This window comes from Oncorhynchus mykiss, chromosome 22 (genome assembly GCF_013265735.2).
Source record: "Oncorhynchus mykiss isolate Arlee chromosome 22, USDA_OmykA_1.1, whole genome shotgun sequence".
Taxonomy (NCBI): domain Eukaryota; kingdom Metazoa; phylum Chordata; class Actinopteri; order Salmoniformes; family Salmonidae; genus Oncorhynchus; species Oncorhynchus mykiss.
In genome coordinates, this window is record NC_048586.1 from 17649762 (window position 1) to 17710709 (window position 60948).

The window sequence follows — 60948 nt, forward strand, 5'->3', positions numbered from 1 at the left end:
TCCCCTGTCCATATAATTGCATTCATTACGATCTGAGGGGCAAAACTGATCCTAGATTGGATCAGCACTCCTACTCTGAGACGCTTTATGAATACAGGCCCAGATGTTTGATTCATATATTGAGAATGGTTGGTACAGCATCATGATTGTCACATCTATTTTCTCAATATTTACATTCTCGTTTGAGACTGATCTTCCAGTTATAAGTACACCCACAAATGATTCAAATGTGATAGTGAAATATCTAAGAGACATCATTTTGTAATTAAGATTATGACCTACTGTACATCGAAATACAAGCCACTGCAATTCATAGCTGATGTGTAGGCTACAGACAGAGCACAGGGTCAGAGCACAGTATCTTCTTAAAGCTCCCCATTGCTCAAAACAGCCAAAACAATATTGTGGGCTTCCCCTCATCAACATATAATGTATCTATATTGTCCAAGGTCCATTCACTTATTGACTCCATTCTTCTCCAGTGAATAGCCATTGCCCAAACAACATAGTGATGAACAACGCAGGTCTTCTTTAGGTCAGCATCACTTTCCGCAGTAGTAGAAAGCTACAATAACAGTAGGGTTAGTCCTTCTATTCGAAAAAAAAATGTTTGGCTGCGTCCTAAATCGAACCCTATTTACTTGACTATAGTGGACTTCTTTTGACCAATGCCCTATATTTATTGAATTAGCTCCCTGTGGATAAAAGGTTAGAGAGGTTTAGGCTCCAGCAGTTAACCAAAGTGGACGCTGTGTGAATGCTGCTTCTTCTTTTTCATTTAATAGCATAAAATAATTATGTAGGTGAGGTGAATTAAGGTTTCTATACACGTAGGGCTAAGTCTATTTTGTAAGTGCTTTAGCCCAGAAGTGAAAGAAGCTACCCACTGCGCAACAACTGGTTGAATCAACATTGTTTCCATGTTATTTCAAACAAAACATGTAATGTGATGATGTTGAATCAACGTGGAATCAACGTGAAAAAAGTCATCAACATAAGGAAATGTCATCTTTTAACATAAATCCAGTGATATGGTAAATATGTTGGTTTTTTTCACGTTCAATTCATGTTAGTTGACAACTCAATCACGTGTAAACCACTAGACGTCAAACTGACATCTGTGCCCAGTGGATACCCCATCCTTCCATACCAGTATAGAACTAGACTAAACCATCAGTCATCTATTATTTATGAGATACTTGTGTTGCGTGAACATCTTTTTGAGAGACAGAGGGCCTCAGGAGTCTGACTAGTCATGGCAAGGTGATCTCTATATGACAACAGCGCATGGACTGTCTGAAACCAACCGGGTTTAAACCAGATTCTTCTCCTGGCCTCAAGACTGTGTTAGCCCGCTGAGCTAAAGCCTAGGTACATTACTCACTTTTAACAAGAAGATCTGGTATTTTCTTGCACTGCGTTATGTCTTAAGATGTAAATGTATGCAATACTTGAGTGACGGAGAGAGAGAGAGAGAGAGAGAGAGAGAGAGAGACATAGAAGAGACAGAGACAGAGCAAAATGTGCAACAACAGTATTAGTGAAAAGTCAAGAGCCCAGGAAAAATGTACTAAGCTGTGTGCAGCAGTTGAGCAGAAGACTATTACAAGCATTTCGCTACAGCCGCAATCATGTCTGCTAAACACGTGTATGTGACAAATACAATTTGATTTGATTTGATGTAGAGCACATTACACCTTACAACCAGGGGATCTAATCAAGCACAATACAGAACAGGGACTCTTTAAATATTCATTATACAGTAACAGCACAAGGGCCTGGGGGCTTCTTTGAGCAAAAGCAGCTCAAAAATGCCTCAACAGCATTTCACAGCAATGTCAGGCCATTTCATCCAGAGACAGAGATAAGTGGGGAGAAATAGCCACAGATGTCCTGTTAAATGACTCTGTTCTACACGGAAATAGAATATTAAGAGTTCTATATGTAATGATATGGATATACCATCCTGCTTTCACATTCACCGGCTGAGATCAAGAGCACAATCAGGTAAACTCATAAAATATGGAAGTCAACATGATCATATTTCATGACAGGCAAAGTCAGTGTTGGCTCATATGAAATGAATAGCCATGTGCAGAGCCTGGGATGCCCTACAGTGGTACTGTAAAGTGAATCTCTGTAGCAAGGAAAATGCCTAAGCTAATATTGAAATGAATATTTCGGTTCTTAAAACATTTACAATAACTGTTGAATTCAAATTGAGGCCTATAATTCCGGGTCCATGCATTACTCTGAGAACATAATTCAATTCAGATGCCGTTTGCAGTTGCTAGGTAGCAAGTACAGGGGGGAAATCCTCATCATGAAGTATTTAGAATGTATCATTAATTATTCATTCTCAAGCAAAACATTGAGCATTCCTCATCAATATTATATTCTGTAGAAAAGTATTTGAACTTGTTTGCCTTCATTTCATCACATACATACATGCGTGTCCATGTTTCAAAACAAATATTATTATTATTGTTGCTGTGTGTATAACTTGCTTACAGTATGTGATTCTTCCTTGGTTATTTCTGTGTATGCATGTGAAAATTACTATATATACACATGTGCATGGAACATTAAAGACTATGACACATGCAACTAGGGACTGGCTTATGAAACCATGGTGCTTCCATAGCAGCAGAACAGAGAGCAGCCGAAGATGCAGTGGAGTGAGTCCCACCCCCATATGAAAAGGCGTATTTTTAGCTAGGATGGATTATCTGAGAGCACTTGTTTTATTTTAGTCCTAGTGGCTCTGCTTCAAGCACCACAATTATTAGGATACTCTCAGTATGCACAAACTCCATTTCCCTCCCTTCAGTATCTTTCCAACAGATGGGTGGCTAAAGATTGATGTAATAAAATGGCGCTGGAGAAGAAGGCAGACGTTTTACGTGCCCCCAAACGATTGTGTTTTTTTTCTGTTTATTTGTGTTGTTTTTAACTTATTTTGTAACTTATTTTGTACATAATGTTGCCGCTACCGTCTCTTATGACCGAAAATAACTTCTGGACATCAGGACTGCGATTACTCAACACGGACTGGCAGAATCCTTTTTCTTCTTTAACGAGTCTGACGAGCCCGACGCAAACGATACACTGCTTTCTCGGGAACAGGCCCAGATCCACAGGATTTGCGTGAAGAGGAGGCAGAGAAAAAGGGGCCGGAGGGCGGACTGCTTTCTGAGAATTCGAATAACCCCTACTTCCTTCCATTCTGCTAGCAAACGTACAAACTTTGAACAATAAAATAGATGACCCACGCGGAAGATTAAACTACCAACGGGGCATTCAAAACTGTAATATCTTATGCTTCACGGAGTCGTGGCTGAATGACGACACTATCAACATACAGCTGGATGGTTATACGCTGCACCGGCAGGATAGAACAGCGGATTCTGGTAAGACAAAGGGCGGCGGCATATGTATTTTTGAAAATAACAGCTGGTGCACGATATCTAAGGAAGTCTTGAGCCATTGCTCGCTTGAGGTAGAGTATCTCATGATAAGCTGTAGGCCACACTATCTACCTAGAGAGTTTTCATCTGTATTTTTGGAGCTGTTTACATACCACCACAGTCAGAGGCTGGCACTAAGACAGCATTGAATGAGCTGTATTCCTCCATAAGCAAACAAAAAAAACGCTCACCCAGAGGCGGCGCTTCCACTAGCCGGGAACTTTAATGCAGGGAAACTTAAATACGTTTTACGAAATTTCTATCAGCATGTTAAACGTGCACCCAGAGTAAAAAAAAACATTGGACCACCTTTACTCCACACACAAAGACGCATACAAAGCTCTCCCTCGCCCTCCAATTGGCAAATCTGACCATAATTTTATCCTCCTGATTCCTGCTTACAAGCAAACACTAAAGCAGGAAACACCAGTGACTTGATCAATTAAAAAGTGATCAGATGAAGCAGATGCTAAGCTACAGGACTGTTTTGCTAACACAGTCTAGAATATGTTCTGGGATTCCTCCGATGGCATTGAGGAGTACACCACATCAGTCACTGGCTTCATCAATAAGTGCATGGATGACATCGTCCCCGCAGTGACCGTACGTACAAACCCCAACCAGAAGCAATGGATTACAGGCAACATCCACACTGAGCTAAAGGCTAGAGCTGCCACTTTCAAGGAGCGGGACTCTAACCCAGAAGCTTATAAGAAATTCCGCTATGCCCTCCGACAAACCATCAAACAGGCAAAGCGTCAATACAGAACGAAGATCAAATCATACTACACCGGCTCTGTTGCTCGTCGGATGTGGCAGGGTTTGCAAACCATTAAAGACTACAAAGGGAAGCACAGCCGAGAGCTGCCCAGTGACATGAGCCTACCAGACGAGCTAAACTACTTCTATGCTCGCTTCGAGGCAAATAACACTGAAACATGCATGTGAGCACCAGCTGTTCCAGATGACTGTGTGATCACGCTCTCCACAGCCGATATGAGTAAGACCTTTAAACAGTTCAACATTCACAAGGCCGCAGGGCCAGACGGATTACCAGAACGTGTCGCAGGCATGCACAGACCAACTGGCAAGTGTCTTCACTGACATTTTCAACCTCTCCCTGTCCGAGTTTGTAATACCAACATGTTTAAGCAGACCACCATAGTGCCTGTGCCCAAGAACACTAAGGTAACCTGCCTAAATGACTACCGACCCGTAGCACTCCCATTTGCAGCCATGAAGTGCTTTGAAAGGCTTTGTCATGGCTCACATCAACACCATTATCCCAGAAACCCTAGACCCACTCCAATTTGCATACCGCCCCAACAGATCCACAGATGATGCAATCTCTATTGCACTCCACACTGCCCTTTCCCACTTGGACAAAAGGAACACTTATGTGAGAATGCTATTCATTGACTACAGCTCAGCGTTCAACACCATAGTGCCCTCAAAGCTCATCGATAAGCTAATGACCCTGGGACGAAACAACTCCCTCTGCAACTGGATCGTGGACTTCCTGACGGGCCGCCCCCCCAGTTGGTAGGGTAGGTAACAACACATCTGCCACGCTGATCCTCAACACAGGGGCCTCTCAGGGGTGCGTGCTCAGTCCCCTCCTCTACTTCCTGTTCACTCATGACTGCACAGCCAGGAACGACTCCAACACCATCATTAAGTTCGCCGATGACAAAGCAGTGGTATGCCTGATCACCAACAACAACAATACAGCCTATAGGGAGGAGGTCAGAGACCTGGCCGTGTGGTGCTAGGACAACAACCTCTCCCTCAACGTGATCAAAAACAAAGGAGATGATTGTGGACTACAGGAAAAAGAGCACAGAGCATTCTCATCGACGGAGCTGCAGTGGAGCAGGTTGAGAGCTTCAAGTTCCTTGGTTTCCACATCACCAACAAACTAACGTGGTCCAAGCACACCATGACAGTCATGAAGAGGGCACAACAAAACCTATTCCCTCTCAGGAGACTGAAAAGTTTTGGCATGGGTCCTCAGATCATCAAAAGGTTCTACAGCTGCTCCATTGAGAGCACTGCCTGGTATGGCAACTGCTCGGCCTCCGACCACCAAGTACATCACTGGGGCCAAGCTCCTGCCATCCAGGACCTCTATACCAGGCGGTGTCAGAGGAAGGCCCTAAAACTTCTCACCCTAGTCATAGACTATTCTCTCTGCTACCGCATGGCAAGCAGTACTGGAGCGCCAAGTCTAGGTCCAAGAGGCTTCTAAACAGCTTCTACCTCCAAGCCATAAGATTCCTGAACACCTAATCAAATGGCTACCCAGACTATTTGCCTTGCCCCCTCCCACTCTTTTACACCGCTGCTACTCTCTGTTGTTATCATCTATGCATAGTCACTTTAATAACTCTACCTCCATGCACACATTACCTCAACTAACCGGTGCCCCCGCACATTGACTCGGGTAGTACCGGGTAGTCTCGCTATTGTTATTTTACTGCTGCCCTTTAATTACTTGTTACTTTTATTTCTTATTCTTATCCGTATTTTTTTTAAACTGCATTGTTCGTTAGGGGATCGTCAGTAAACATTTCACTGTAAGGTCTGTTGTATTCGGCGCATCTGACTAATAACATTTGATTTGATTGATTTGATTGATTATTGCTCAAGCAGCCTGCAGAAGAAGATTCCTCATGGCGATGTATTTGTAAAGCATGTCCTCATTTTGCTTATTCTGAAATAATCTCATCAGGGGCTTCGGTAATGGAAGGTAGCATGATATTCCTTGGAAATGCAGCCCCAATTCATAGAATAATTTTACAAAATTCCATTTCATTCAATTGATTAAACATTTCCTTGATGTAATAGTTAAAGCATCATCACAATACGACAGCCAAACGATCAATCATCTTTAAATGTCTACAGTACCTACTTCAGTGGTAAATACCGTATGGCATGCAAGGGTTTCTGATGTCATTTATTTCCTTATTTTCCATCATCAGCTGTCAGCCCCTATATTTTTTTTAATTTGTCAGCCAGACAGCAACTCACAAAGCATAGACTACCAATTGCTGTCCATGTTGCTGAAATTGCGACATGTCTACGTTGCTGCAATCCTATCGAATCTATGATAGGCTCTCTGTGGTGTCAGGGCATGTAGAGCTTTGCTTTAACTATGGATACATGTTTATCGATAGGCCTATTTGGTCGTAATTTCTGGTCGTCTTGTTAAGCCTAACATTTCACGAAGCTATACAGGGTGTCGCAAATGCTGCCATTTTTTGACTGCTGGCTGGTGGCAATAATGTAATTACTTGTCCAGTAATTAAAGTTGGAAATTCAAACATTGCAGGTTGTGAAATGAATGTTAGATGCAACATCATACTAATCAGCTACCAATAGATTTTTTTTGCGAATATGCAACTGTCCTGTATAAGCTACCTGAACATAACCGTCCTCTGCTCTCTTTCAGCTTGGATAGAAAGTTGTAGTGCATAAAACCAGCCTATTAATTTAAAATCATACAGCCAGTCCACCCTCAAAACACTAGCTTAATAAGGAATGTTTTATTATGCAGTGTAGTATCTATAGCTAGGATTCATTTTTTTTTAAGTATAAAAATGACATCAATTAGCCTAACAATTAAGAAAAAAGTAGTCGGCTTGAGGATAAATTCAGAAAATATTTATTGTTGAACTTAGCGGGTTTTGTAATAGCCTACACAAACGTGCAAATATTCAAGGTACATTTAATCAAACTTGAGAGACTCCCCTGGTGTCCTTTTTTGTGTGCAAACGTTTTCACCACCACCTGTAGGTCCAGGGTGCAGGATCGACTGTTTTCTACACTGAGTAGACTATTACCAACCCAGACAGTCTCCTCACTGGACACAGACGTTCAACGTCTATCCCAAATTGGTTCTGCGAAATGTCATTGAAATGATGTGGAAACAACATTGATTCGAATCAACAAGTGTGTGGCCAATGAGTTTCCAGAGATATTGTGCGTTATATGTTGTGTTATATTTATTATTATTGGACCATGCTGGTCATTTATGAACATTTGAACATCTTGGCCATGTTCTGTTATAATCTCCACCCGGCACAGCCAGAAGAGGACAGGCCACCCCACATAGCCTGGTTCCTCTCTAGGTTTCTTCCTAGGTTTTGGCCTTTCTAGGGAGTTTTTCCTAGCCACCGTGCTTCTACACCTGCATTGCTTGCTGTTTGGGGTTTTAGGCTGGGTTTCTGTACAGCACTTTGAGATATCAGCTGATGTACGAAGGGCTATATAAATAAATTTGATTTGATTTGATTTGATATGTCCATTGCGCTGCACACAACTCAAATGCCGATTCACCAGTATGAACGAAATGGCAAAACGCTTTTTTTTGTTCAAGCATAAGACCCGTTGTCCGTTGAAGATGATAATCTGTTCGCATCTGCCAATTTGTTGGCTGTCCAGTATCCAGGCGACCTGCCCCCAGAGCTTTCCATACAGTTCATTTATTTCCGTAATGTGTTGAGGCCGGCAATTAATGAGAATGAGAGGCTCAATTAAATATGTTGATGTATTTGAAGCACCACTCCCTTCTGCCCAGTTTCCCTGATGTTTCTATGGCAATCAAGCTGTTTTACCATCCTGTAACTGTCGCTTCTGTGAAGAGATCGTTTTTTAAAACTAAAACTCATCAATCTACCTAAGCAGCATTAGGCTCTCGGCCTGATATGCGCTTTTAAATTCCTAAATTCCACTCATTTCACTGACGCTGTCGCAGCCTTGACCACGGCATGTGTTCACCGATATCCCCGTACCGGCGCTACATGGTCTCTACACGCCATCTGCATTGGCCATGCAGCATTTACGGTGATATGGCCTCTGCAGAAGTCAGGTCATTCGTTCTTCTTGCGCCTAGAGCAGCGCAGAGCTGTTGTGAAGGAAGTTGTCAAGGAAGAGAGTTTGTGTTTATACAGGACCCTCACCTACCGTCAACCAGGCATGTCAACATATATGGAGCCCTCTGCATTATTCCAAAGTGTGAGATAGACATGCTCAATTTGGCCTCTGCGTGCCCCAGTTGTAGGTTGTTGGTGAATGGTAGGTCACCCAGTGGTGCCCACGACAGCATATCTGTAGTGATGAGATTCTTCCCTGGCACATGGACGATGTTGTAATGCATGCTAGCTAAGTGGGGAGGAAGCCCAGCAGCATCATAAGCCTACTGTGTCTTGGTTGCTAGGCAACGCTGGGCCCTCAAGAATAAGACGGGACACCATAGCTTTGGGGAACATGTTTAGTAAGATACAACTGGCTATAGTTACAGAGCATTATGAATCCTGTAGTACACCATGCTACAGAGGAGGGCAATAGTTCTTACAGCAAACATGTAATGGGGGCGAGAAAATAAGGGCAGCATCAATGGAGCAGAGAGACACAGGCTGTGTCCGAAATGACACCCTATTATATGCCATTTGGGATGCAGACAAAGTATTCCAGAGAGAGTGGGCTTGGTGTGATTCTCTTCTCTGTTCTTTTTCACCACATTCGCTGCTGGCGACTCGAGCCGAGATGGATTCTGACTCAGGTGCAGAGCTGTTTTGCAGACGCCCACACCCGAGTTTTCTTACAAATACAATACACCAGAGACGAGGCATCTGTTAGGTTGCATGTGCAAGCGTGCACATATGCGTGTGTGTGTGTGTGTGTGTGTGTGTGTGTGTGTGTGTGTGTGGAGGGAGTTCGGGGCACATGTTTGAGAGGTGGAGATTTTTTTGAAGATATGGAGAAAGAGTACAACTTGGGTGTGTGAGTGAGAGGTGAGGGCGGTGGGGATTAGTCTCTCTTATATTGATCCTCTGACCTGTGTGTCTAATTGTCTGCGTCTTTCACAAGGGTACATGAGATTTGTCTTACAATTGAGCCTATTTCCCCAGTCTCTGGCACAGCACCAAATGGCTCTCACACAGAGGTATCATTGTCATACTTGAGTAAAAGTAAAGATACCTTAATATAAAATGACAGAATGACAGAAATGTCATAGTTGAGTAAAAGTAAAGATACCTTAGTATAAAATGACTCAAGTAAAAGTGAAAGTAACCCTGTAAAATACTACTTGAGTAAAAGTCTAAAAGTATCATATTTAAATGTACTTTAGTACAGTGGTGGGAGAAGTACTGAATTGTCATACTTGAGAGAAAGTACAAAGTAAAAGTAAATGCTATACATCAAAATCCTTATATTTAGCAAACCAGACGGCACTATTTCCTTTTTTTTTTTGTTTTTTTGTTTTAAAGTTAGGGCCAACTACAACACAGACATAATTTACAAAGGAAGCATTAATGTTTAGTGAGTCCACCAGATCAGAGGCAGAAGGGATGACAAGGGACATTCTCTTGATAAGTGTGTGAATTTGACCTTTTTCCTGTACTGCTAAGCATTCAAATTGTAACTAGTACTTTTTGGTGTCAGAGAAAATGTATGGAGTAAAAAGTGCATCATTTTGTAGTGAAGTAAAAGTTAATGTAGTCAAAAATATAAATAGTAACATAAAGTACAGATACCTCAAACTACTTAAATAGTACTTTCAAGTATTTTTGCTAAAGTACTTTACACCACTGATCTTACAGTAGGTCTTAAAGGTCCAGTTTTACAATGCCTTCTGAAAATGTTTGCAAATCTATATAATATAAAAAACAGAAATACCTTATTTACATAAGTATTCAGACCCTTTGCCATGAGACACGAAATTGAGCTCAGGTGCATCCTGTTTCCATTGAATATCCTTGAGATGTTTTTGCAACTTGATTGGAGTCGACCTGTGGTAAACTCAATTGATTGGACATGATTTGGAAAGGCACACACCTGTCTATATAAGGTCCCACTGTTGACAGTGCATGTCAGAGCGAAAAACAATCCATGAGGTCAAAGGAATTGTCCGTAGAGCTCCGCGACAGGTTTGTGTCAAGGCACAGATCTGGGGAAGGGTACCAAAACATTTCTGCAGCATTGAAGGTCCCCAAGAACACAGTGGCCACCATCATTCTAAAATGAGAGAAGTTTGGAACCACCAAGACTCTTCCTAGAGCTTGGTCGGTGGCCAAACTGAGCAATCGGGGGAGAAGGGCTTTGGTCAGGGAGAGGACCAAGGACCCGATGTTCACTCTGACAGAGCTCTAGAGTTCCTCTGTGGAGATGGGAGAACCTTCCAGAAGGACAATCATCTCGGTAGCACTCCACCAATCAAGCCTTTATGATAGAGTGGCCAGGCGGAAGCCACTCCTCAGTAAAAGGCACATGACAGCCCGCTTGGAGTTTGCCAAAAGGCACCTAAAGGACTCTCAGACCATGAGAAACAATATTCTCTGATCTGATTAAACCAAGATTGAACTCTTTGGCCTGAATACCAAGCATGGGGGGTGGCAACATCATGCTGTGGGGATGTTTTTCAGCAGCAAGGACTGGGAGACTAGTCAGGACCGAGGGAAAGATGAATGGCGCAAAGTACAGAGAGATCCTTGATTAAAACCTGCTCCAGAGCGCTCAGGAACTCAGACTGGAGTGAAGGTTCACCTTTCAACAGGACAACGACCCAAAGCACACAGCCAAGACAACGCAGGAGTGGCTTCGGGACAAGTGTCTGAATGTCCTTGAGTGGCCCAGCCAGAGCCCGGACTTGAACCAGATCAAACATCTTTGGAGAGACCTGAACATAGCTGTGAAGCAACGCTCCCCATCCAACCTGACAGAGCTTGAGAGGATCTTCAGAGAGGAATGGCACACCCAAATACAGGTGTGCCAAGCTTGTAGCTTCAACAAAGTACTGAGTAAAGGGTCTGAATACTAATGTAAATGTGATATTTCCGTTTTTTATTTTTTATTTTAAAAGAAATGTATTCTAAGAACCTGTTTTGCTTTGTCATTATGGGGCATTGTGTGTATATTGATGATGGGGGGGGGGGGGGGGGGGGGGGGAAACGATTTAATCCATTATAGAATAAGGTTGTAAGGTAACAAAAAGTGGAATAAGTTAAGGGGTCTGAATAGTTTCCAAATGCACTGTATATATATTTCCACACTATGAGTTTAGAATAATACTGTGAAATTGTTTAAATTATAATAATGCCTTTTTAGTGTAAGAACGGATAGAAAAGACCGACTGAAATTTCAGCCTGTTTTAGAGGGAGGGAGTTTTGGGTGACGTCACCAATACAAAATAGCCCACTGGGCGCAAGCTGGTTGAATTGAGGGCGAAATTTCAACCACAAGATTATGTCATCATGGTAACCAAATTTCAACATAGACAAACCTTGTCCAAAAAATGCTTAAATTTGTACCTTTTAAACAACGTCAGATACAATAGATTGGGTAGCACCTCCTACGGGAGAAATGATCTAGAGCTATCCTTCAGTCATCCATCCAGTGTTTTAACCAAGCCCTGCTTATCAAATATATATTTTTCTGACTGTTACCAATGTGCTATCGCGAGAATGATTGTTGAGTGATCTCAACATGAAAACGAAATAGATTCAATGTTACTTTCAAAGTAATTCCAAAGCTTAGGTTTAACAGAGAAAATAAAATGTGACCATACTTTATAAGTCATATATCATCAATGAGACTATTTAGGCCTATATAGCATTTGCAAAGTCATCATTGGCTATATTTGAATTGAATCCAGAATTCAACTAAAAATGGACAACACAATAAGCCTAGTGTTTCAAGCTATGGTTGATTTAAAAAATTATGATATTTAGTGATGTTGAATTGTGTACACTAGACAGGTTATCAGTTGTAAAATTCTAAAATGAAAAATGGGGATGATGGAAACCCTTGATGTTTTATTCTAAAGCTTTCAACGCAGAAAGAAACCGTAGGCACTTCATAAAGTGTAATAGTATCAACGTGTCAACGTAACCAAATATCAAAGTTTGAAGGAGATGCACAGCATATTCTGCTTGGATAGTCCCATCTGTGCCACTGATTAAGTCTGGATTCAACAAATTATTAACAAATGAATATTTGATATGTTGGATTCACTGCTCCACATCAACTAAAGATCTAAATTAAAGATTTGGATTAAATCAAATCAAACTTTTTAAAAGTGCATTTAAAGTTTGATTTGATTTGATTTAGTCCTATTATTTCACTTAGATATTTGGTTGAGATGGAGAAAAGAATCCAGCACATCAATTATTCATTTGCAGACAAACTGGTATTAAAGTCAGACTGACAAACTGGTATTAAAGTCAGACTGACAAACTGGTATTAAAGTCAGACTGACAAACTGGTATTAAAGACAGACTGACAAACTGGTATTAAAGTCAGACTGACAAACTGGTATTAAAGTCAGACTGACAAACTGGTATTAAAGTCAGACTGACAAACTGGTATTAAAGTCAGACTGACAAACTGGTATTAAAGACAGACTCAGTCAGTGGCACAGATGGAAATATCCATGCAGGAGATGAATCTCATTCAAATGCTGTATTTGGTTGCGTTGACAACCAAACACAATTCAATATCACTTTTGAAATACAATAAATAGCCTATTAACTTAACTACAAGTTAACAAATTATATGTTTGATTCACATCTCCAATTCAACCAAAAATAAAAAAATTAAGGAATGGGATTAAGCCATGGTTTACATGGAACTATCCAACCAGTATATACGTAGATCTCCTTTAATAAATGTTGATATTTGTATGCATTGTCAACCAAGCACAATTCAGAATTACTTTGTAATATTGTAAAAAGCCTAAAGTTAAGACTAACGTAACACTCAACCTTAAAATGAGTAACACATCCATGGTTCACATTTTGAGATTACTGTAACCATACATTTGTTCTTATGTAATCGTATCAAGTGTGCATGTTTAAGGTAGCATGCATAGGTCATTTATCACATCTCAAGATATGACCCCGATGCAGACACAGGAGGCAGATGGTTTGGTGCTCAGGATATGACCCCGATGCAGACACAGGAGGCAGATGGTTTGGTGCTCAGGATATGACCCTGATGCAGACACAGGAGGCAGATGGTTTGGTGCTCAGGATATGACCCTGATGCAGACACAGGAGGCAGATGGTTTGGTGCTCAGGATATGACCCCGATGCAGACACAGGAGGCAGATGGTTTGGTGCTCAGGATATGACCCCGATGCAGACACAGGAGGCAGATGGTTTGGTACTCAGAATATTAGTTATGGCAAAGGGGTGGGCAAAAGGGCAGTGAATATAGGTTGTAATCTCATTGGTCAACGTCTCAACCAAATATTACCCAATCATCCACGATGATATGACGCGGTGTGCCCAGTGGAAGAGTTCTAAACCTGTCTGCCAACAACAGCTAATTTTCGGCTTTCCCCTCCTTACTCAAACCACTCCCAGACAGTCCTAGCAAAAATCTTGATTGAGATATTGCTCTTCGCTATGAAGCCATTTTATTTATTTTTTTTTTAAATCACAGATTTGATTTGATATTGAATTAGAAATGGCTGCATTGGAGCTTTAAGGTTTTGTTCATCAATAAACTTAAAATAGCAATTCAGCCTCGATGGCTTTGTTTGTGTTATGGGAATTTGGAGAAGTGTGAATCTGTGAAACAAGTCTTGACAGAATCAGACAAGAAGACAGGAAAGTCTCTCTCTCTCTCTTTCTCTCTCACAAAGGTATAAAAAAAAATGTGTCAGCTATGTACAGTGTTTTAGCAATGTGCAAATAGTTGTAGTACGAATAGTAGGGGAAGATAAATAAACAGATAAATATTGGTGGTATTTCAAATGTGGTCATTTGGCAGGAGAATAGGAAGTGGTGCTCAGTTTCCACCTCATTTTGTGGGCAGTGTGAGCATAGCCTGTCTTCTCTCAGGAACCAGGTCTGACTAAGGCCTCCTCTCTCAATAGAAAGGCTATGCTCACTGATTTTGGGTCTGTCACAGTGGTTAGGTATTCTGCCGCTATGAACTCTATGTTTAGGGCCAGATAGCATTTCAATTTGCTATGTTTTTTAGTTGATTCTTTCCAGTGTGTCAAATAGTTATCTTTTTGCTTTTTCATAATTTGTTTGGGTCTAATTGTAGTGTTGTCCTGGGGCTCTGTGGGGTCTGTTTGTGTTTGTGAACAGAGCCCCAGAACCAACTGGCTGAGGGTACTCTTCTCTAGGTTAATCTCTCTGTAGGTGAGGCCTTTGTAGTGGAATGTGTGGGCATCGCTTCCTTTTAGGGGGTTGAAGAATTGAACAGTTATTTTCTGGATTTGGGTATCTAGCGGGTATTGTCCTAATTCTGCTCTGCATCAATTTTTGGGGAATTTTTATTGTATAGAAAGTATATTTTTGTGGAATTCTGCAGGCAGAATCTCTATTGGTTGTTTGTCCCGTTTTGTAAATTCTTGGTTGAGGGGACCCCAGACCTCACAACCATAGAGGGCAATGGGTTCTATAACTGATTGAAGTATTTTTAGCGAGATTCTAGTTGGGATGTCGAGTTTTATGTTCATTTTGATGCCGTACAAGGCTCTTCTTGCCTTGTCTCTTAGATTGTTCGCACCCTTATGGACTTACCTGTGATGTTGATGTTTAGGCCGAGGTAGGTATAGTTTGACAGAATCTGTGCAGAAGATCTAGGTGCTGCTGTAGGCCCTCTTTGGTTAGGGACAGAAGCACCAGATCTTCTGCAAACAGTAGACAGTAGGGTGTACAGTGATTTTATAATGTCATATATTTTTCCCCCAACACCGCTTTCCATCAATTTGTATAGCAGACCCTGATGCCAACCTGAGTCAAAAGCTTTTTTTAATCAACAAACCCTGAGAAGACTTTGCTTTTGTTTTGTTTTGTTTGTGTGTGTGTCAATAAAGGTGTGCGGGGTGTATACGTGGTCTGTCATATGGTATTTTGGTAAGAAGCCAATTTGACATAGTCGTGTGTTCCCCCCCCCCCCTCTGTCTTTCTTCTCACACCCTCCAATCATTGTAATGTTTCCCTCACAGTTATACCCTGCATTGCTAACTAAATTTTTATCACTTTGATCACTGACATTGCAAATTTACAGGATTATAGGGATTGTGACAAAAACATTATTCATCCTACACAACCGTTTATTCCTCAGCTTCAGACCTGTCGGTCTTGGCTTTTGTTGAATGAAGTCATATGGATTTAGAAGGGTAAGTCTGAGTTCAGTCCAGAGGCAGCATCAACCAAACACTGGATACATCCCAAGAAAACATCTGTTTCAATTATGTAATTAAGACTTGATTGTCATGACTGTCATGTTCCAGCAGCAGAATAAAATGGATGAAATTTGAATAAAATTTACAGCAAATTTTAGTTGTCACATGCGCCGAATACAACAAGTGTAGACTTTACCGTGAAATGCTTATTTACTCACATACTAGCATTGAGTTATGCAGCAGATCATCATTGTTTTAGGTCTAAAGGTAGAATAGCATGAACCTGTATGCTATTCAGTGATGCCTTGATCGCACCCAAATGCTAGCTTTTTTGACCCAACTACGACCTTTGTCTCCACATTCAGATTGGATAAGTTAAGAGTCTAAATGCAGAGGTACTGCATAAATGTCAAAATGAATGGAAAAGTCCTCTAAACCCATTCTCGAGGCAAATGGATTTCAGTAATATGTCCCTGGATAGAAGCAGGTCATGACCGTACATAGTGTGTGATTTCCCACAATATTATGTGTCCAGGACCTAAGTTCCAACTTCCCCTATTAGTCATACCATGTTGGGAAAGGTCGGTTTTGAGTTCTATGGCACCTCAGACTTACTTATTACAGATGTAACATAAATACAAGCATGTTTTCCTATAATAGTGGAACCCCATTAAATGACTGATCAGTGATTCTGAGAGTATCATTCCAATAACATGACTGGCATTTTCATTCTGACCTCAAAGCATTCCATGACATGGGTCATGTATAAAAATGCTGGGCAGGCCATTATTTTGCCCATTATTTTGGCTACCATGGCTATGCCCCCATAGGATGACAATGCCTCCGTCCACAAGGCACGAGTGGCCACTGAATGGTTTATTAGCATGAAAATGATATATTTTAAACCATATGCCATGGCTGTCTTAGTCATCAGATCTTAACCAAATTGAACACTTGTGCAAAATTCTGGAGAGGCCCCTCAGACGGCGTTATCCACCACCACAAAAATTGAATTTATTGTGGAAGAATGGTGTCACATCCCCCCAATAGAGTTCCAGACACTTGCAGAATCTATGCCAAGGTGAGTTGAAGCTGTTCTGGCTCGTGGTGGCCCATCGCCCGATTAAGACACTTTACAGTATGTTGGTGTTTCCTTTATTTTGGCAGTTACCTGTATGTACAGTGGGGTTAGAAATTATTGACACCATTGATGAAGATGAATGCTGAGCCATATTGTATACTCAAAAACATGGGGAAATTATTGTGCTGCCATCCTGTTAGGTAACAGATCATTTTATTACAATGGATTTTCATTGTGTTCCGTGGTGTTATTCGCCCCCTAGTGGAGCTTGCTGGTACTTAGAAAGACGGTACGCAAACAGGAAGTAGAGAATTCGTTCTGCACGCATAGAAGCAGCTAAAAACAACGCTACGGTGCAGGTCTTTCAGTGTAGTTATTTCTTGTCAAGCTTCAGCCTCAGGAAAATATTTGTTTGTAAGTTCGATTCCAGCATTTAGCTAGTGAGGATAATCTTATTACTGAGTTGCTTACATATCAATTTTGGTTGCATTTACTCACAGATATTGCCTTGCCTTTCATGTATGCCGTTAGCTGTATTACTTTGCTGGTGCGTCACGCAAACAAATGGTAAAATATACAATACTGTAGTTTTGTTACTGTTTCTACCGTGATATGCTTTGTTAATTTTACAGAGATGGTTGTACATTATTAGAGTAATAAAAGGAGTAAGCCAATTACCATATGAGTAACAATTAGCTATATGGTTTGGCGTCATGCCAGATGCATGGTACCTTGGCACGTGCTTTGTATTTTCCTGCAACTTCAACTTGAAAGGTACAATGTACAGCTACAATATGTCGAATTGAATACTGAAGTATATTATTTTCTATATTTTGCAGTGTCACAACATACAAGTTCAATATATTCATTCAAGAAAAGTCACACTTTGGGAGTTTTATTGAAGACTTGGTTGTTAGCTATCTGTCTAGTTTTGCATGGGAACGCAATTCAAGGGCAGAATAATTATATTATTTTATACTAATACAATTGCTCAGTGAAAGAGATTTTGTTAAACAAGTTAGAATTGTTTTGACTCCACTGTTTTCAATACCTTCAATAGCTCAAAGGTAATTCATTACCTTCATTACTTTCATTACCTTCAATAGCTCACCTTGAAAGGATAACAGCACCTACTCTGTTTCTAAAATGTTTTTATGAGATTTGGAGAACACATTGAGAGGGATCCGAGACTATTCCTCCATACAGAATCCTTCCAGAATCTTGATATCTGTCGTCTGCGCTTATGGACTGCCCTCTTCAATTCAAACCACAGGTTTTCAATGGGTTTCAAGTCCGGAGACTTTGATGGCATTGCACAATGTTGATATTTGTGGCCAATAACCTGTTTCTTTGTGGATTTTGATGTGTGCTTGGGGTTATTGTCTTGTTGGAAAATCTACTTGGGAACAAGTTTCAGCCTCCTGACAGAGGCAACCATGTTTTTGACTAAAATATCCTGGTACTGGGTAACGTTTCATGATGCGGATGACCTTAACAATGGCCCCAGGACCAGTGGAAGCAAAATAGTCCCATTTTTTACAATAATATTATTTTCCGAACCGGTGCTTTAGTCAGATGACATGAAAATAGCTCTTTGGTCATGCACACCAGTGATGGGTTTGGCATCGAAATGAGCAGAAAATGACCCCATACCTACTGTAAAATCTGGTGGTGGATGTTTGATGTTATGGTGCTATTTTGCTTCCACTGGTCCTCATTTTGCCATGGGGCAGAGAGAAATGTTTTACAGCTAATGTCTTGCAATTCTACCCATTTTGCCATGGGGTGGAGAGATGTTTGTTTGTTTTAAAGTGAATTTCCTGCAGGTAACAAACAGTTACTTGACCTACAGCACCATGTTAATGTTTCCAAGATTTTCGGACTACTAAACAACTAGAGAGTTACCGCAAAAGAAAATGCCTCCACTATTTCAGCTCCATTTCAACTTAAACATGTCAACATCATCAAATCACCTATGCTTAGTCTAATGGTGTCCGCATGCTTCACAGCCGAAACAGTTCGGAAGAGTTTGTGCATATATTATGACAACATTTTGTGACGTTTTGGACTTCGGTGGGGTTTTTTCAGCTGTTCGGGCACACAAGATTTTTTCTAGAGGCAAACCTAAGCTCGGAGCCGCAGTCCATGCCCCTCGTTGCTGATTGCTCAACAGTAGGGATTCTTCAATAAAGTCTTTGATGTCATTCAACAAGGGACGACTTGTATTCATGCACATTTTTTCATTGAGAAATACTGTACCAAACATCTTAGAAGTAAAAAAAAAATGTCAAAATTGATGAAAGATTTCTTGAGTTATCTTAGATCAGTGGTTCAAAACCTTTTACAGTCTTGGGCCCGTCAAACATTCAACCTCCAACTGCGTACCCCGTGGGAAGTGACAAAAAGCTCTAATAGGACCAGGGCACAAATAATAATCTAATAATCAATTATTTTTCTCTTTATTTATCCATCTTACATATAAAACCTTATTTTGTTCATCAAAAATTGTGAATAACTCACCACAGGTTAATGAGAAGGGTGTGCTTGAAAGGATGCACATGACTCTGCGTTGTATTAGAGAGTCTCAGTCCTTTAAAAAAATTCCACACACAGTCTGTGCCTGTATTTAGTTTTCATGCCAGTGAGGGCCGAGAATCCACTCTCACATAGGTATGTGGTTGCAAAGGGCATTAGTGTCTTAACAGCGTGATTTGCCAAGGCAGGATACTCTGAGCTCAGTCCAATCCAGAAATCTGGTAGTAGCTTCTGATTGAATTCAATTTTCACAGAACCGCTTGTTGCAATTTTGATGAGGCTCTCTTGTTTAGATATCGGTAAGTGGACTGGAGGCAGGGCATGAAAGGGATAACGAATCCAGTTGTTTGTCATCCGTTTAGGGGAAGTACCTGCGTGATTGCGCACCCAACTCACTCAGGTGCTTCGCTATATCACATTTGACATTGTCCATAAGCTTGAGTTCATTTGCACACAAAAAAATCATACAATGATGGAAAGACCTGTGTGTTGTCCATGTTAATGCAGACAGAGAAGAGCTCCAACTTCTTAATCATAGTCTCAATTTTGTCCCGCACATTGAATATAGTTGCTGAGAGTCCCTGTAATCCTAGATTCGGAACATTCAGGTGAGAAAAAACATCACCCAGATAGGCCAGTCGTATGAGAAACTCGCCATCACGCAAGTGTTCAGACAAGTGAAAATTATGGTCAATAAAGAAAGCTTTAATCTCGTCTCTCAATTAAAAAAAACGTGTCAATACTTTGCCCCTTGATAATCAGTGCACTCCTGTATGTTTTAAAAGCGTTACATGGCCACTGCTCACATCATTGCATAATGCAGAAAATACAAGAGAGTTCAGGGGCCTTGCTTTAATAAAGTTAACAATTTTCACTGTAGTGTCCAAAACATCTTTCAAGCTGTCAGGCATTCCCTTGGCAGCAAGAGCCTCTCGGTGGATGCTGCAGTGTACCCAAGTGGCATCGGGAGCAACTGCTTGCACGCGCGTTACCACTCCACTATGTCTCCCTGTCATGGCTTTTGCGCCATCAGTACAGATACCAACACATCTTGACCAACAAAGTCCATTTGATGTTACAAAGCTGTCCAGTACTTTAAAAATATCCTCTCCAGTTGTCCTGGTTTCCAGTGGTTTGCAGAAGAGGATGTCTTCCTTAATTGAACCCCCATAAACATAACAGACATATATATATATACGAGGAACTGTGTCAGGCCCGCCACGTCTGTTGACTCATCCAGCTATAACGCATAGAATTACCTGACTTGTATTGTGAAGCAGTAATTGTTTCAAAACATCTCCTGCCATGTCACTGATGCGTCGTGAAATGGTGTTGTTTGATGAAGGCATTGTCTGTATAGTTTTTTGGGGCTTTTCCCCCAGCATTGTCCCAGCCATATCCACGGCAACAGGAAGAATAAAGTCCTCCCCAATAGTATGGGGCGCTTTTTCGCTAACTCGAATGCTTTCTCCGGTGAGATACATTCAGCCTCTTGCAAATTGAAGGACAATTATGAAACACAGAAAGATGAAAGATAAATGATTTTATATTTTTTTATTGATCATTTTTTGGGTGGGAGCTTCCCTTTGCCTCCTTGAATACACACCCCTGGGAATAACATAACTCTAGTGAAGCTGATTTACAGTACCAGTCAACAGCTTGGACACACCAACTCATTCAAGGGATTTTCTTTATTTTTTATTATTTTCTAAATTATAGAATAATAGTGAAGTCCTCAGGACTATGAAATAACACATACATTTTAAGTCAGAATTGTACATACACCTTAAACAAATACATTTAATCTCAGTCTTTCACAATTCCTGACATTTAATCAGAGTAAAGATTCCCTGTCTTAGGTAAGCTAGGATCACCACTTTATTTTAAGAATGTGAAATGTCAGAATAATAGTAGAGAGAATTATTTATTTCAGCTTTTATTTCTTGCATCATGTTCCCAGTGAGTCAGAAGTTTACATACACTCAATTAGTATTTGGGTGCATTACCTTTAAATTGTTTAACTTGTGTCAAACATTTCGGGTAGGCTTCCACAAGCTTCCCAAAATAAGTTGGGTGAATTTTGGCCCATTCCTCTTGACAGAGCTGGTCAGGTTTGTAGGCCTCGTTTTTTCAGTTCTGCCCACAAATGTTCTATAGGATTGAGGTCATGGCTTTGTGATGGCCACTCCAATACCTTGACTTTGTTGTTCTTAAGCCATTTTGCCACAACTTTGGAAGTATGGTCATTGTCCATTTGGAAGACCCATTTACAATCAAGCTTTAACTTGAGATGTCTTGAGATGTTGCTTCAATATATCCACATAATTTTCCTCTCATGATGCCATCTATTTTGTGAAGTGCACCAGTCCCTCCTGCAGCTAAGCACCCCCACAACATGATGCTTCCACCCCCATGCTTCATGGTTGGGATGGTGTTCTTTGGCTTGCAAGCCTCCCCCTTTTTCCTCCAAACATAACGATGGTCATTATGGCCAAACAGTTATATTTTTGTTTCATCAGACCAGAGGACATTTCTACAAAAAATATAATCTTTGTCCGCATGTGCAGTTGCAAACCGTAGTCGGACTTTTTTTATGGCGGTTTTGGAATAGTAGCTTCTTCCTTGCTGAGCGGCCTTTCAGGATATGTCGATATAGGACTCGTTTTTCTGTGGATATACGTAGATAATTTTGTACCTGTTTTCTCCAGCATCTTCACAAGGTCCTTTGCTGTTGTTCTGGGATTGATTTGCTCATCTCTAGGAGACAGAACGCATCTCCTTCCTGAGCGGTATGACGGATGCGTGGTCCCATGGTGTTTATGCTTGCTTACTATTGTTTGTACTGTTTGAACAAGGTACCTTCAGGCGTTTGGAAATTGCTCCCAAGGATGAACCAGACTTGTGGAGGTCTACAATTTTTGGGTTTTTTTCTACAAAGGTCTTGGCTGATTTCTTTTGATTTTCCCATGATGTCAAGCAAAGAGGCACTGAGTTTGAAGGTAGGCCATGAAATACATCCACAGGTACACCTCCAATTGACTCAAATTATGTCAATTAGCCTATCAGAAGCTTCTAAAGCCATGACATCATTTTCTGGAATTTTTCAAGCTGTTTAAGTCAACTTAGTGTATGTAAACTTCTGACCCACTGGAATTGCGATACAGTGAATTATAAGTGAAATAATCTGTCTGTAAACAATTGTTGGAAAAATGACTTGTCATGCTGTAACGGTTTTCTTTAGGTGAAGGAGAGTCGGACAAAAATGCAGCGTTGTGATGATTCATGTTTGTTTAATAAAGGAAAAAACTTTACATGAATAAACTACAAAATAATGAAATATGAAAACCTAAACAGTCCTCTCTGGTGCAAACACAGAAACAGGAACAATCACCCACAAAACCCAACACCAAACAGGCTACCTAAATATGGTTCCCAATCAGAGACAATGACTAACACCTGCCTCTGATTGAGAACCATATCAGGCCAAACATAGAAATAGACAAACCAGACACACAACATAGAATGCCCACCCAGCTCACGTCCTGACCAACACTAAAACAAGGAAAACACACACGAACGATGGTCAGAACGTGACAGTACCCCCCCTCCAAGGTGCGGACTCCGAACGCACAACCTAAACCTATAGGGGAGGGTGTGGGTGGGCATCTGTCCGCGGTGGCGGCTCTGGTGCTGGACGTGGCCCCCACCTCACCATAGTCTTAGTCCCCCACCTTGTCCGCTTCCGTGGCCTCCTAACCACGGCGACCCTACTTAATGGCAGCTCGGGACAGAGGGGCAACTCGGGACAGAGGGACAGCTCGGGACAGAGGGGCAACTCGGGACAGAGGTAGCTCGGGACTGAGGGGTAGCTCGGGACTGAGAGGAAGCTCAGCACTGAGAGGAAGCTCAGCACTGAGAGGAAGCTCAGCACTGAGAGGAAGCCCAGGCAGGTAGTTGGCTCTGGCAGATCCCGGCTGGCTGGCAGTTCTGGCAGATCCTGGCTGACTGGCAGTTCTGGCAGATCCCAGCTGACTGGTGGATCCTGGCTGAATGGCGGATCCTGGCTGACTGGCGGATCTGGAAGATCCTGGCTGAATGGCGGATCCTGGCTGAATAGCGGATCCTGGCTGACTGGCGGATCTGGAAGATCCTGGCTGACTGGCAGCTCTGGCTGCTCCATGCTGACTGGCAGCTCTGGCTGCTCCATGCTGACTGGCAGCTCTGGCTGCTCCATGCTGACTGGCTGCTCCATGCTGACTGGCTGCTCCATGCTGACTGGCGGCTCTGGCTGCTCCATGCTGACTGGCGGCTCTGGCTGCTCCATGCTGACTGGCGGCTCTGGCTGCTCCATGCTGACTGGCGGCCCTGGCTGCTCCATGCTGACTGGAGGCCCTGGCTGCTCCATGCTGACTGGCAGCCCTGGCTGCTCCTTGCAGACTGGCAGCTCTGGCGGCTCCTTGCAGACTGGCAGCTCTGGCGGCTCCTTGCAGACTGGCAGCTCTGGCGGCTCCTTGCAGACTGGCAGCTCTGGCGGCTCCTTGCAGACTGGCAGCTCTGGCGGCTCCTTGCAGACTGGCAGCTCTGGCGGCTCCTTGCAGACTGGCAGCTCTGGCGGCTCCTTGCAGACTGGCAGCTCTGGCGGCATCCTGCAGACTGGCAGCTCTGGCGGCATCCTGCAGACTGGCAGCTCTGGCGGCTCCTTGCAGACTGGCAGCTCCTTGCAGACTGGCAGCTCCTTGCAGACTGGCAGCTCCTTGCAGACTGGCAGCTCTATGCAGACTGGAGACTCCAGCAGCGCTGTAGAGACGGAAGGCTCTGACAGCGCTGAACAGGCGGGAGACTCCGGCAGCGCTGGAGAGGAGGAAGGCTCTCGCAGAGCTGAACAGGCGGGAGACTCCGGCAGCGCTGGAGAGGAGGAAGGCTCGGGCAGCGCTAGATAGGCGGGAGACTCCGGCAGCGCTGGAGAGGAGGAAGGCTCTGGCAGCGCTGGACAGGCGAGGCGCACTGTAAGCCTGATGCGTGGTGCTGGCACTGGTGGTACTGGGCCGAGAACACGCACAGGAAGCCTGGTGCGGGGAGCTGCCACCGGAGGGCTGGTGTGTGGAGGTGGCACAGGATGGACCGGACCGTGAAGGCGTACTGGAGATCTTGAGAGCAGGGCTGGCACAGGACGTGCAAGGCTAGGGAGGTGCACAGGAGGCCTAGTGCGTGAGGCTGGCACAATCTTCACCAGCCGACTAACACGCACCTCAGGACGAGTATGGAGCGCTGACCCAGGTGCCATCAAATCCCTGACACGCTCCGTCGGGGCGAATTCCGTACCTAAAGCACCAACACAGCAACTCTCTCATAACTGTCTCCTCCAATTTCCCCATTAACTCCTTCACAGTCTCTGCTTCGCTCACCTCCAACACCGGCTCTGGTTCTGGTCTCCTCCTTGGCTCCTCACGATAAACAGGGGGAGTTGGCTCAGGTCTGAACCCTGACTCTGCCACACTCTCCCTGATGCACAAAGTAGATGTCCTAACCGACTTGCCAAACCTATAGTTTTTTTTAACAAGAAATTTGAGGAGTGGTTGAAAAACAAGTTTTAATGACTCCAACTTAAGTGTATGTAAACTTCTGTCTTCAACTGTCTGAAATCAAGTAGTGAGAGTTCATTAGACTTACCAGCCTCAGAAATTACAGCCCAAGTGAATGCTTCACAGAGTTCAAGTAGACATCAACATCAACTGTTCAGAGGAGACTGCGTGAATCAGGCCTTTATGGTCAAATTGCTGCAAAGAAACCACTACTAAAGGACACCAATAAGAAGAAGGGACTTGATTGTGCCAAGAAACACGAGCAACGGACATTAGACCGGTGGAAATCTGTCCTTTGGTCTTGTCATGATGTCCTGTGAGGATCCAAATAGGTCAGATCAGGTTTACAATGAATAACTTCAACCAGACCCCCTCTCACCCGTAGAAGGGGGGAGGAAAAAACTAGGAGGGATTAACAACTCAAGTACTGTTGTAAATCAAACAGAGAAGATTATGTTCTCCCTCTCCAAATTCACCAAAGGAATGTGCTTTGTTTCAAGATACTTTTTCCCGCTGAAACTCTAACACGTTCAAAAGCGAATACTGGAACAATATTTTTAGCATAGAACATGGGGAATATTCAGAGGCGATCTATAGAACACTAATATCATATTGTTTGTTATTTTGTGTTGTCATAAAACTATTAGAAAGAAAATACTGTAACTTGGAAAGTATACCCACTACATGTGCAAAGTTTCCATCCTGCGTGTAGTGCATCTAATATGAAAAATTATGAAAGTGTAGTTGTTAAGAAAGGGATGTGATTTTAGGAGCCATTCGAGATAATTGCTTTACATACACTTGGGCGGCAGGGTAGCCTAGTGGTTAGAGCGTTGGACTAGGACATTGCAAGTTCAAACCCCCCGAGCTGACAAGGTACAAATCTGTCGTTCTGCCCCTGAACAGGCAGTTAACCCACTGTTCCTAGGCCGTCATTGAAAATAAGAATCTGTTCTTAACTGACTTGCCTAGTTAATAAAGGTTAAAATAAAAAAAACTTTACACATTGACAAGTCAGGTCAGAGTGTCAGCCTGATGAACTGCCGTTTCGAACAAACTGTATAAAATGATGGGTTAAGAATGACATACCAGACCAGAAAAGCATTGAGCTGCAGCTGCACGTTTAAAGTGGTCTGAACTTTGAATATCAACACGAGGTAGAGAAACAATAAACTCACCTCCCGGACAATCACTGGTACGGCTGATTAGCTGTCCTAAGTAAAGTATCTAGAAAAGTGAAAGACCATTCTACTACTCTGCTCAATTACGCTGCTCTCCTCACCCCACTGGGAACCATCGACCCGGCTGGCTAGCCTATCTTCAAAGAGGCATCTTCAGGAGCGAATGGAAGGAAAATAAACTCTATCGTTCTGTTCAGGACTACATGACAAGTCACCGGATATCGGACATCTACAGAGAAGAACAACAGTAGAAGGCTTGCATTTTGGGACATTCCGAACCTTACAAGCGTGCCGCGAAAAGGCCCCCTTTCCAAAGCCCTGTCCATCAAGAGAGATTTGGAATTTCACATAAATACATTCATGATTTCTTACTCAGAGGGTGGTTCGTGTGCAAAGTATATGATTACTGTATGTGAGAGTAGCAGCCATATTGTTGTCATTCCCGCTAGGGATCTGTTTTTAACATAGTGTTTATGTTTATTCTGTGTTACCATTTAATTAGCCAGTAAATAAATAATTAAACCAATTTGTGTAGTACTAAATCATAAGTAAGGCTTGGGATCCCACCATGAAGCATGGAGGAGGTGTGACGGTGTGGGGGTGCTTTGCTGGAGACACTGTCTGGATTTATTTAGAATTCAAGTCACACTTAGCCAGCATGGCTACCACAGCATTCTGCAGCGATATGCCATCCCATCTGGTTTGTGTTTAGTGGGACTGTCATTTGTTTTTCAACAGGACAATGGCCCAGCACACCTCCAGGCTGTGTAAGGGCTATTTGACCAAGAAGGAGAGTGATGGAGTGCTGCATCAGATGACCTGGCCTCCACAATCACCTGACCTCAACCCAATTGAGATGGTTTGGGATGAGTTGGACCGCAGAGTGAAGGAAAAGCAGCCAACAAGGGCTCAGCATATGTGGGAACTCCTTCAAGACTGTTGGAAAAGCATTTCAAGTGAAGCTGGTTGAGAGAATGTCAAGAGTGTGCAAAGCTGTCATCAAGGCAAAGGGTGGCTACTTTGAAGAATCTCAAATATAACTATATGTGTTTTACACTTTTTTGGTTATTACATGATTCCATATGTGTTATTTCATAGTTCTGATGTCTTCACTATTATTCTACAATGTAGAAAATAATAAAATATTTTTAAAAAACTTGAATCAGTAGCTGTGTCCAAACTTTTGACTGGTACTATATATTTAAAATTCACAAAGTGTCTGTTTGGCTGTCACTCACGAGAGAGAGAGAAAGAGAGAGAGAGAGAGAGAGAGAGCTGTGCAAGCAGTCAGTCCTCATAAGTCAACAGACTATATTTAGCATGGAATATTCAACTCAGTGCCACTGTTGTTGTGATATGAAAACAAAGTGGGATCCTAATGGCAAATGGCTGAATGCAAGAACATTTATGTTATTTAGCAAACAAATAGATGGAGGAAGGGTGTTTATTTTAGTTCTGTTTGGATTCTATGGAACCGCAGATGGATGCAACTGGAGAATTTAGTCATTTTAAGTGCATTACCAGCCAGTTCTAAATGTAATTTATTTGGATAATCAGCTGCTAATAACTGCAATGTCCTTGCAATAGGCAGCCTCACTTTACAGGATATAGTATGAAAAAGCATTTCCATAACGCCTTCACATGTTTAACTCTTCCGATATCAACAAGCATGTTGCATTTTATTGTAGTACCCTCTTTACAGTTAGTACCAACAGATACAGGCAATGTCAATGAAACAAGGAGAGACACATCAGCAGAGCCATTCAATTCGTATTGCTCTGCTTATTCTAATTCCACCAACACATCTGAGCAGAATTATAAGTCAGAGTTTCTGCTATTACCCTGCCTCTCCTACAGTAGGAAAAAGAGAACATGTGACAAAGATGTATGTCTTTAAAGTTCACATACAGTAAGTCAAGGAATACAGTGTGGGTGCAGTTATTCTGGGTGCAGTTATGAAACCTTTAATGGATAGAGATCTCAGCGACACTGGCGTTCTGAGGGCAGATGATCAAGGCAAATAGCACCTGGTGCAAAGATTTCCTTGATGGCAAAGGGAAATTGGCTCAGCTGAGGTAAGTGCTGATTTAAGGTGCATTGTGAGGATTTAGTCTACACTTCAGGAGCACTGAGGATAATGGCACCAGGAGCTCTGATACTATGATCCATGTCACATAGGCTTATTTAAGATTCTGAACTAAAGCTTATCTCTGGATAGAGAACAGACTTAATCCAATGGCAAGCTTGATATGATACTGCATTGACTTACTGTATATAATAAACCATTTTAGGTCACTTTATAAAATAAAGCCAGTCGTGCTTATTCATACATTCAAAACATACCTTTAGATATTATTACAGTGCATCCAGAAAGTATTCAGACCCCTTGACTTTTTGAAATTGTTGTTACATTACAGCCTTATTCCAATATTGATGAAATTGGAGTTCAATATTGGTTTCATCAGACCTGAGAATCTTGTTTCTCGTGGTCTTAAGAGTCCTTTTGGTGCCTTTTGGAATTCTCCAAGCGGGCTGTCATGTGAGGAGTGGCTTCTGTCTGGCCACTCTACCATAAAGGCCTGATTGGTGGAGTGCTGCAGAGATGGTTGTTCTTCTGGAAGGTTCTCCCATCTCCGCAAAGGAAGTCTGGAGCTCTGTCAGAGTGACCATTGGTTTCTTGGTCACCTCCCTGACCAGGTCCCTTCATCCCCGATTGCTCAGTTTGGCCAGGCGGCCAACTCTAGGAGTCTTGGTGGTTCCAAACTTCTTCCATTTAAGAATGATAGAGGCCACTGTGTTCTTGGGGACCTTCAATTCTGCAGACATTCCTGTGTCGAGGCACAGATTCCTTCAACCTCATGGCTTGGTTTTTGCTCAGACATGCACTGTCAACTGTGGGACCTTATATAGACGTGTGCCTTTCCAAATCATGTCCAATCAATTGAATTTACCACAGGTGGACTCCAATCGAGTTGTAGAAATATCTCAAAGATGATCGATGGAAACAGGATGCACCTGAGCTCAATTTCTAGTCTCATAACAAAGGGTCTGAACACTTATGTAAATAAAGTATTTCTGTTTTTTATTTTTTATAAATTTACCCCCACATTTTTGCATCTGTTTTCACTTTGTCATTATGGGGTATTGTGTGTAGACGGGGGAACAAATGTATTTAATCCATTTTAGATTAAGGCTGTAACGTAACAAAAGTTGTAAAAAGTGAAGGGTTCTGGGTACTTTCCGAATGCACCATATGTCATATCCATAACAAGTAGGGCTTTTGTCATGTTTTTGTCATCTATACAAGCTTTTTTATTTGTTTGATAGTGTCCACAAAAAGCTAGCTACCCGTGTCCTATTAAATCAACGTGTCAAGAACTGATCTTAGATCTTTATTCCTGAAGAGTATAAGGATCATACAATATCATTGGTGCTTTTAGTTGAACCAGATTCCATGGATTCGGTAAATATAATGGTTACTGGGCTGCTGCAGACCCTGTGGCTATATAAAGATTATAGTCATTATAACATTATTGCTTTAGTTAAACAGGGAGCATATGGACTCTTAAGACAAAGGTGGTGACTTTTTCCTAAATATGCTATAGGTCCACCTCTAAATCTATATTTCTGCAGTAACACTTAAGTTGAAATTTTGGTGCACATGTTCGTTGAATTAAATGTAGAATGAATAATCATTTGAAATTCCAAACTACAGTACTGTTCAATAAGGCATGCGTGACCATCGATTTAGTTGTTTTCCTCCCATGTAAAAGAGTCATTTTACAGTACTGTTCAGGACATTTATGTCAAAAAGCCATAAATGCTTACTGCCATAAACAGTGTACAGTGTTGTGCTTATAAGGCTGTAGTTTCTGCACAGCACTTTGTGACATCAGCTGATGTAAGAAGGGCTTTAGAAATACATTTGATTGAATTTTATTTGATTTCAACATAAGTGTTACCTTGAAAAGTGAGTTCAGGTTGCTTAATAAGATTGTGCCCAGTTCCAATATAACATATGATATGGATCATGCATTTTCAAATATAGATTGCATCATCCAGCAACATACAGTACGCTTGCTGAACTAAGAAGTTCTTAAAATTGCACATGGTAAAATATCATCCTATACATGAAAATTCCCAAAAATACAGTTGTGAACAATCGTGGAAATGGAAACAAGGTAATATAGTTAAGGCTAAACATCTGTGTCTATTACCTTTGTATAGCTAAGTCAATAAAAGTAGCATGCATTTAACGGAAACATTGCCACACAATTTTACATTAAACAACAAAAGCAGCCAACTCAAATCGAATGTATGTACCCTTCTTCACCGCAAATTAGTCCCATGTTGTGTAGGTTTTCCATTTTGTAAACCATATGGCTTTGTGCAACTGTTCAGATCCATAGGAAGTAACACCCCTGCTCAAATCATCTCTGTAAAATAATATATCTAGAAATGTCATGCCAGAAATGAAAGAAACTATGTTTTACATGCACTTAGTGTATCGTACGTGCCAGATTGTGCTTATCATACATTGTCTTTCATCATAGCATGTATACTTATATCCAGGAACAAATCTGCGGTATTTTATCAAGGTATACTTTATCTGTACGTATTTATATACTACATTTTCTTGAATATAAGAATCATGTCCTTTAATAAATTAGAAATAATAAAGGGTTGGGGTGTAATAAGTTAAAACTGGTCGCCCATTCTACGTGAAGCGGTCAGAATTCATCTTTCTGAGTTTCGGGGGAAGGTGTCCGTCCATTCGGCCCCCTACTCCCCCTCCCCCCTGCATCCTTAGCAGCTTGGGGGGCAAGTCTGCCACGGATTGGCTGATGTGATCGGAGCTGATCTTGGAGGCCATCTTGTTCACCTGTTTCTCATCGGAGACGCCGGGGACGGAGCTGATGCGCTGCAGCTTCATGGGCAGCTCCCCCATGCTCCCGGGGTAGATCATCTCCGATGTGGTGGAGCTCATCCTCAGCAGCTTCCTAGGCATGGGCAGTCCGTCCCGGCCGCAGCCGCCCCCTTGCATCTTCTGCAGCTTGGATGGCAGCTTGGTGGTGGTGCTCTCCTTGTCCTCCAGGGTCTCCAGGCAGTCCATGGAGCTGTTCTTCCCCCCCTCGCCGCTGTTGCACAGGGACGGGGCCATGAGAGGAGAGGATATGAGCAGGTTTTCCTCCTGCTCCTTCACGCTGTACGGGGGGGTGTTGACCTCAAATGTGGCGTGGAACTGGGAGTAGTCCACCTTGAAGAACCCCTCCTCCAGAGAGATGACTGGGAAGAAACGATGTCCCCATAGAACCTCGTCCTCAGTGTAAGAAGTCCTCGCTTGGCAAGTCATCCCTGTCGAACACAGACAAAACAACAAAAACAAAAAAAGATCATGTATGATTGGCTTGATTGTCTCCCATGTCTTTATTTCAGGAAATTTAATTGACGACTTCGACTCTATGCAGGGAATTATGCACAATTGCCTGTGGACAAGGCAGACAAGGCTAATGCTATGGAGATGAACACTATGCTAGTCAAATATATAAACAAACACTTCAGAATCAAAGAGAAACCCTGATTCAATTACATGGCTGACGAAGTGCCCTCAGCTCAGTCACAAGAGTGAAGTGTTTCTCAAAGATAATTTTCCTTCAACAAACAATATCCCTCACAAACCGACGTGATGAATAAGTACATATAAACACAGAAAGTGGCCTCAAAAAATACTTATTTTCAGATTCCATACAACATTAATGAGCAAGTTCCTCAGTAGGTTGAGAACGACGCAGAGGATAGCTGAGCGAGTGAAGGAGTCCATTCAGCGATTACTTTTGAGATGAAAAGCGCCTCAATGTAAAACACTGTTTGCCTTCAGCAATCTTCTCCTGTATAGATTTGGTCTGATGAGAAAAATAACTAAACCATTTTCTCTCCCAAACCACTGTAACAAAATGAAAACGCACACAGTGTTTTACCTGTGTTATTGTTTTGTTTTTTAAAGTCACTATGTCAGTGCTAAAATAGTCAACTACTAAAAGTGCCGCTTTTATGCACATTCTGCAACAGGCATCAATCCAGCTCCTTGCTCTCATCAGTGTACGAGCAACAGTACCGGGAGCATGAAAATAAGAAACTACAAGCATTCACCTAATACATAATGCATACAGTACAGTGCACACGAGTGGGATTCATTGTCTTTGGCGGAGTACAACATAAACAAGATGCCTCTACATCTTTATTCCTAAAATACTGTTTTCATTTTGTCTTGCATTGACAAGGAAACAATTGCTATTTTCGGAGGCACTGAATCATGTTAAGACACTTTAAAAACAATTTCCTAAATAAGTAAGATGTCTTTTATCTAAGCCACCCGGGGTCTTTAGCTACTTGGCAATTTAGTCCACATCGTAACCTTGGTTAGGAACGACAAAAGAGCAGATTAAGATAATCAAATGACTTGAGTGACGGACCAGAGGAGGCTTAGCAAAGATAAGGATGCAATGGGTCCAATGGGCTTTCCCGACAACTCATATATCTTTTTGAGAAACAAATATTCTTCACCATGTATGGGACCTCCAATTCAAAGCCTGTTTACATAACATGTTCGGTCTCAAAATGTTAACGTGCCTATGACAAGTGGTTAATTAGGTCATCATAGTGCTGCCTGAAGAATGTCAGCCTGACCAAAGCAGATTTCATGCATTATTAATTTTTTCCTTAAAAGTTGCTTTTAAGAAAAGAAGATACAATAACAAAAGATAAGATGGAGTTAAAATAAGAGAGCTTTGTGGGATACTCTTTTAGCAAGGTCAGTGTGATCAGCCATGTTGCCCGTCAAGGTCTGTGAAGGAAAGTTCAAAGTTCATAAGGTTTGTTTCCATAGATGAAACAAGATACACTCGATCATGAGCACCAGGCATTCATTATTATTTTTTTGTTACTGGAGACGTTGAATGAAATCAATGCTTAACAAACACTCCACCAGTTTACCCATAAACAAATTAATACAATTAGTCAAATGATGAGGATTGAATTAATGAGCAACAACATTAATTTTGTTTTACATAAAAGTTACAGGTTCATCTTCAGTGATAACCCTCTCGTCACTGTTATTCGGCAGACGCTATATCGTAATTACTGTTACGTGATCTGAATACTTGCGGTGTATCAATCCACCCTCCGCGGAGCTCCATGCAAACCTTTTGTTCTTCGGAATGCCTAGGAAAACGTGGCTGCTGAAAGCAGCGTTTTGCACTGCCGCCCCGCAATTCATGAATCAATAGAAACAAATTCTAACAGAGATGAGATGCACGGCTTATCATCTGTCAGTCCAGAACATTGAACTGAGCCACGTCTTCCTATTTCCTTTTAACTAAGTATCCAAGCTGTTACAAAGCTGGAGGCACTTGTGTTCTTGAAGGTCTGTTGAAGTCCATTAAAAGCTGAGTGGTTGCCCTGATATAAATACCACATATACTAATTGCTAGCGTAATAATGCCCTGGCAGCAATAAATGAATCATAAGCATCAGCAGTCAAAGAGACTAAAGATCATGGTACACGAGGTATTGCTCATCTTAATGGAAGCTATGATCATCTTTGTTTCTGCCACAGTTTCCAAGGTCCATAGAATAATGCGCTGATAACAGTTTTTAACAGCCACAGTCAAGTCACAGATGTGACAGAGTTATTAACATTGAGTACGGTCAGGGTTTTCTGGGCATTATTTCAGCCCTATCGCTCTGCACTTCTGAGTGCTCTCGGCATATGGAAATATGCTTCAATGACTGGGGTCCACAGTAATAATAGGGACTTGAGGTTGAGAAGCCAATTGAGGCTAAGTGCAGGGAATCTTGTAGTCATTTGTATCATGAACTTGTCACACTGCAAAAATCTTCCAAAGCATAGTCACACGACATGTTGACCAACAGGCATATACTGTAAGCTCAAAGGTCGAGTATTGGTGTACACATGCAAAAGCACACTTCTACTACACTGGTATTTTGCTTAAACCCTCAGTAATTCTTGTATAATTTTACCACCAATAACAGTGTGCCTGTTATCGTAGATGTATACATACCACCACAGACCGATGCTGGCACTAAAACAGCACTAAATGAGCTGTATATACAGCCATAAGCAAACAGGAAAACGCTCATCCAGAGGCGGCGCTCCTAGTGGCCAGGGACTTTAATGCAGGGAAACTTAAATAAGTTTGACCTAATTTCTATCAGCATGTTAAATGTGCAACCAGAGGGGGAAATAAATTCTACACCACCTTTACTCCACACACAAAGACGCGTACAAAGCTCTCCCTCACCCTCCAATTGGTAAATCTGACGATAATTCTATCCTCCTGATTCCTGCTTACAAGCAACACTTAAAGCAGGAAGCACCATTGACTCGGTCTATAAAAAAAGTGATCAGATGATGCAGATGCTAAGCTACAGGACTGTTTTAATAGCACAGACTGGAATATGTTGCGGCATTCCTCCGATGGCATTGAAGAGTACACCACATCAGTCACCGGCTTTATCAATAAGTGCATGGAGGACAGGAATCGGGAATCGACTCCACATCCCTGGTGTAGGAAGCGCCATGCTCTACCAACTGAGCCTCTCTGCTATTTTAGTCAGAAGTGGGCTAAGACTCACGTCCCAAAGACTGCCAGAGACACACAGAACATATTAAAAGTCAATATCACACACCACTCAATGGAAAATAATCAGTAGAGGATATTCAAATATTGTGACAAAGTTCAACAGAACTGCCCCGGAGCATGACAGGAGATTATTAAAGCAAAGAAACAGACATTTCCTCCATTAATTCTAGCACAAATGAACACAAATAGAATTTTCCTCCATTAATTCTACCACAAATTTACCAAATTATAACTTTCCTCCATTAACTCCGCAACATAATCATATTCAGTGATCTATAGAAATGGGCACACATAAGGATAATCGCACAGTTCATCTGAAATCAGATAATCAACTTCTGGTTCCCTGTTGGGTAGCTCTCTATTTTCTGATCTGCATCCTATTGAGCGGCCTCGTATTGGAGGAAAGCCCAGCAATTTTGTAATAGCACCATCGACAGCATGGCAAAAAGGTAAAGTGGTGAGGTATAAGTGGGTACATTCCTGCATCCATACACTATAGGCCATCGACAGTCTCACTGAAGAGGCTGCTCTGTTGCTTTCCTTTTCACTCATAGGGAAAAGCCCCAATTACAGACAAATTGCTTTCATAACCATTTTGGAAACTTGGAGGTGATATGACTATGATCAAACACAGCCAAACAGCTTTGCTGTGCGTTTTAGATGAGTATAATATGCTACACTATATACAGCGCATTCGGAAAGTATTCAGACCCATTCCCTTATCCCCTTTTACGTTACAGCCTTATTCTAAAATGTATTAAATACATGCTTTCCCTCATCAATCTACACGCAATACCCCATAAGGACAAAGCGAAAACAGGTTTTTAGAAATGTTTGCAAATGTATTATAAATTAAAACAGAAATACCTTATTTACATAAGTATTCAGACCCTTTGCTATGAGACACGAAATTGACCTCAGGTGCATCCTGTTTCCATTGATCGTCCTTGAGGTGTTTCTACAACTTGATTGGAGTACACCCTGTGGTAAATTCAATTGATTGGACATGATTTGGAAAGGCACACACCTGTCTATATAAGGTCCCACAGTTGACAGTGCATGTCAGGGCAAAAACCAAGCCATGAGGTTAAATAAATTGTCCATAAAGCTAAGAGACAGGATTGTGTCAATGCACAGATCTGGGGAAGGCTATCAAAAAATGTCTGCAGAATTGAAGGTCCCCAAGAACACAGTGGCCTCCATCATTCTTAAATGGAAGAAGTTTGGAACCACCAAGATTCTTCCTAGAGCTGGCCACCCGGCCAAACTGAGCAATCGGGGGAGGAGGGCCTTAGTCAGGGAGGTAATCAAGAACCTGATGGTCACTCTGACAGAGCTCCAGAGTTCCTCTGTGGTGATGGGTGAACCTTCAAGAAGGATGACCATCTCTGCAGCACTCCCAAAAATCAGGCCTTTGTGTTAGAGTGGCCAGACGGAAGCCACTCCACAGTAAAAGGCACATGACAGCCGGCTTGAAGTTTCCCAAAAGGCACCAAAATAACTTTCAAACCATGAGAAACAAGATTCTCTGCTCTGATTGAAACCAAGATTGAAGTCTTTGGCCTGAATTCCTGAAACCATCCCTACAGTGAAGCATTGTGGTGGCAGCATCATGTTGTGGGGATAAAACCAAGATTGAAATCTTTGGCCTGAATTCCTGAAACCATCCCTACAGTGAAGCATTGTGGTGGCAGCATCATGTTGTGGGGATGTTTTTAGCGGCAGGGACTGGAAAACTAGTCAGAAATAAGGGAAAGATGAACGGAGCAAAGTACAGAGAGACCCTTGATGAAAACCTCCTCCAGAGCGCTCAGGACCTCAGGACATCGTGAGGTAAAGGTTCACCTTCCAACAGGACAAAGACCCTAAGCACACAGCCAAGACAACGCAGGAGTGGCTTCTGAAGTCTGAATGTTCTTGAGTGGTCTAGCCAGAGTCTGGACTTGAACCTGATCGAACATCTCTGAAAAGAACTGTAAGTAGCTGCGCTCCTCATCCAACATGACAGAGTTTGAGAGGATCTGCAGAGAAAAATGGGAGAAAATCCTCAAATACAGGTGTGCCAAGCTTGTAGCGTTATACACAAAACTCGAGGCTGTAATCCCTGCCAAAGATGCTTCAACAAAGTACTGAGTAAAGGGTCTGAATAGTTATGTAAATGTGATATTTCATATTTTTCTTTATATACATTTGTAAAAATAAAATAAAATATATTTTTTTAAACGTTGGCTTTGTCATTATGGCGTATTTTTTATTTTGTGTAGATTTATGAGAAGAAGAAAAAACAATTCAATCAATATTGGATAAGGCTGTAATGTAACAAAAAGTGGAAAAAGTATGATGTCTGAATACTTTCCTAATGCACTGTATACAAAAGTATGTGGACACCCCTTCAAATTAGTTTCTGATAGGTGTATAAAATCCAGCACACAGCCATGCAATCTCCATAGACAGATATTGGCAGTAGAATGGCCTTACAGAAGAGCTCAGTGACTTTCAAAGTGGCACCGTCATAGGACGCCACCTTTCCAACAAGTCAGTTCCTCAAATTTCTGCCCTGATAGAGCTGCCTCAGTCAACTGTAATTGGTGTTATTGTGAAGTGGAAATGTCTCGGAGCAACAACGGTTCAGCCGCGAAGTGGTAGGCCACACAAGCTCACAGAACGGGACCGCTGAGTGCTGAAACACTCACTATCGAGTTCCAAACTGCCTCTGGAAGCACGTCAGCACAATAACTGTTTGTCAGGAGCTTCATGAAATAGGTTTTCATGGCCGAGCAGCCGCACACAAGACTAAGATCACCATGTTCAATGACATGTGTTAGCTGGAGTGATGTTAAGCTCACCGCCATTGGACTCTGGAGCAGTGGAAACGCGTTCTCTGGAGTGATGAATCACACTTGTCTGGCAGTCTGACGGACGAATCTGAGTTTGGCGGATGCCAGGAGAACGCTACCTGCCCGAAGGCATAATGCCAACTGTAAGGTTTGGTGGAGGTGGAATAACGGTCTTGGGCTGTTTTTCATGGTTTCGGGCTAGGCCCCTTAGTTCCATTGAAGGAAAATCTTAACGCTTCAGCATACAATGACATTCTAGACGATTCTGTACTTCCAACTTTGTGGCAGCAGTTTGGCCACAAAGCGAGGTCCATACAGAAATGGTTCGTCGAGATCCGTGTGGAAGAACTTGACTGGCCTGCACAGAGCCCTGACTTCAACCCCATCTAACAACTTTGGGATGAATTGGAGTGCCGACTGCGAGCCAGGCCTAATCACCCAACATCAGTGCCCGAGCTCACTGTTGCTCTTGTGGCTGAATGGAAGCAAGTCCCGAGTGGAAAGCCTTCCCAGAAGAGTGAAGACTGTTAAGACAGGAAAGGGGGGGGCCAACCCCATATTAATACCCATGATTTTGGAATGAGATGTTCGACGAGTAGGTGTCCACATACTTTTGGTCATGTAGTGTACCAACAGGCATAAAACACCACGTAATTGTCATACCTGCCTGGAATGGTGTGTTACTATGGAAACCAAATCTACCAATGGTACGTGAGCATAAACACACTATATGAAGTCTATTTGGATTGTCACCTTTGAGTGCAACTCGAGGCAAATGTGGCGCATTTACAGGACACACAAAAGTATATTTCCTGTCTTCGGCCATCCCAATCAAAACAACCATCCATAAAACCACTGGTTTTATCACTCAATACTGGATGATACATTATGCCCCTAGTTCCTGACCACAGTGAACTGGTTTGAATGCCTGTAAGCCCCTGACCCTTTCCAGCACATCACTGCTCCTCAAAGTGTATTTGTTTTGATCGAATCCTATCCTTATCATTGACGTGAGCTCATATTACAAATACCATATTTAATAAGCACAGTGAAAGGTACCTTTAGTACCGTCTGTCTGGCTCTTTCATCCTCTCCGGGACACAGACTGTGCTTTGTGTACAGACCTCTCTTTGATGTTCTAATGTATACCCTGTAATGTGTCCTGCGTGATGAGCACAGTCTATCCCAGACAGCGGAGGCTGCTGAGGAGGGGACGGCTCATAATAATGGCTGGATCGGAGCAAATGGAATGGCACTAAACAAATAGAAACCATGTGTTTGATGTATTTGATACCATTGCACCAATTCCGCTCCAGCCTTTACCACCAGCCTGTCCTCCCTCAATTAAGGTGCCACCAACCTCCTGTGATACCAGATCCAAACAAGTCTTAAGAGACAGAAACACCTATAGTGGTGTCAGTTTGTTTTCGAGACATCTCAGGAGATTGGTAACATTACTTTATATCGTGCCTTCTCTGTATAAATTGGATGTTGCGCCATTAAACTGGATGTTGCGAAATATTTAACTTTAATTAATCAGATAGACGGGATTTGAAGCGTGAAAGCCCTGCAAAACACATACTATTTTCAAATATCAGATTATTAGTAAAGAAAACTGAGCTGCAAACAAGACTCAATTTCCCTTCTTTTTACAGCAGGTAAATCTACAATATACCAAAGGAATTTTGCTCTTCAAATTGAATATGCACTATATTTCTCATGCAATAACGTGTTGCCATTGAGAGAGTATTAAGGGCAAAGGACATTGATCTCGCTGAGGTTGTATGTTTGGGAGTCTATCAAAAGCTAGTACTTTGTGAGTAAATTAAGCTAGCTAGCACAGCAGGATAATACTGAGCTCTTTTGTGTTTCAAATAACAAAGTCAAGACGCAGCCAAGTCGCTAAGGTGACAGGGAGATACAATTGATTCTTTGGGTGGCGGGAATGGAACATAAACTAGGGGGAAGCTTGCCAATAGTTTCTGCTTGATGGTGGCTCACAAAACTTACTGGCATTCATGGAGCAGAGAGTCTCGAACGTAAGCTTATCGAGGATATAGAAGCCACAGGAGCAGAGGATTATATCTGTTTGCTGCATGGCTCAGTCGTATACTGGAGATCAGGCACAACTCCACTGTCTCCACACCTCAAGGACCAGAGTCCTGCATACCGGCTTTAGATAGATGCCTGTTTTATTCAATCCAGTTCTTATATATCAACAAATCCATGCACATTTGACTTCAGAAAACAGTTTATTTGACAACACTCACAACCACCTGCACTCTTTGGAAAATAGAGCAATGCAAATTGAGCAATGCATTTACATATTTATGCAAATGATTGATTGCCCGTTTTTCAGATTAGCCTTCCTCTGCACTTCGACTCCCACAGTCCAAGTCACTGGGAGAAAGGTGGGCGTAAAAATTCCTCCCCGACCTCTCCATTCTCTCACAGACAAGGATCTGCAGATGTAAGACATCCTCTCACAAACAAACACATGCAAGCACGCAAGTGTAGCACATGGGGATGTGTGAAACTTACTCCTCAGCCTGAAGTTTCCCCACTTGTGTCAGCGAATGGCTAGCTTTTCTCGTGTCGCCAACTGGTAAGACGCAGGGGGGTGGTCAGGTGTTCCAGCAAGGCAGAGGTCCTAGGTTTGCGCTAGAGGTCGACCGATTATTATTTTTCAACGCCGATACTGATTATAGGAGGACCAAAAAAAGCCGATACCGATTAATCGGCCAATTTTTTTATTTTAATTGTAATAATGACCATTACAACAATACTAAATAAACACTTATTTTAACTTAATATAATACATCAATCAAATCAATTTAGTCTCAAATAAATAATGAAACATTTTCAATTTGGTTTAAATAATGCAAAAACAAAGTGTTGGAGAAGAAAGTAAAAGTGCAATAAGCTAACGTTTAAGTTCCTTGCTCAGGACATGAGAACATATGAAAGCTGGTGGTTCCTTTTAACATGAGTCTTCAATATTCCCAGGTAAGAAGTTTTTCCTGTTACGTTGCACAACCTTCAATGTTATGTCATAATTACGTAAAATTCTGGCAAATTAGTTCGCAACGAGCCAGGCGGCCCAAACTGCTGCATATACCCTGACTCTGCTTGCACACAACGCAAGAGAAGTGACACAATTTCCCTAGTTAAAATAAATTCATGTTAGCAGGCAATATTAACTAAATATGCAGGTTTAAAAATATATACTTGTGTACACATTTTAAGAAAGGCATTGGTGTTTATGGTTAGGTACACATTGGTGCAACGGCAGTGCTTTTTTTCCACGAATGCGCTTGTTAAATCACCCGTTTGGCGAAGTAGGCTGTGATTCAACGATAAATTAACAGGCACCGCCTCAATTATATGGCAGGACAAGCTAGATAAACTAGTAATATCATCAACCATGTCTAGTTAACTAGTGATTATGTTAAGATTGATTGTTTTTTATAGATATGTTTAATGCTAGCTAGCACCTTACCTTGGCTGCTTGCTGCACTCGCATAACAGGTAGTCAGCCTGCCATGCAGTCTCCTCGTGGAGTGCAATGTAATCGGCCATGATCGGTGTCCAAAAATGCCGATTACCAATTGTTATGAAAACTTGAAATCGGCCCTAATTAAATCGGCCATTCCGATTAAATCGGTCGACCTCTAGTTCGCGCCTCGGTGTGTGCCGAATCAGTAGGAAATGGTAATCGCTAAAAGCAGCATAACATCATTTACGCATACAACAAACACTCCTCCATGCAACCTCACTCACCAGAATATGGCTATCAACACAGTATACAGGCTTTAGAAGCAACTGAAGCTGTCACCTTCGTCATATTGAGGACACCAAGGCACAGCGTGATAAGCCTACATTCTTATTTTAATGAATGAAACCCACTAAACAAAACAAACGTGACGCTATATAACACAAGTGCTGACATGCAACTACACATGGACAATAACCCACAAAACCAAAATGGAAAATGGCAACCTAAATAGGATCCCCAATCAGAGAAACGAATGGGAACCAATTCAGGCCTCCATAGACCTACATTTACCTAGACAATACCTAAACCCCATAGATATACAAAAAAAACCTAGATAAGACAAAAACACATATACCACCCTTGTCACAATCTGACCTAACCAAAATAATAAAGAAAACAAAGATAACTAAGGTCAGGGCGTGACAGAAGCATTATCTGTGAAGGAAACAGTGGCAGAAGCAAGACTGTGAATCAGCGCTCTGGACAGTGAATACAGAGAATCACGAGTCAACCCTCTAATGCTTGCACCGTTAAGATTATTTTCTGTGAACAAATCACATTAACATATGAATGCTTGAATTATTTACCAAACGGTGAGCAGCAACAGCTAACTAACAATGCATCATGTGGAAGGTTGTTGAAGAAAAGCAGAAGAATACATCCCTGCTTGACTGCTTTTTGGCCCAGTGGTATCAAATATTAAAGAGACGGCACTGAGCCCGAGCAGCACGGAGGACAACTGACAAAAGAGAGAGGGAATAAGCATCCAAGAGATGTCGTCTTTAATGGAGAAGGAACATTTGAATTCACAGGACATACAGTACATCAATAATACTGTGCTGAGTACGGTACTTTGGGTTCCTAACAACTGATTATACACATTTTTCCATGAAACGCCTGAAAGGCCACAACAAATTGTGTCTATTAGAGGATATGAGAAATGTTTCGCTCATTTTGATACAGATACATCTGTTATGGGCACAAGTCCTCTCTAAGACAGACAATCTGTTGCTATGGTGACCGCCATCAAACGGTACACTGAGATGAAACACGGTATTCTTTTAGAGGCCTGCTTTTTTCCCTCTTTGATTCGTTGTAGATTAATACAAAAATTCCTCCGCTGTAATGCTATTTAAGAATTCAATCAATTTGTTAAGGTTGCATCCCGAGGCAAAATGTGCGCAAAAATAAATAAATAAATAAATAAATACAGAGAAGGAAATATACTGCCGGAGAAAAAATGGTGTAGAAATGTACTGCTGTGGGGGATGGGTGTTGAGGGAGCCAGAATACTCAGGCAATAACATCAGTGTGGAGGTAAACAGCAGAGCAGAGAGGAGCAGAGCAGAGGATGTGTGTGTGAGCGAGAGAAGAGTGTCATTGCCTGCCAAGCCTCTACACAGGGTGAGGTGACAGACCAGGCACAGGAACATACGGCTCTACACAACAGTAAGACCATTAACAAGCAGCAGGGGGGGGGGGGGGGAGAACAGACATTATGAAGGAAAGGGTGTTGGTGGTGACGGTACGGTGGGTGAGGAGTAGGAGAGGGAGGAGCAGGAAGAGGGGCACACGATCGATAGCCTTGAAGCCAAACACCAACTAATGGTGGGCAGACAAATCACACTCGGAGTGTGGCCATTTAAAAAGGGATATCGCATTTTCAGTTAAGCTTGTGTTTTCTCACTATGGTTTGAGTGAGGTCCAATACCCCACAGCATGTCAATGGGACTGAAATAGAAAGCACGCATCCCCCTAAGGATGGTCTCGCTAGAAGCGCATCCAAAAGACAAAATGTCAATGTGGCTGTGTCTGTTTAGACCTAGATCGATTAACGTGCACTTCAGGGACACTCAGACACTATCAATCAATGTTGCACAGTGACCAAAACGCTGAGAGCTAGGCTAGCAATTAGAGCATTGAGCCAGTAACCGAAAGGTCGCTGGTTCGAATACCCAAGCTGACAAGGTGGAAATCTGCCGAGGTGCTCTTGAGCAAGGCACTTAACCCTAATTTACTCCAGGGGTGCCGTACTACTATGGCTGACCCTGTAAAACTATGCATTTCACTACACCTATCCAGCGTATGATAGAAATATTATATATATATATATTTTTTTTAAAAGCAGAGCACAACGATAACATATGGTTATTGAGGAGCCACCATCTTTAGTCAGTTTTGACCAAGCTCTAGCCCACCCATCCTTTGTGAGTCTTTCATATAGCCAAGATCTTTGTCGTTTTCCTTTCATATAGCCAAGATCTTTGTCGTTTTCCTTTCATATAGCCAAGATCTTTGTCGTTTTCCTTTCATATAGCCAAGATCTTTGTCGTTTTCCTTTCATATAGCCAAGATCTTTGTCGTTTTCCCTTTTAGTTCTGGGTGACAAAAGGAGCAGCATGATATCATAATCAACCATTTAACTGACCCTTTATACACTCTTAGAAATAAAAAGGTGCTATCTAGAAACTAAAATGGTTATTGGGCTGTCCCATAGGGTAACCTTTTAAATAACCCTCTTTTTTGGTTCTAGGTATAACCCTTTCAAGAGAGGGTTCTACCTGGAACCAAAAAAGGGTTCCCCTATGGGGACAGCCAAATAGTCCTTTTGGAATCTTTTTTTCTTGGGGGGTAGGCACTAAACAGTATCATTGGTAATATTACTATACACAATACATTATTATTAGACGTGCATGTTAATTCCAAAACACATGCAAGTTCTTGGAGAGAAAGAGACAATCATTTCCAACTCTTAAGTAGAGTGACGGCTCTCCGCATCATGGCCTGATTGTTACCTTGGCTCTAGTAGCGTCACCAAATGTGTTCAGCCCATGTCTGCCACGCCACACCCCTTCCTCCCTCCCTCCCAGGATTTATTACAGAGACCTGACAAATCCCCAAAGACACAATGTAAGCTTGTTTCCCCTTGGGAAACGAGATAAAGAATCCTCCATGTCATAGCTGGTTCAACCCAATGCCCATTATGTGGAGTCCATTCCTTGTGCAATTACTATATCTTCAGGAAAGGTGAAGCTCCCCAGTGTGTTGTCGGAATCGACACGTTCTCTCACAGTGGGACAAATGTAGACAAAAGTACGCTGTCACTAAGTGGATATATCTCTTAATGCAAACTGGTCATGTGCAATTCGACACAATATACATTTAGTCTATTACAGAAATTACAGTACCTCAACTGAGTTAGAATTCCAGCATGAGACGTACAGTACTGTATGTACTACCGAGTGTATGTTCTATACTGTAAACTGAGAAAAAAAATGACATTCCAAAAAGATTATCTCACTAAATTTGGTCGCTAATCACAATTAACATTTGCGTTGGAAAAACAAGCTTCAACGCGGCTTCTTAATGCAATGAAATGCGTGAGACGGGTCATTAAAATAAAAAATAAAAAAGTTAAATGAAACAAATTAATAAAAAACCCTGTAAACCACTGGAGAACAGAAGGCTATTAAATAAGTGTCTTATCAGCGCACCCGTGGGGGGGGGGGGGGTGACTCTGCCGTGCTCTGACCCTGGGCACATTAGATTTAATCGGAGACTCCTGCTCTCACCTGCTTAGAAGGCCGACTTCCCCCGGCTGAACCCACATTAACCCTTGAACCGCAGAGTGCTTGAGTGCGGGGCGGAATGGAGAGCGGGGATCATGACGGACATGCTCTGAGTGTGATCATTCGGAATGAATTATGGTCACTTACTCCAGGGTCCTTGTCTATCCTTTCACAGTGGTGTGTAATAACAAGCTCCATTCTGACACTATTTACCTCAGACCAACGCATGCCTCTGACTTCTCAGCAAATCTGCTACATGAGATGTATCCATTTCTCTGAATTCATTATTCTGCTGCTACTCTTTGTGCACGACAAACTCCTCTTTGGCTTGTTTTACTTTCAAGATTATAATGGAAAAGTTGAATCATAATGCAGTATGTGGATACTATTAATATCTAATTACAACAATTAAAATATTAAAAAAGAGACACACAACTTTGTTTGCTTTTAGGCCATGCCCTCGCAAAACTTGCATAGCCCGGTTCTCTGATATTAAGAGTGCGATATCTCACATGTGGCGGATTCGCTAAGGATCGCCTACTCTCGGGAGGACCTAACAAAAGCTTCTGTTGGGGACAGACTGGTAGAGTGGCAAATGAAGTGAGAGCCTCACCTCCCTTAAAAGGAGCCACTCTCCGGCCCTCCGGTAATTCTCAAGCATGCTTCTTTTCCTCACGCTCTTGTGAGCAGGGGAACGTGGTGAGACATCTCACTCATAATATCAGAGAAGCAGGGTTACGCAAGTAACCATAAGTTCTCTTTCAATTACTCGTTTCGATATCTCAAATGTGGAGATATGGCCAAATCCCATATTGCAAAACATGCACTCCGAAACCAGAGTATTCACAAAATGTGCAACCCACAGAAGTCCCGAAACTAAGGGAGTATGCACCAAAAAAGGTGCAGAGACATCCCCTCGAGAAAAAACGAATTACAAAGTAAGGGAAAGGCCAATACAAAGCGCATACAATCTTAGTTTAATAAGACATGTCCCCAAAGCAGTGCCCAATAGGTAAACTCCTATGTGGGAGAGGGCCCGAAGGTTGTCACCCTCGCCATTATAAATCAGTGTAATAGTCCCCATGATCCGGCAGGATATCGTCGGATATCTTCTGAGGGTAGTTTCCCGATCAGCGAAGAGCATGACACTCTTGCTCGAGCTCTCCTACATGCCAGGTAGACGCCCACTGCGCATACTGGACAACGACGGGGGACGCCCTTCTAGGGAAGGCGACAAGTGAAAAGCCATAGGCACATTAACCTGGGGGGGGGGGGGGGGGGGGGGGACCTGTTCAGTCTGAGGGCGCGAACAGTGGCTAGTAGAGCAAGATCCTGCACAGAGCATAGGACCATGGAAAAACAGATTCACACCACTTCTCCACGAAAAGACGCACCAACTGCAAAACAGAGAGCATGCATAAGGGGTTGGCACTGTTTTTCAAGAGTCGTGGGCCTGGCTCTTTCCTTTTTATTCTATGCATCCGGGTGAGGATAGACAATTGCTTTGTTCGGTGTGGTATAAGCCCTGCATGACGATAGCTGCCAGGACTGGTCGTAAGCAGGTTTGTAACTGCCGTCTGGGAAAATCCACTTGTCATCCAGGGGCTCAAAGATGATGAGGGAAAGCATACGGCATCTCCCAATTTTTCCTGGGTATGTTAGCTCTTCCACCCCAAATGGCGTGGTCACCATGTTTTGGGATGAGGTCTCCCTGGGCCCTCGTAGAACTGGTCATCGCTTCGACCAGACTGCAGCAAGTCAGTCTTGATAGATGGGGGACGCGGGCTCTCGTAGAACTGGTCATCGCTTCGACCAGACTGCAGAAAGTCAGTCTGGATAGATGGGGGACGCGGGCTCTCGTAGAACTGGTCATCGCTTCGACCAGACTGCAGCAAGTCAGTCTGGATAGATGGGGGACGCAGGCTCTCGTAGAACTGGTCATCGCTTCGACCAGACTGCAGCAAGTCAGTCTGGATAGATGGGGGACGCGGGCTCTCGTAGAACTGGTCATCGCTTCGACCAGACTGCAGCAAGTCAGTCTGGATAGATGGGGGACGCGGGCTCTCGTAGAACTGGTCATCGCTTCGACCAGACTGCAGCAAGTCAGTCTGGATAGATGGGGGACGCGGGCTCTCGTAGAACTGGTCATCGCTTCGACCAGACTGCAGCAAGTCAGTCTGGATAGATGGGGGACGCGGGCTCTCGTGGGCAGTCAGTGACATGACGTGAGACGTCATGCAATATGCCCACTGTGTCTTAGTTATGCGTTACGCATTTCTTTTTTTCATACTTTTTGTCCAATATGCAGCATTTTTGTTTAATATTCAACATTGAGCCAAAGATGGGAAAATCCATTGCAAATACAGCAATATATTTCAAGAGGCTCATAAATCATGATGTAGATTAAAACATGATAATAACATAATTGCCAAGGTTTCCAAATCCAATGCATTATACTAGTTTTTTAAAGTTGTTTTATTTTACCTTTATTTAACTTGGCAAGTCAGTTAAGAACAAATTCTTATTTTCAATGACGGCCTAGGAACAGTCGGTTAACTGCCTGTTCAGGGGCAGAACGACAGATTTGTACCTTGTCAGCTCTGGGATTTGAACTTGCAACCTTTCGGTTACTAGTCCAACACTCTGAAATGATTCAACTGGCAGAATATTTGGTACAGGACAAGCCCAACCGTGAGACTACGTGTAGCTCGAAAAACACTTTCTTTATCCAGTACTAGAATTTCCACAGACAAACATATTGTATTTATATGCTCACATATACACATGAATAAACATCAAATGCACTTTAAATCAATTCAAGTCCACAACAGTCTCATGCCACCCACACGTCTTAGCATGAACAAATAGCAAAAAAAACAATAACAAGGGAGATTCTATTTTTCTCCAATACCAGTGAATCGTGAAAAAGGCTTGGACTGTCATGGAGGAGGCAGAGAGGAAGCCAAGACAACAGGCCACTTCAATGCACAGCTAACTAGTTATGGACCGTGTCCCAAATAGCACCCTATTCCCTATGTAGGGCACTACTTTTGACCAGCGCAATATGGGGATTGCTCTTTTCAAATAGTGTAACAAAATGTTCCACTGTAGCTTTCGGCTGGAGTTGTTCGGAAAATATTTGTAAACGCCTTGTTAGCGTCATGTAAATGCCACAGCATCTTCCCAATAGCCCATCAATCATTAGCATTTGCATGATAGTCACATCGCAGTCTTCTCACAGAGTTAATTTTCTGCTGATGTGCCTGCCACTGTGTTTCTAAACATAATTGATGGGTGAACACGAAACTTAAATTAAGTGCTTCACAAATGTTTGTTTTTTTGCTGAACTGTGAAGCGTCTTGTTAATAAAGAACGACACACAACTTTTCAGGGCGAAACGTGTTGGTGACAGCATTCTTCCTCTAGTCAATCACACATTCAAAGTCAGCTTGCCATGAAATTAAAATCCCAGCCTGTTTGTCATGTAACTGAGCTGATCAAAGATGGAGAACGGGACAAAAGTACAAAATTGCATGTTAGATGTACTGTGTATAATTGGCATACCATTTGAACAGACGAGGGGTAAATCAATTGCAGTCTGAGCAATTTCACTTTTGCATTTCACAAAGAAAATGTTATTGCAACTCAGTGATTCAGTACGGTGTTCCCCGGAATGTTTTTTTTTAAACATTTATAGAAGGAACAGTTAACTAAACCTTAACAATTTGGATTAAACAATCCTATCTGTTATATCAATTGCAAATATGTAAATGACAATGTTATAACACTTGAATCAGTAGTCCCTAATGAAGAATATGTAGAAACTTGTTCTTTTTTAAAGAGGTTAAAGAACATTGTTCTGCTGAACATGCCATCATAACAAAGGTATTTAAATCATATGAAAAGTGTCTTTTTTTATTGTCCTTTATATTATTATATTGTAACACTCTCATATCATACTTTCATGCATGCAGTGACTATGTTCAAATCTCTGACAGCATAACAGATGGGAAGCCATGTGGAGCTGACTTTGAGTTTATGATATCGTGAGAGGATGGGATGATGATGTCATTTGAAAAGGTCATTGTGTGAATATGAAGAGAGCTGATTTTCTATGAACATGTAAAAAAAAAAAAAAGTGTTTTAAATGTACATGTAAAACATGGACATGCTGATGTTAGCTAACACCGGTAAATGTCTCTGAATTCATACTTTATAAACATTCTATCTGGCCTTGTAACAACTCACGGTAGCTCTCACGAGTCCACCTCCTAATTTGATCGCAGAAAAGTAGTTATCTTAATATCAGGTTGTTTTGTCAGTAGACCTCTTGTTTTGTGTACGGTTACCACATGTTCACTTGTGTATTACTGACAATTGCATTGCATTACAGTTTTCCCCTCATACCATAGGCATAAAATCTAAGTTCAGGTGCAGTGCTGAAATCCAGAACGCTCAAAGAGAGGTTGCCATGGAAACAGAGTTACATTGGACCGAAATGAAAGTGTCTGAGGATTAGACTTTCACTGTACATACATTTTTAACCACATATTGTTTTCACACTGAAATCTCTCTTCTTGCTTTTTAACCTAACCCGACCACCTACGTATGTTCGCATTGACGCGGTCGAGATTACACTACTACTGTATCTAGAATTAATCTTGACATTGAGAAAACATAAAAAAAACATGTTAAATTACAATTACAAAATGTGTTTGCTGTCTAATTTGGTTGTTGTGCCCAATGCATATGACACATGTGAACATTTACCTCCAAAGTGTATGTTTTGAAATTCTTATCCGCATTCTAGAATTTTCTGTGTTGACGACTGACCAATTAATCAAAACTTTGGGAAAAGATAATGACATCACTAGTTCTTGTCATGTACTGTCATGTTGTGTCTTGTCTCTGTCCTTTCCCTTCACCCTGTCTCCCTCTGCTGGTCGTTGTTAGGTTACCTTTTCTCCCCCTCTTTCCCCCAGCTGTGCCTTGTCTCCTCCTAACCACCTCGTCACCCCGTTTCCCACCTGTTCCCTTTTTCCCTCTGATTAGGTCCCTATATCTCTCTCTGTTTTTGTTCCTGTCCTTGTCGGATTCTTGTTTGTTGTGTTTCATGCCTGAACCAGACTGTCGTCATGTTTGCTGTAACCTTGTCTTGTCCTGTCGGAATCTGCCGGTCCGTCTGAGCCTACCTATGTTTGGTAATTAAAGAAGCTCTGTTTAAGTTAATTCGCTTTTGGGTCCTCATTCACGCACCGTAACAGAAGAATCCGACCAAGAATGGACCCAGCGACTTCGGATCCTCTCCACTCAGCCGTCGGGATCCAGGGAGCGATGCTAGGCAGACACGAGCAGGAAGTGTCTGCTGCTCGACATGCCGTTGAGACCCTGGCCACCCAAGTCTCCAACCTCACAGAACAGGTTCACCATCTCCGCCTCGATCCACCGGCCACTTCCAGGGCTTTCGAATCTCCGGAGCCCAGAATCAATAACCCGCCGTGTTACTCTGGGGAGCCCACTGAATGCCGCTCGTTCCTCACCCAGTGTGATATTGTGTTTTCTCTCCAGCCCAACACTTACTCCAGGAGCACTGCTCGTGTCGCCTACGTCATATCTCTCCTTATTGGACGGGCTCGTGAGTGGGGCACGGCAATCTGGGAGGCAAGGGCTGAGTGTACTAACCAGTATCAGGACTTTAAGGAGGAGATGATACGGGTTTTTGATCGATCTGTTTTTGGGGAGGAGGCTTCCAGGGCCCTGTCTTCCCTATGTCAAGGCAATCGATCCATAACAGACTACTCTATTGAGTTTCGCACTCTTGCTGTCTCCAGTGGCTGGAACGAGCCGGCCTTGCTCGCTCGTCTTCTGGAGGGTCTCCGCGCAGAGGTAAAGGATGAGATTCTCTCCCGGGAGGTTCCTTCCAGCGTGGATTCCTTGATTGAACTCGCTATTCGCATTGAGCGACGGGTTGATCTTCGTCACCGAGCTCGTGGAAAGGAGCTCGCGCTCTCCGTCGCCCCCCTCTCCGCATCACTACCATCTTCCTCTGCCGGCTCGGGTGCTGAGCCCATGCAGCTGGGAGGTATCCGCATCTCGACTAAGGAGAGGGAACGGAGAATCACCAACCGCCTCTGTCTCTATTGCGGTTCCGCTGGTCATTTTGTCACTTCATGTCCAGTAAAAGGCCAGAGCTCGTCAGTAAGCGGAGGGCTACTGGTGAGCGCTACTACTCCTGTCTCTCCTTCAAGATCCTGCACTACCTTGTCGGTCCATCTACGCTGGACCGGTTCGTCAGCTTCCTGCAGTGCCTTAATAGACTCTGGGGCGGAGGGCTGTTTTATGGACGAGACCTGGGCTCGGGAACATGACATTCCTCTCAGACAGTTAAAGGAGCCCACGGCCTTGTTCGCCCTGGATGGTAGTCCTCTCCCCAGGATTCAGCGTGAGACGCTACCTTTAACCCTCACTGTTTCTGGTAATCATAGTGAAACCATTTCTTTTTTAATTTTTCGTTCACCTTTTACACCTGTTGTTTTGGGCCATCCCTGGCTAGTTTGTCATAATCCTTCCATTAATTGGTCTAGTAATTCTATCCTCTCCTGGAACGTCTCTTGTCATGTGAAATGTTTAATGTCTGCTATCCCTCCTGTTTCCTCTGTCTCTTCTTCACAGGAGGAGCCTGGTGATTTGACAGGGGTGCCGGAGGAATATCACGATCTGCGCACGGTGTTCAGTCGGTCCAGGGCCACCTCTCTTCCTCCACACCGGTCGTATGATTGTAGTATTGATCTCCTTCCGGGAACCACCCCCCCCCCCCGGGGTAGACTATACTCTCTGTCGGCTCCCGAACGTAAGGCTCTCGAAGATTATTTGTCTGTAGCTCTTGACGCCGGTACCATAGTCCCCTCCTCCTCTCCCGCCGGAGCGGGGTTTTTTTTTTGTCAAGAAGAAGGACGGGTCTCTGCGTCCCTGCATAGATTATCGAGGGCTGAATGACATAACAGTGAAGAATCGTTATCCGCTTCCTCTTATGTCTTCAGCCTTCGAGATCCTGCAGGGAGCCAGGTTTTTCACTAAGTTGGACCTTCGTAACGCTTACCATCTCGTGCGCATCAGGGAGGGGGACGAGTGGAAGACGGCGTTTAACACTCCGTTAGGGCACTTTGAATACCGGGTTCTTCCTTTCGGCCTCGCTAACGCTCCAGCTGTCTTTCAGGCATTAGTCAATGATGTCCTGAGAGACATGCTGAACATCTTTGTTTTCGTTTACCTTGACGATATCCTGATTTTTTCACCGTCACTCCAGATTCATGTTCAGCACGTTCGACGTGTCCTCCAGCGCCTTTTAGAGAATTGTCTTTTTGTGAAGGCTGAGAAGTGCACTTTTCATGCCTCCTCCGTCACATTTCTCGGTTCTGTTATTTCCGCTGAAGGCATTAAGATGGATCCCGCTAAAGTCCAAGCTGTCATTGATTGGCCCGTCCCTAAGTCACGCGTCGAGCTGCAGCGCTTTCTCGGCTTCGCGAACTTCTATCGTCGTTTCATCCGTAATTTCGGTCAGGTGGCAGCTCCTCTCACAGCCCTTACTTCTGTCAAGACGTGCTTTGAGTGGTCCGTTTCCGCCCAGGGAGCTTTTGATCTCCTCAAGAATCGTTTTACATCCGCTCCTATCCTTGTTACACCTGACGTCTCTAGACAGTTCGTTGTCGAGGTTGACGCGTCAGAGGTGGGCGTGGGAGCCATTCTTTCTCAGCGCTCCCTCTCTGACGACAACGTCCACCCATGCGCGTATTTTTCTCATCGCCTGTCGCCGTCGGAACGTAACTATGATGTGGGTAACCGCGAACTGCTCGCCATCCGGTTAGCCCTAGGCGAATGGCGACAGTGGTTGGAGGGGGCGACCGTTCCTTTTGTCGTTTGGACTGACCATAGGAACCTTGAGTACATCCGTTCTGCCAAACGACTTAATGCGCGTCAGGCGCGTTGGGCGCTGTTTTTCGCTCGTTTCGAGTTCGTGATTTCTTATCGTCCGGGCTCTAAGAACACCAAGCCTGATGCTTTGTCTCGTCTCTTCAGTTCTTCAGTAGCCTCCACTGACCCCGAGGGGATTCTCCCTGAGGGGCGTGTTGTCGGGTTGACTGTCTGGGGAATTGAGAGGCAGGTAAAACAAGCGCTCACTCACACTCCGTCGCCGCGCGCTTGTCCTAGGAACCTTCTTTTCGTTCCCGTTCCTACTCGTCTGGCCGTTCTTCAGTGGGCTCACTCTGCCAAGTTAGCCGGCCACCCTGGCGTTCGGGGTACGCTTGCTTCCATTCGCCAGCGTTTTTGGTGGCCCACCCGGGAGCATGACACGCGTCGTTTCGTGGCTGCTTGTTCGGTCTGCGCGCAGACTAAGTCCGGTAACTCTCCTCCTGCCGGCCGTCTCAGGCCGCTTCCTATTCCCTCTCGACCGTGGTCTCACATCGCCTTAGATTTTGTCACCGGACTGCCTTCGTCAGCGGGGAAGACTGTTATTCTTACGGTTGTCGATAGGTTCTCTAAGGCGGCTCATTTCATTCCCCTTGCTAAGCTTCCTTCTGCTAAAGAGACGGCACAAATCATCATCGAGAATGTTTTCAGAATTCATGGCCTTCCGTCAGACGTCGTTTCGGACAGAGGTCCGCAATTCACGTCTCAATTTTGGAGGGAGTTTTGCCGTTTGATTGGGGCTTCCGTCAGTCTCTCTTCCGGCTTTCACCCCCAGTCTAACGGTCAAGCAGAACGGGCCAATCAGACTATTGGTCGCATCTTACGCAGTCTTTCTTTTCGCAACCCTGCGTCTTGGTCAGAACAGCTCCCCTGGGCAGAATACGCCCACAACTCGCTTCCTTCGTCTGCGACCGGGCTATCTCCTTTTCAGAGTAGCCTCGGGTACCAGCCTCCGCTGTTCTCATCTCAGTTCGCCGAGTCCAGCGTCCCCTCCGCTCAGGCTTTTGTCCAACGTTGCGAGCGCACCTGGAAGAGGGTCAGGTCTGCACTTTGCCGTTATAGGACGCAGACTGTGAGGGCTGCTAATAAGCGTAGAACTAAGAGTCCTAGATATTGTCGCGGTCAGAGAGTTTGGCTCTCCACTCAGAACCTTCCCCTTAAGACGGCTTCTCGCAAGTTGACCCCGCGATTCATTGGTCCGTTCCGTATTTCTCGGGTCATTAATCCTGTCGCAGTTCGACTTCTTCTTCCGCGATACCTTCGTCGCGTCCACCCGGTCTTCCATGTCTCCTGCATCAAGCCCGTCCTTCGCGCCCCCGCTCGTCTTCCCCCCCCCCCCCCCCCCATCCTTGTCGAGGGCGCACCCATCTACAGGGTCCGTAGAATTTTGGACATGCGTCCTCGGGGCCGTGGTCACCAGTACCTCGTAGATTGGGAGGGGTACGGTCCTGAGGAGAGGAGTTGGGTTCCCTCTCGGGACGTGCTGGACCGTGCGCTGATCGAGGATTTCCTCCGTTGCCGCCAGGTTTCCTCCTCGAGTGCGCCAGGAGGCGCTCGGTGAGTGGGGGGGTACTGTCATGTACTGTCATGTTGTGTCTTGTCTCTGTCCTTTCCCTTCGCCCTGTCTCCCTCTGCTGGTCGTTGTTAGGTTACCTTTTCTCCCCCTCTTTCCCCCAGCTGTGCCTTGTCTCCTCCTAACCACCTCGTCACCCCGTTTCCCACCTGTTCCCTTTTTCCCTCTGATTAGGTCCCTATATCTCTCTCTGTTTTTGTTCCTGTCCTTGTCGGATTCTTGTTTGTTGTGTTTCATGCCTGAACCAGACTGTCGTCATGTTTGCTGTAACCTTGTCTTGTCCTGTCGGAATCTGCCGGTCCGTCTGAGCCTACCTATGTTTGGTAATTAAAGAAGCTCTGTTTAAGTTAATTCGCTTTTGGGTCCTCATTCACGCACCGTAACAGTTCTAAGGATATATTCTACAAGGCAGCACCATTATGACAGACTTATTATACAGCCATTTCTCTGCACCTTTTTGTCTATATAACATCAATATGTAAGCCCTCATAAATAAAATAGTCCAATTAAATGTTCATATACTATATGAGTTATATAATATAATGAATGACATGACGTGAACCGCATGCCACTGCCACTGCCACATACGTACAGTACAGTACAGGACCAACTATTTCATCTTGACCATAACTGTTTTCTGCAGTGGTCTGTGTTGCATCAGACAGGACTGGTATGTCATTCCACAATCTTAAAGTACTCCCTGCAGCCATTTATTAATAACGGTCTCAAATGAAACAGTTGAATTTGAAATATGATCACAGCAACCAAAATGTTTCTCAAGTGTCATTACTGTTTTTATTGAATTTACGTTTTCAATTTCAGAAGGAAATTGGGAAAGCAAAGTATACCCCCAGAAGAGCAGGAAGTTGTAATGTAAAACAGCAAAACTGTTCCCTAGACAGCAATTATTTTAGGAGATCTCATAAAAAAAATGTTGAAAATGATTTGTACAAATCTATCAAGGGACTGGCTCTTTAGATAAACTAAACGTAATTGAATCCCATGCCATGTTGATGTACTGTATTAAACACAGGCCAACCAAATTCAAAAGAGATTGAGCTTATCCAAATGCAATTTGTTTTTTGCCATTTCCACTGCAAACGTAAAATCAATCAGAACATATATGATTTATAAACCTATCCAGTTGTGCAACAGAACATCAATAGCATGCAATCAATGACATCCACTATCATCCAGGGGTCAATGGAGAGGCCCATCTGGGTCAACTTACAGTATACACCTGCAACTTCACGTTATACTGATTCACATCATTATAACACTCATACTGGTGCATTTATTTTGCTGTCATATACTTTAGCCAGAGCCAAACATTATCCACTAGTTTATCTCAGGGCATAGATATACAATAGGCCGATACTGCAAGAAAGAAAAACAAGGTATTTGCGATAACTTACCAGTGGTTTCCACTATTCCTTCCAATATGACCACAATTTCAAACTGCTCTGTTTGCATGGATCTCTGGGAGAGTTCGTAGAATGGACTTTTAGTGTCAATCACATGGCAGATTGTGAGTGGTGAGACGAGGAAGAGCTGATCCGCCCCGGTACTGAAGCCCACATCCAATTCCAACTGATCCAGTGGAAGAAACTCACCTTCGGGCGTCTGACGAGACTATGGAAGTATACAGAGAGAGAGAGAGAGAGAGATTGAGAGAGGCTGGGGGGGGGGGGGGGGGGGGGGGACAGTTTAACTACTGCAACCCAGTGAGCCATACTGAACGCTATCCACATTTTGTGAACAATTAAATAAACCAATCATCAGTAAATATACAGAGTTAGTAAATCAATGTCTATAGCCAGAGCCATATATATAGCTCTGGCTATAGCTAATCAGGCACATCATGCAAAATCAAAGGCACATCTCAAGATGTTAATAATGACCCAGTGACTCTCTTCTACTTCAGGGGGCCTGTATAATGGTCAAATGTGTATTTCTATATGAATAGCATTGCCACTAAACTTCCCTGGAATCAATTGCTTTATGTGTTAATTCACATTGGTAGGCCTATTTGCAAATAAAGTGAAAAAAACGACTGTTCATAAAAGTAGGCTCTAGAAATCCATTAATCTATGTTTAATTAGGCCGACATTAATATCAATAGAAATGTCTCTAAAGCGATAAAAGAGCAATACTGGTATTGAAATGTAATATCAGCAGAGAATAATAAACTTTATAATACTCCTCTAAGTATTTGATGTGTAACTATGGCGTAATTAAACAATAAGAAAACGAATAACTTACACTCGCATGACAGAAGTAAATGGGGTACTAACGTTTAGATACACAAATATTGTTGTGCATGGGGCCGTAGAAGTGACACTTACTTTCAGCAATTTGCAGCGGATCTGTGCGGACACCATATGGCTATTACGCAGGTTGCCGACTCTGAACATGAGAGTTAGTTTTCCATCTCGCATCGAAATAGCTGCATGTTCACTAAACATCAAGGTCTCTGCCCTTTTTTTGGGCTGGGACATCTTAATGAACATGCAGCCAATCAAAAAAGCATCAACGATTGATCCCAGGATTGACTGGAAAAGAAAGAGAATGATCCCCTCGGGACATTTGTCCGTGATATACCTATAGCCATATCCTATTGTGGCTTCCGTTTCTATGAAGAATAAAAACGCGGAGGGAAAGTTGTAGACATTGGCAACGCATGGCGTATACTTGTCATCGTGGGTTCGATGGAGGTCTCCTCTGATGTAGGCTATGATCCACCACATGAATGCCATGAAGAGCCATGCCACCGTGTATGTTAGGATGAAGATAAATAAATTCCAGCGCCATTTCAAATCGACCAGCGTAGTGAATAAATCGGAAAGGTATCTACTGGTTTCACCACCCAGATTTCCATGCTGGACGTTACATCGCCCGTTCTTGTCCACAAAGCGTTGCCTCTTCTTCTTCTTCTCTGGTGCCGGCTGGTTGAATCCAGACCCGCTGGATGAGGTGGTCACTACCTGATAATCGTCCCCAAATTTCTTTCGAAGTGCAGACATACTACGATGACAGCCGCGAGAGAAATAATCTGAAGGGTTCAATATAAAGTCTATTTCTGTACAGGACTTCGTTGTAGTTGCAGTAATTGGCCTTATGTTGTGGGCAATATCCCGGAATTGGAAATACGGCGTGGAAAGTGCGTTCTGTAACGAACTAATCATGCACTGTCCCCTCTCTCCACATACTGTTACTACTACTGCACTTCAAATCCATGAAAATAAAGAGGGATAATGTCACTTCAATCACTACAAACAGATCTTCATCCGAAAAGCAGTCTGCTAAAAAACAATTACGCACAGGATCATCTTCTAACCAAACGCGTCCGTCGCAGTTCAGGTTTTGAACAGTTTATTATTTGGTGCGTCGCTGCTGATCATCGCCCTCCCAGGCTAGAGCAATCAATGCAGGTTGGGTCAACACTGTCCTCATCTGTGAAGTCCACACCTTGGGTTAAAAGTTTCAATTGTTTCCACGCCCCATCAGGCAATTAAGATGTTGTAGGTAATCAACCGTTGGTTACTGTGATTATAAGCCGTGGTCAAGATGAAACCGCTCCATACATGCTGCACATCCGATGTCAGTGTTGGTGTTGGACACAATTTGGTTCCCAAACCTCCGCTTTGTGCTCCTGCGTGCGCACATAGGATCTGCATTCAGTTCATTGACAGTGGAATATGACGGGAAATAATGGATTCGTGGAACAATTTACTGTCCGGTCATACTTATGTGGTTCCCCTTAACGATGATGCCTGCAAGCTGTCTTTCCTGTCCCCCTTTTCCTCTTCTGGTGGAATTTTACTGGTGTTCTTGTGGACGCATGGAATAAGAATCCGACAGCGGCTGCTTCGTTCTTTCCCCTCGATTTTCCCCTTCACCGCTTCTGCGCACTGCACGTTCCGTATGCTATGATACACTCACTATTGCCTACCGGTACTAAATAGACATACAGTTTGGAAGAAGAATGAGGGAAGAGGTATGCAGTTAATTTACTTTAACACAGTTTGCTAAGATATCATGCAATCCGTTCAAATCAGCCTACCATTGAATAACGCGTTTTAGAGCAGGCCATTGATTTTTTTTGAACCAGTTCTGATTTTTCTTTAGTGGTACATAGATGGTGGGATAGACAATTATGTAAGGGATAATCAAGGAGGGGCTATGCGTTCTATGAAAAATAATGAACGACGTGGAAGATGTGTTCCATGACGCACTTGTGGGGTGGTGGAATCCTCCACAAAGTTGCATTATTTTCCAGAGAACACATAGAGCCTCGAGATGATGATCCATTTTATACAAGAGCTATGCATTTACAAATGTGTGCCTAGAAATGTTTTCAAATGTGTTCAAATCACTTTTGCTTTCATAAGCAATAGCCATTGAATTATATCATGCTGATTACCGTGCCTTATAGGGAAATAATCCACTCTAGAATTCAAGCCAACGACATGTATAAACACAGACAGAAGGGGTTAACCCAGACATATCACAGGGGCTATGAAGCTGAAGTATCCATTTAAAACGTTTTCTCACCACCAAATATGGTAGTGATAGGAAGTCCAGTAGTGGGAGAAGATGGAACTAGGTGAAACTGGGATGATAGTCTTCTATTTTTCTCATTGATGAAACAACTGATCTCAATTCAATTCAATTCATTTTTCTGTTCCAAAAACTAGAATCTGTTACGAACACAGTTCACCAGAGCAGGATATTTATGCATTGACTGTGAGACACACGCATTTGATCCTCTTCTCACACTCTCATGGCAAACCTCCTATATCTCACACATTGAAAATTACTGTTTTTATTTTTCTAATTAGTCCATTGTATAGTCAGCGCGTTAACTTTTCAACTGTGCTCCAAATCGTTTTGAAATCGGAGCATATGCGCCTGCAATTAAACATCACGAGCAGAACCTCTATCATTGTCCTGTCTTGCCACAGCACTGAGAACCGCGACCAATTGAAGCACATGATTGGTCTAGATATGTAAGGGATCAAGGAGATTGGATGCATGTTTTAAAGAAACGCCCCTTAGGATTAGTTTTGAGTTGAATGGAGAGAGAACGTTCTCTGCTGAGTGTATAAAACTGTACAAAGAGCAGCACGTTAGCGCTGTTTTATGTACAATGTTGTCAACACAATTAGGTTGCTATTACTCTCATCCCTATTGTAGAATACAGCCTATTGACTGCATGTACTAAAGTCGATTTAATCCACACTTTGCACTAGTCCCCTCGTTTGGTGATTGGCATGTAGGCTGTGACAACGGAAAGGGCAGCAGACAGACCTACAGAATGTTTTAGCAGGGGACGTTTGATACAGTACGGTGACCTGATTTGAAACTCAGAGTTTTTTTTTTTTTGTCAAACAGATTGTGAACCCAAAAGTGTAAGTTTGTTTCTAAAGGGGGGACAACACATAGACAACGTATTTGGTTAGGGTGTAGGCGCAAATGTATGTAATCTTGTCTTCAGGAGATTGTATTACCTATTTACTTTATTTAGTCTGATCTGGGGAACAATTCTCATTCTTAACAGTGTTCAAGAACACAAAGAAAAAGTACACAAGGTTGACTAAGAAAAGAAAAGCAGAACCTTACAGTTTCATCAGACCAGAGAATCTTGTTTCTCATGGTCTGAGAGTCCTTTAGGTGCCTTTTGCCAAACTCCAAACGGGCTGTCATGTGCCTTTTACTAAGGAGTGGCTTCTGTCTGTACACTCCACCATAAAGGCCTGATAGGTGGAGTGTTGCGTAGATGGTTGTCCTTCTGGAAGGTTCTCCCATCGGCACAGAGGAACTCTGGAGCTCTGTCAGATTGAACATTGGGTTCTTGGTCACCTCCCTGACCAAGTCCCTTCTCCCCTGATTGCTCAGTTTGGCTGGGCTTCCCCAGATCTGTGCCTCGACACAATCCTGTCTCGGTGCTCTACGGACAATTGCTTCGACCTCATGGCTTGGATTTTGCTCTGACATGCACTGTCAACTGTGGCACTGTCAACTGTGGGACCTTATATAGAGGTCAGTAGCTAAGCGTTAGTATAGAGACAAAGTAGAGTCACAATTCAACGGCTCAGAGGTATGTGGCAGGGTCTACAGTCAATCACGGATTACAAAAAGAAAACCAGCCCCGTCACGGACCAGGATGTCTTGCTCCCAGACAGACTAAATAACTTTTTTGCCCGCTTTGAGGACAATACAGTGCCACTGACACGGCCCGCAACCAAAACCTGCGGACTCTCCTTCACTGCAGCTGACGTGAGTAAAACATTTAAACGTGTTAACCCTCGCAAGGCTGCAGGCCCAGACGGCATCCCGAGCCGCGTCCTCAGAGCATGCGCAGACCAGCTGGCTGGTGTGTTTACGGACATGTTCAATCAATCTTTATCCCAGTCTGCTGTTCCCACATGCTTCAAGAGGGCCACCATTGTCCCTGTTCCCAAGAAAGCTAAGGTAACTGAGCGAAACGACTACCGTCATCATGAAGTGCTTTGAGAGACTAGTCAAGAACCATATCACCTCCACCCTACCTGACACCCTAAACCCAT

The 60948-nt window shown here is 43.0% G+C and overlaps 1 protein-coding gene across 2 annotated transcripts; it reads right to left on the bottom strand.

The window, feature by feature from the left end:
- Positions 1-29126: 29126 nt before the first annotated feature.
- On the bottom strand, positions 29127-58483 carry LOC110501525 (G protein-activated inward rectifier potassium channel 1). 2 transcript variants are annotated; one of them, XM_036958895.1, is made up of 3 exons: positions 58126-58483; positions 55795-56011; positions 29127-31349 (listed from the first exon to the last, which is right to left on the bottom strand). In XM_036958895.1, exons 2-3 carry the CDS (start codon positions 55850-55852, stop codon positions 30712-30714), a joined length of 696 nt encoding a protein of 231 aa, XP_036814790.1. In that variant the 5' UTR covers positions 55853-56011; positions 58126-58483; the 3' UTR covers positions 29127-30711. The 2 variants fall into 2 exon arrangements, with proteins under 2 accessions (XP_036814790.1, XP_021434843.1); XM_021579168.2 differs by having other exon boundaries at positions 56725-58483.
- Positions 58484-60948: the final 2465 nt, after the last annotated feature.

Coding starts and splice junctions, on each gene's coding strand:
- LOC110501525 (XM_021579168.2), bottom strand. CDS start 57,564: ATGATTAGTTCGTTACAGAACGCACTTTCCACGCCGTATTTCCAATTC. Junction 56,012..56,724: donor TCCGCTGCAAATTGCTGAAA/GTAAGTGTCACT, acceptor ATACTTCCATAG/TCTCGTCAGACGCCCGAAGG. Junction 31,350..55,794: donor AGGAATAGTGGAAACCACTG/GTAAGTTATCGC, acceptor TGTGTTCGACAG/GGATGACTTGCCAAGCGAGG.